General features: G+C 45.4%; 3 protein-coding genes across 3 annotated transcripts in view; 2 read left to right on the forward strand and 1 right to left on the reverse strand.

Annotated features, from left to right (window-relative positions):
- The first annotated feature begins 34,883 nt into the window (after positions 1-34,883).
- Positions 34,884-40,071, forward strand: LOC144892444 (acylphosphatase-2-like). The gene is made up of 4 exons (XM_078779308.1): positions 34,884-35,302; positions 36,972-36,988; positions 39,283-39,392; positions 39,525-40,071. The coding sequence occupies exons 1-4, from the start codon at positions 35,251-35,253 to the stop codon at positions 39,637-39,639; spliced, it is 294 nt and encodes a 97-aa protein (XP_078635434.1). The 5' UTR covers positions 34,884-35,250; the 3' UTR covers positions 39,640-40,071.
- Positions 40,072-40,073: 2 nt separating this feature from the next.
- Positions 40,074-53,602, reverse strand: EIF3K (eukaryotic translation initiation factor 3 subunit K). Its single transcript, XM_068115162.2, has 8 exons — positions 53,281-53,602; positions 49,789-49,887; positions 48,870-48,990; positions 48,503-48,580; positions 48,232-48,298; positions 47,973-48,050; positions 41,982-42,107; positions 40,074-40,176 (listed from the first exon to the last, which is right to left on the reverse strand). Exons 1-8 carry the CDS (start codon positions 53,340-53,342, stop codon positions 40,139-40,141), a joined length of 669 nt encoding a protein of 222 aa, XP_067971263.1. The 5' UTR covers positions 53,343-53,602; the 3' UTR covers positions 40,074-40,138.
- Positions 53,603-69,791: 16,189 nt separating this feature from the next.
- The window catches only part of LOC137428285 (spectrin beta chain, non-erythrocytic 1-like), a 261,054-nt gene continuing 258,756 nt past the window's right edge, over positions 69,792-72,089 (forward strand). The window contains exon 1 of the mRNA XM_078779311.1: positions 69,792-69,900. The gene's annotated coding sequence lies outside the window, so the exon portion shown is untranslated. The remainder of the gene's footprint in view (positions 69,901-72,089) is intronic.

Raw genomic sequence — 72,089 nt, forward strand, 5'->3', positions numbered from 1 at the left:
ACCCCCTCTAACTGATTCTCCTGGGCAGCCATTCTGTTTTCCACCCCCGTTAACCCATTCTTTACCTCTTTTATCCCGTTGTCTAACCCCTCAAAATTATTGTCTAACTTCCCAAATTTCTTGTCTAACTCCTCAAAATTATTGTCTAACTTCTCACCGGTACCCCTCGCTTCGTCCCTCATTACCCCCATTTGCCCTAATAATTCTGCTTTCCATTTCTTCGCTATTAGCCCTCCTTCTGTTTTCCATTTGTTCGCTATTCTTGTCCATAAGGGCCTTCATTTGTATAAAAAAAAGGTTCAAATCCACCAACGGCGCTGCTACGGTCACGGCAAAATTTGGTGCCGCTACACCCACGTGCGTGAGGACGCCACTTTGCGTGTCTGATACTTCCGCAACCACATTGCTATTTTTCTCCTCCTCCCTATCCTCCACATACATTTCCCCGAGGTCCTGGGTCGATTCCACCCTGTCTATCTCTCGCACCGACATCCGATCGCCTTGATTGTCCATGGCGCGATCTCAAAATTCGGGTTTTGCTTTATAAAACAAAATAAATTTCGGCAGCTTGTAATTTTGAGCGCGTTAAGCGCGCTTCGGGTCCGATTTCGGGTCCGATCTCCCTCCTCGACACCAAATGTTACTGACTAACACAATTGGTGTCCAAAATTTGGGCTAAATAAATTTAGTCCCAGGTTCGAATCCGACACTCCTGACACCAAATGTTACAGACGCGGCTTTTAGATGTTATATTGACCGAGCGGTGGTGTATTTAACCGCGTCCGAACAGTTACTCCCCGATTAAAACCCGATTCCACCCGACGTTGACCAGATCGCCCCACAGAGATTCAATCGGGAAATCTCTAAAGCGACCGAAAGAGAATGAAAAAGAAGAAGAAGAAGAATACGGAGGAAGAACAGATTTTATTATACACACACAAGCAATGGATGGAAGAAGCAGTAACACAGCGAATCCTTAACTTACACTATTCATTTTTACTTAGCCCCAAGACAAACGAGCAGGACAGGACGTTCACACTTACACAGGGGATAATTGCAGGCAGGTAGGCTTGAGAGGGAGGCAAGGTCGGGAGGCCGCCGTTCGCAATTCCTCGCGGTTTTGGCGGGAAACCCTCCGTCGTGTCTCCACTGTGGTAGACGTTACGCGCTGGTTCGGCACACCTGTTCCTCTCCTTGGGGTGGGGCCGTCTCCCTCCTTTCAGCGCGTCTCTCCAAAGCTGGTCTCCTTGCCGAGTACCTCTCCTCTTTGGCTTGGAGCGTTTCGCATCTCACCGCCTCTTTTTGGTGCAGCCTCTTTGCTCCTCTCCCAGGGTCATCTCCAGCTCATCTCTTAAAGCAGTCCCTTGCAGTCGCTTTTATCACCTCGAGCGAAATCAAGCCGCCGACTCCGAGGGCACGCCTACCGGGTCACTCACCGCGGTGTTGATTGGCTGTTAGGGCTGGTTCACTCCTTCCCTCTTATGACGAGGTGGAGACACGCCTTTCTTCCCCAACCTTACCTCGTGGCCAATGGTGGTTTGAAGAAAACCGGCCAAAATGCGGAAGGCAATTGGAAGGGAGGTTTTGGGGAAATTGGAAGGGCCTACGCTTATTTTGTTTGATACAATGCAAAGTCAATCTAGTGGGAAAACACATACTTAGCCTACATGGAATGAGGAAATACACTATTTAAAAGATATATCGTGACCTGCGTGTACATTTCATGCAATTAACTAGGACGCTGACTGCGACCATTATTTACATTACAGGGTGGTACCGTACGTTTGTAACGTTCACATTGTAACGTTTCCACATTCGTTACAATATATATATATATATATATATATATATATATATATATATATATATATATATATATATATATATATATATACTGTATATATACTGTATATATATATATATATATATATATATATATATATATATATATATATATATATATATATATATATATATATATATATATATTGTTGTGGATTTGAGAATTGTTGTGTTTTTTTTGTATTGTTGTAAGTGTAATGAATTGTTGTCAATATCACCCTCCGTGTGTAAAGGTCAAAGGTCGTCCTCCTAGTTACTCCATATACATACACGTAGCCAATCATATACCCTCTTAAATAGTTATCTCCTTATTCTATGTAGTTGAAGGCTCTGTTCCCACTAGTTGACACTGCATTGCATCAAATGGAAATAAGGTAGAATCCCCTTTCAATTGCCCCAGAACCTCCATTGCCAACCGCATTGCCAACTGCATTACCAACTACATTTGACTCCATTACGCACGTGGTCAGCCCGGCGAAGAAGGGGCGTTGCCCGCCCATCGTCATCCGAAGGTGGAGCCAGGAAAGCCCTTGCCGACCAACCAAGGATGAGTGGGTATGGCTCAAGAGGGCGGGGTTATAAAACCCATTGCATCAGCCCCCACCGAGAGAGATGCGTAAGGGGCCAGACGAGAGAGAGAGTTCTGAGGGAGGTGCGCTGGGCGAGAGGCAGATTATTTGGAGTGTAAAGAGAACTTCGGAGACGCAGGAGGCGGAGGACGAATAAAGCAAGCTGCCGGTGTGAAGCCGAATACGTGGAGCTGCTGGCTCCTCGTTGCCAGCACGGAGCAGAGCTGTTTCCCGGGATTTTCGCCTCGACCCCAAAAGCGTGGACCGGAGCGCACGCTGGGAGCCGGACCTCGACGCCTACCATCTGCCTGGCCCTTTCTCTGCCTTCCCAACCATCGATCCCTGGCATCCATCTCCCCCTATTCGTGTGAGTGAGTGAGTTCGTTCTGTCTGTCTTGTCCCTGGGTATGTTAAGCCTGTTTAGATAAGCTAGTGTTGCACTGTGTCTTCTGGTTCTTCCTCCTTCTGTCAATTCTTTTATTATCCTTCCTTCTCCTTGGTTTCTTTAATTGTGTAAATAGTTAGTAAATAAATCATATTTGTATTTCCTACCTTTGTTCTTCTTCTTCTTCATGCTCGTCTGGTTGCTTTAGTGATTTCCCTCATTGAATACCTGTGGCACGATTTGGCCAACGTTAAGGATCGGGTCAGTCCTTGTTAATAGTTCGTGCTGCGGTTGCTAAACCGCTCGGCAATTACCATCTGTCCGCGGTCGTGTACGGGGTTGCGCTCCTGCCTCTCCGGAGGGAGCTGTGCAGCGTCAGGACTCACGTCGGTCAGTCACGAACAAGGGGACTAATCCCCCCTTTTTAAGCGGAAGAAGGCCGACGTAGAGATATATATATATATATATATACAGGGTCCGTCAGGGAGGTGTGACGATTTTCAGAAAACTCGTACACAGTTATTTTTCGTCGAATTTCAATTTATATATTTTTTAAAGACTACATATAAAATGCCATGTAATACACTGTAACAAAGACATTTTAAAAATGTAATTCATGTTTGAAAAATGACATCATCTAAATGGCGGCCGTTCTTGTCCAAGCATTCTTGCAGACTTGCGGAAAAGTTCCAGCATTTCTCAGCACAGCAGCATCCCTCAGCAGTTCCAGCATTCTTTCTGCGAACGTAAACCGCCGTACGAAATCATTCTGCTGCAGTTCTTGAACCACCATGATTTTGTACGCGTGATAATGAAGGTCCAAGTGCAAAATTCGATGAACTGATCTGTCTGACATCCGTAGAGCGCGAGCGTGCCATACCGCTGACCGACGAGGGCTGGCCTCCACAGCTTGTCGAACCCTTTCGATGTTTTCCGGGGTCCTAACAGTTCGATCACCTCCCCGAGCTGCTCACAGATCCTCACAGATCCAGTTGTCCTGAAGTTTTTTACCCACTTCAATATTGTGTTTCGAGACAGAATGGTGCCTCGTCGACCAACATTGAAGTGAGTATGAAATCTGCGCTGTGTAAGCACCACCGAACTACCCGTTTGAATAAACGTCTCGACAACAAAGACGCGATGTTCAATCGTCCACAGCTCCATGGCTACTCAAATGGCGCCTAACAACGAGTAACCAACAGCCATCACGCATGCGCTAGACCCCCCCCCCCCCCCCCCTTGCATTGTTATACCCAATTCAAACATGAATTACATTTTTTAAAATGTCTTTGTTACAGTGTATTAAATGGCATTATACATGTAGTCTTTAAAAAATAAAAAAATTGAAATTCGACTAAAAATAACTGTGTACGAGTTTTCTGAAAATCGTCACACCTCCCAGCCGGACCCTGTATATATATATATATATATATATATATATATATATATATATATATATATATATATATATATATATATATATATATATATATATATATATATATATATATATATATATATACATATATATATATTTATATATATACATATATATATATATATTTATATATATATATATATATATATATATATATATATATATATATTGTTGTGGATATGAGGATTGTGTTTTTAGTGGTTAGGTAGTGACATGACGTGGATATGAGGATTGTGTTTTTTTTAATTGCTTTATTCTGGACCCTCCTGCCTCCAGTTGTGTATAAAGGTCAAAGGGCGTTCCCGTAGTTAATTCCATAAAACATACACGAAGGACACCATATATCCCTGTTCAGTAGTTATATCCTTATTATGTGTATTAGTGTAAGGCTGTGTCTTCCATTAATTTAAATACTCCATTGCACCAAGTGAAATAAGAGTAGATCCCCTTTCATTCACATTCCCCTTCCAACAATTGCCAACTGTTCCCTCCGCGACTCCATTCGCCACGAGGTCGGCTCGGAGAAGAAGGGGGAGGAGCTGCCGACTCCTGGGCGTGCCCGCCCATCGTCATCAAGGGCGGAGCCAGAGGGCCATGCCGACCAATCAGGGCCGAGGCGAGCTCACCGATGGGCGTGTCCTGAACACCAGCGGCTTGATCTCGGCCCGGGTAAACCTCCTTCCCTGCACCGAGTGCTGGACGCATCCAGCCGCTGGCACCAAACAACCCGCATTCATTGCTCGCTTTACGAAGCCGGGCTGTGGAAGTGAATTGGCGCACCGAGAGGCACTAGTGAGTGGACTGTGATGATGGTGATAGTGATAGTAATTTGATACGAAATTTAGAATAGTGGGTAGAATTGGTAGTAATTGGAAAATTTTTGATTTGTGGAAATTGGACGAGCAAAAATTTATAGTAAGAGATGCCCCATGTGATGGGATGGCCAATCCACCATCCCTCACAGCAGGGGGCAAAGGAGCACTAGTCTTATGGGGTTTATGGCAGTGAAAGCTCGCCGAGGGAGGGTTTGGATAATGTGTAGGGACCTAGAAGATGACCTTAGGTGACGTTAAGATTAGGTATAGTAAGGGAAACATATGAAAATCTGTTAACTAAATTGTTACCAAAAAATTTCTTCACCAATATGTTTGTAAAGGTGTGTAATAACATGTGTTAAAATGTTGAAGGTCAACTCCCGTGGGAAACCCAGAAAAAAAGCTGTTGAATTTGGGTACCGAAAAATTATTTTCGAGAATTTTTATTTTTTTTAATCGGCCCTTAAGTAACTTATGAGGGGTCAAATAAGGGTTTTTCATGATTCTGAGTTGATTTTTAACATTTATATTTCACCACAGACACTCCTTTGTGGAAAAATAATTTCTAAATATACAGTGGAACCTTGACTTACGAGTGCCCCAACTTACGAGTTTTTCGAGATATTCGAGATACGAGCCGTCGCTCCGGCAGTTTATTGCTTTGAGATGCGAGCCGAGATCCGAGTTACGAGCTTTCGCCACCCGGTCACGTGGTTATCTTGCCGTTCAAGTACGTATCTCTGTCGTATAGCGCTGCATTTTTTTTTTCGCATTTTGGTTATTTCGAGTTCACGCCGCCAGGTGGGTTGTTCTGGTCACGTGGTTATCTTGCCGTGCACGTACAGTACGTATCTCTGTCGTATAGCGGCAATAGCGCTGCATTTTTTTTTTCGCATTTTGGTTATTTCGAGTTCACGCCGCCAGGTGGGTTCTGGTCACGTGGTTATCTTGCCGTGCACGTACAGTACGTATCTCTGTCGTACAGCGCTGCATTTTTTTTTCGCATTTTGGTTATTTCGAGTTTACGCCGCCAGGTAGGTTCTGGTCATGTGGTTATCTTGCCGTTCAAGTACAGTACGTATCTCTGTCGTACAGCGCTGCATTTTTTTTTTCGCATTTTGGTTATTTCGAGTTTACGCCGCCAGGTAGGTTCTGGTCACGTGGTTATCTTGCCGTTCAAGTACAGTACGTATCTCTGTCGTATAGCGCTGCATTTTAGTTTTCGCATTTTGGTTATTTCGAGTTTACGCCGCCAGGTAGGTTCTGGTCACGTGGTTATCTTGCCGTTCAAGTACAGTACGTATCTCTGTCGTATAGCGCTGCATTTTAGTTTTCGCATTTTGGTTATTTCGGAAAATTTCATGTTCATGTCGAACATTTCATGTTCATGTTCATGTTTTCATGTTCATGCCATGCCAGGCCACAACTTGTTCAGAGTGCCGGCGATAGCTCGCCTTCTCTTTGTGGAAAACACGGTGAGATCCTTAACATCCAACAACTAATGGGACGCAAACGGGGCGCCCAGTTTAGCGGTACACACATTGATGAATCACCCTGCCTGTGATTCACCCATGACAGGTTATAGCTGGGTCGGGATTCAAACCCAGGCTGGACAGTTTAGACTTTAGAGTCAAGTGTGCGTACCTCCAGTCCAGGCCATCCTGCCAACTTGTATGCTGCATACAGGTGAAATATAAAGCGCGAGATATTTTTATATATACTGTATATTTAAAAAAAAATTGGTGTGGTTTTTGGCGGGCTGGAACGGATTAATAGCATTTCAATGCATTTCAATGGGGAAATTTGATTTGAGATACGAGCAATTTGAGTTACGAGCTCGGTCACGGAACGAATTAAACTCGTAAGTCAAGGTTCCACTGTATCTCATTTTCTACTTTGCAGGACATGGAGTCTAGCAATATGGATGAAGACGTTACTCCACCTGTGCTCAATTGCTTCATCTGTGCACGCTCGGATACACCAGCTGAAAGGCTCATACAGGCAACTCCAAAGGGATACTCAACTTTATTGAAACAAGCAGAAACTGTCGAAAATGTTACTGTTGTGGAACGTATGAAGGAGGCTCAAAAGGAAGGAAAACTGAGGTACCACCAGAAGTGTAAAAATGATCTGTACAACAACTTTGTTGCAACCACCAAGAAGTCAGCTCAAGCATCAAAGGCAGAGAAAGAGTCATCAAAGTTGAAGAGAAGACGCACTACTTGTGAGTTCAGTTCATCAACTGGCTGCAGTTCTAGAAGATCACAGTCAGTTGACCTCCTGTCTCAGGGTGTATGCATTCTTTGCAACCAACCAGCCCAGCTCTACAAAAATAATCCAGCACAAGCTAGAAAGAAATACAGAGTGCCAGATAATTTGACTGCAGATACACTAAAGGCAAGCTTGCTGAAGACAGCACGGAGTCGCGGGGATGACTGGGGCACTGAAGTCACTGGACGCCTGGAAGGGATCAACGACTTGGTAGCAGAAGAAACACTGTACCATTTGCGATGCAAACTTATGTTTGCGAGAGGTAACAGTTTGTCCAAGACTGATGAGGAAGGAAAAAGGAAGAGAGGACAGAGGAGTATTGATGAGGAGCGAGAGGCAGTTTTTATTGAATTCTGCGAATGGTTAGACTCAGAATTAGAGCATGGGGTAATGAACATGGACCAAGTCCATGAAAAGCTGCAGGAGTTTGATCAGTCACCAGAGAATAGCCTTTCTTATTCAAAGCATTGGCTAAAGATAAAACTTCTAGAGAAATACGAAGACACCTTGTATTTCACAACACAGGAAAGAAGGGCAGATGTACTCTGTCTCAAAGATGGCACCGACAATATTCTGCGAAAGCATCATGCTAATCTTGACCATGGAGATGAGAAGACTCAGATCATAAAGACGGCACTCAAGTACATATCCAATCATATTGCCTTGATTGATTTAGGTCCAAAGTCATACCCCACCACACACAGTATGACTGACATCGATAGTCAGCTGACACTTGTTCCTGCAAGCCTTCAGATGTTCTTGAGACCGATTGTCAAGACAGACGAAAGAGTTGCCGTTTGGGGGCAGAATTTTATTAAGGCCTGTCGACCTTGGTCTGGAGTATTGCCACACCAAATGGGGCTTGCCATACAACTTGATCATAGATTTGGGTCAAAATGGATGCTCAACAAGTTCCACCGGCTGGGATACACTGAGTCTTACACGGAGACACAAAACTACAAATACTGCTTCCTTAATAGTAGGAGTGGAGATGATGTTCCAGATACTTCTGGCACTCTTGACACCATTGTGGAGGAAACCAATGAACAGATCAATGATGAGGTTGCGGTTGATGCTGCGCTTGAGGATCAATCAGTGATGACAGCCAAAGTGCCAGCCAGTGAAAGTGAATTGTCAAGTAATGATCAGGTGGTCTTTATGGAGGTTGGGGAAACAAACAATGCAGTCACTCAGTTTGTTGGAGACAATATAGATTTAAACATTGTCTCTATTCACGGAAACACTCCCTTTCACTCAATGGGTTGGATCGAAGTCACCTCTCCGGCACCACCTTTGCCAGATCCACAGACAACAGCAGCTTTCCCCCGGGTGAAGCAATATGAAGCTCATACCCATGCAATAGGTGTGCATGGGTATGAGTCAGTTCCAACACTGGACCCCACGGCTCCTGAGGAGCTATTGCAGTTCACGAGCTGTAATTGTCATGGAGATTGCAGCAACCGGCGATGCAGCTGCAAGAAGAATGGGGTCACGTGCATCTCGGCCTGTGGAGTCTGTAATGGCATTACATGCAGAAACTGCAGTCATGATGTTGTTGAGTCTGAAGAAGACATAGACAATGACTGTTGAAACTTCTGACATTGTGAATGAGAAATAACTCTTGAGTATTATATATGCATGTGAAATAAAAGCTACTTTGTGTGTAAATGTAAAAGTGAAAATATAAATGTTAACAATCAACTCAGAATCATGAAAAACCCTTATTTGACCCCTCATAAGTTACTTAAGGGCCGATTAAGAAATAAAAATTCTCGAAAATAATTTTTCGGTACCCGAATTCAACAGCTTTTTTTCTGGGTTTCCCACGGGAGTTGAACTTCAACATTTTAACACATGTTATTACACACCTTTACAAACATATTGGTGAAGAAATTTTTTGGTAACAATTTAGTTAACAGATTTGTGAAATGTCTCATAAAATGCCCTTACTAGTAGTGACAATGACACCTGTAGTGGGGACGCAGAGAGGGTAGTGTGGATGATAATGGTGAGGGAGCGCAATAGTTTAAAGGGGCGACTGGGAAGCGCAAGTTTCAGAGGGGAGTAGTTAGATGAGATGATGCCGTGTGTTTGAGGATTGGAAGTGTATTGTGAAAAGTGTGTAAGGAACAAGTGTGATTGCACAGGTTTGCAACTGGACAGGTGTATAGAGCAGTGTTTGAGTGAGTAATGGTGATGTGTGTTGTGTTGACCAACTGGTCCAGGAAGAGGAGGAGGGTGCAGGTGGCACCAGGTGTGAGTGCACAGGTGTGCAACAACAGGTATGAGGAACAGGTGTGTGGAATAAATGGTCTGGAATGTATGGAGTATTGGAATGGATGGTCGTGGAGTGAGTATGGTGGAAACAATGGAGTGGAGTGGATGGTGCGAAGGAGTGAATGGGGGAAGGATGGACCCCCATCACGAATACCGGGGCGGGTAGTGTAAGTGTTAGGTAGAGGGTATAGGTAAATTGTGGTTGGATATTGGCATCTGTGGTGCGTGGTGGAAGATTGGTATTTGGATGGGTGCATTAGTGTTGTGGAAATGGCTGGGCGTGTAGCCTGTTAGTGTGTGTAGTTGGTTTGGGCACTCCACCACTGTGAGGATGTCGGCCAGGTGAGGCCGCAGGTGGGCTCTGGGAGCCGGTAGTTGTGGATGGGGCCCGAGGATCCGGAGGACGGACCCGGGTAGCCCAGTGCCAGAGGGCACCGAGTGGGGTGACAGAGCCAGGAGGGGCCTTCCCCAGTTAGTTAGGTTAGGGTGAGGAGCTAGGTAAGCTCGGGTGGCAACTACAGTGGTGGAGGTGTGCAGGTGGGTAGACCTGCTGGGAGAGCTACATGCCTCAGCCCAGAAATTGTGCAAGGGCACCGGGAGATGAATCGGGGGAGTGAGACCCCAAAATGGAGAAGCACCACAGTTTGGTCAATGGGAATTGGTTTTTAGAACCCATAGTGTAAGTTGGCCAATGGATTGGCAGGGAAAGACCCCGGGTAGTGTAAAGCGTGTTAATGTCATTTAGAAAGTAGTTAGGGTTAGGGTTAGGGAGAGCTCATCTGTCATTTAGAAAGAAAATCTCCTTGCACCATCTGCATCCACTCACCTGAGGTGACAGGTACTCCACACCATGCCAGGTGGTTTTTATTATTTTTATTGATGCAAATGTTGGAATGTGAGACGCATCATGACGTGGGTGTGACATTGTGCCTTGATGTTCCATCTCTTCCTCCTTATGAGGGTTGATGATGAATTGGGTGATGGCAAATTTTGGATAGAGGGATTGTGGAGACGAATTTGGTGTAGGGGAAATATGGGGAAGACGTGACAGTAGTGACGAAGTTGTAATGTGTAGATTGTTGTACATATGGGGTAAGGGCAAGGGTAGAGTAGGTGACAGGGGGGGTGACGTACGGTAGGGACGAGCTTTTCTCCGCTCCCTCTCCATACGCACCTCGCCTTGCATTGCCTGTATTGATGTGTACCCTTGTGACCTTACCCCTCGCTCATCTGTCTTTCCCCCCCTTTTGTCTCCCACCTGAGGACTGTGCGCCACTGGGTGTTGAGGGGAGCGTGCGGAGGTCGTCTTGTGTGCCAGGACCCTCTCAACCAGCATGCATTGCATTGATGTACCACTTTATGGACCGCTGTTCTGCGGCCAAGTACCACTTGATGGACCCCTGGTTCTGGGGCAGGGCACCTCTGTTGGAGACCGGCCATAGTGGCCAGGGAATCTTGCTTGCGGACCTCGGTAAGGTGGCACCTATGCCAAACAGGTGGACCACCCTTAGTTGGCCCCTGTGGCCCTAAATAAAAATGGACACGGTTTGTGCTTTTTATATGTCCAAGTAGGCCGCATGAAGCAAGAAGACATCGGGAAGAACATCGGCCCAGCAGAGAAGAAGAAGAAGACCACCACCAGTTGTTTTTTTGTGTGTTTATTGCAAACAGTAATGACTGTGCACTGGTTGGTGCATTTGGGTGCTTTTGGGTGCTTTGGTGTTATTGGTACTGGTGCATCGATGCAATGCGTGCTGTCTCCTCCCTCCCAACAGGAATTTCCTTCTCTTTGTTTCCCTAAAAAGAAAAGGAAAAAAAAACACAGGTCCTGGGTTGCGTTGTAAATAAGAAAGAACATCACTGTAAATAATGCTCCTCACCGTAAATGTATAGCTTGAAAACAATTCCGTAATTCGGTTATCCTGTGGGCGCAAATCTGTTAGGCAGGGTGCAATGCAGCAGGGGGACATATTTATTTGTGTTTTAAAATTGTCACACTCAGGGTCAGGTTAATTATAGAGGGAATTACACCTACGTGTCACACTAAGTTAAAGTTTTGTAGGCCCGAGACGGGCCTGAAGGAAGGAGGGTGCAGTGTAACGGATATGAGAAGTGTAACGAATTTGAGAAGTGTAACAATTTTGAGAAAGTGTAACGAATGTGAAAAGTATGGTTTTGTTGTGTGTAACTGGCCCTCGTAATGTAAAGAATGGTCGCAGCTCGTCCTCTTAGTTAATTCCATAAACCTACACACAGGACACGATATATCCTTTTAAATAGTTAGTCCCTTATTCTCTGTGTAGGCTAAGGATGTGTTTCCCACTAGTTTGACTCTTCATTGCACCGAATTAAATAAGAGTAGGCCCTCCGACGCCCCATGGCAGCTTCCAAGTGCCAGGTTCGCCATTTTGCTGCAATTGCCTCTTTAGGCACTTTGCTGCATTTCCATCTGCCGTCCACTTTGCTGCATTTGACTCCATTACGCACGAGGTAACGCCGAAGAAGAAAGGCGGGTCTCCACCTCGTCATAGAGGGGAGGAGTAAGTCGGCCCCGCTCATCCAACCCAGAACGAGGGGTCTCTCTCTCAAACGGAGAGAGAACGTTTGGGGAAGGTTCGAAAAGGGTGAAGGGCGGGGCCTATATAACCCGCCGCGGGACGCTCCCAGAGGAGATGAGCTTTTACGGAGATGGGTCCAGGAGATGCGCTGGAGACGAGCAGGTGTGACCGAGCCGCCGTGAAACGTGCCGCGCTGCAGGAAAAGCGGACCGGGGCAACGCAAGGAGCGCACGAGGCAGCAGTACAGAGAGAGGAACTTCGCGCGCGCAGTTTGGGACCAAAGCTCGGCTTCTTGACGGCGGTGCCTTCTGGCCCGACCGTGCCCAGTACCCGCTGAACCTTCCTTGCCTCGAAAAGCCACCCATCTCCAAGCCATTCCTTCCTGCCTGCATTTCCCCGTGTAAGTGTGATCGTCCGTCTGTCTTTAACGTTGTCCTGGGGTTTATTAATTAAGCTTGTATAGGTAAGCTAAAGATTTCACTGTGTGTCTGCTCCTTCCATTTTCTGTATATAACCAACTGCTCTCTTTGCTTTGGCTTGTGTAAATAATTAATAAAACCTGTTATTCCTCCGTACGTCTTCTTCTTCTACCTCTTTACATTCGGTCGCTTTAGAGGTTTCCATATTGAATAACTGTGGTGCGATACGGCCAACGTCTGGGTGAATCGGGTGAATCGGGGAAACTGTTCGGCCGCGGTGCCTTCGCTCGGCAAACAACATCCTTAACCACGAACCGTAACAATATATATATATATATATATATATATATATATATATATATATATATATATATATATATATATATATATATATATGTATATATATGTATATATATATATATATATATGTATATATATATATATATATATATATATATATAAATATATATATATATATATATATATATATATATATATATATATATATGTATATATGTATATATATATGTATATATGTATATATATATATATATATGTATATATGTATATATATATATATATATGTATATATGTATATGTATATATATATATATATATATATATATATATATATATATATATATATATATATATATATATATATATATCGTAGGATAGGTAGAATTCTATCGGAAATAACATGGACCACGTAAACTTGTAGGATTATTGCGATATAATTAGTAGGGAAAATGTAGCTGAAGGTTGTTTAAATGTGCATCATACGAGGGATGATGCCGTGTTAATTAGTAATAGGGTTTAAGGATAATTTTCCCCAGCGCCTGCCTTCCCTCTGCTTCCAACCCTTAAATTATATCGACCGCCAGCAAAAGCCAAGCAGTAGTCGGCCGAACTAAGCCCGCCCCCAAGGACCTAATAAGGCAAAACACCGACCCAGAAGAGCCAGAGAATCAGTGGACGGAGAAGAAGACTGGCAGGCCACGCCCTGAGGGAGGCGATTGGTTCTCGCTTGGAGGAAGAGGATTGTGCTTCTGCTGCTCGCAATCGGACAGGAAGGCTGGCCATTTTGGTGCTTAGTGATGTGTGCGTGCTTTTGAAAGGCTAGTGGAGCTATTGTTGCGTCGGCAGCATTTTGAAAGAGGTTTTGGCTGTGGTGCTCTTCATGGGAGCTGGAGGCCGCGTTGTGCTCGCCCAGGCAGTGGAACCTTAAAGAAGGCCATCTTCACTGCTCTCCCCCATGGCTTTGGGCACCTTCGAAGTGCAGGCTTTTCGCCTGCAGTCACCATCTTGTGCACTACGGCGCGGGAAGCCCTGAATTTCACCATCAACACTACTCTCTAAAAAGGGTCCAGTTTGGGCCAAAGATAAGTGCCGGCTGAAGGGATTTTATTTTCATTTTATTTTCCCCTGTGTGTGTGGTTGAGTCAGTGCGTGGAGGTATCTCAAAGTGGGGAATTTTAGATTTACCTCGATGTTTATTTCGGTATTTTTCGTCCGTGCTTATTTTGTTATTAAATCATTTATGTTGCATTTTATTTGTTGAGTATTATTTGTCCCCTACCGGTGTAGACCGGAGGGCACTATAGGTTTGCACGCCGTCCCTCCGTCTGTCCGTCTGTCAGTCCGTCAGTCCGTCAGTCCGTCAGTCCGTCAGTCCGTCAGTCCGTCAGTCCGTCAGTCCGTCAGTCCGTCCGTCCGTCAGTCCGTCACGCAAAGAACAGTTTTCCGGACTTTTTTTCTAAACGCTTAATGCTAATGATTTCAAACTTGGCACATGGTTTCCTCATGATAAGTTACAGATCAAGTTCAAACTTCACGACGTTTCGATCATTCTTGACAAAGTTATGGCACTTTGAACTTTGGTAATTCTGATAATTCTGATGATCCTTAACTCAGTGCCATTTTAAGTTTTAATTTCCTTTAAAAAAGATTTTCTCTGCAATAATAGGACCGATTGAGATCAAATTTTCATGGTAGGGGGGACTCGGTCTGAAGAATATTGTAATCGTAATTATAACGTCACAGGTCACTTGGTTCGGCCGCCATATTGTTTTTCGTGAAAACACAAAAACCCCTTTTTCTCTGCAACGGCTGAACAGATCGAGGCCAAACTTTGCAGGTAGAATCGCATACCCATGACGAACAAAAAAGTCAGCGAGCATGACGTCATGCGTCACATGGTTTCAGAGTTATGACGTTTTTAAGCATGAACCTTTAAAACTGAGCCGCTCCCTCATTTTTGATCCAATCGAGGGGAAACCTCACAGATCTGTTCAGCATGTCAGTCTACTAAAATGTCCTTTTGGAATTTGCGATAGAGCACGTGGTTTGGCAGATATCGTTAATTAAACGAAAATGTTTAAAAAATGGATATCTCTTGTTTATTCTAGAGTTCTCCTCAAGTCCTCAAGACGAGGCCCTCAGCCTCGTCTGCGAATGTCAAAAGCGCGACACAGCATGCGCTTTCAGGAGGGGCGGAGCCAAGCCGAGCAACATATATATATATATATATATATATACACATCGATGATCATTGATCGTGAACCGGAAAATATAATAAATTACTGATATTTAGCGACTCGAAAGGTTCTTTATCAACAACTTTTTTTGTTGTGCTTCTGCTGACCTGTCTGCAAGGTGTATAAATCGAAGTCCCTAGTGCGAATCACAGGTGAGCCCGTTCTGAGGTAATTAGCGATTGGGAACGATTCAGAACCTGTGAGTAAATAACCCTTGGTAATTTCCCCAACAGTTTTCCGGATGACAGACTGCCGGTAGGGGACATATATTGCAGCGCAATACTCAGAATGCTTGTTTGTTTGTGGTTTCAGAATAAACCCTTCTGTTTGTAGTTAAACATCAGGCATATCTTCCATCCAGCGTTCGCAAAAATAACTGCCATCATTGGGAGGACGCCTCGGAAGTTAAGGCTGGTTCGGCTACCCATCCCCGGGTGATCTTAATCGCCAGGGACGCGACAATATATACATATACATATATCACAAAATTGTGTCTATGCAAAAACCAGATCGTTTCTCCCTAATGGAGTGTTTGATAAACTAACCAAACTAACATTACTGTGGCTGCACCAAAACCAACTACAGTCTCTCCCGAATGGAGTGTTTGATAAAATTACACAACTCAAAGACCTCGCCTTGCACACCAACCAGCTGAAGTCTGTTCCTGATTCCCGTTTTAAAGCCTTAAACAACAAACTTTGGTTTAATCCTGACAAACCCCACCAAGGAATTTTAATTTGTGCAAAAACGTAATGTTGTCCATTCAATAATATATATTTTTTATTAAGTTCCTAAATGAATCTATAAATAATAAATCTAAAAAAATTAATCTATAAAATAAGTAATTTAAGATTGATTAAGAAAGGTAATTTGAGGTTGATGATTAATTCTTTAAAATGTTCTTCTTCACGATGAGAATTAAATAATGTTGAATGTTTGATATTCTGAACACAATGAGGTTCTTCTGATCTCATCCTTCACCTTAAGACGGTGCAAGTTGAGTGGGAAAACAATTTGGAATTTTAGGATTTATTTTTCTTCATTTATTGCGACGTTGTTAGTTGTACTTCTTCTTGGCAGCATTCAGTTCTCATACCAAAGATTATTTGCCCCTGTTGGACTTCGTCCGAAACGGTGGCTTATGGATTTGGTCTCGTCCGTCCACAACTCTATCTCGGAGATGTATGGACCGATTTTGTTAATAGCCGGCGAAGCCGGTGTTGTCAATAAACGAGTACGTATTATGTTGAAGACCTGATTATGCCTTGGCTCGAGAATCCGAAGCGCAGTGGAGGCAGCCATCTTGCGGATGCGGAAGTATGCATAACAAATTTAAAACGTTCATTAGGAGTTTCTTTCACTCATCATCGTTTGATTCACAATCTTATGCACCTCCAATGCATTAATAAAATAATTTAAGACCAACATCGGCCCGCACGGGCCTGGTTATCTTCAACAAAACGCGTCACCAAACACCAGACCCAATGAGAGTCGAGCATTTGAAAAAATATTTCTAAAATGAAATCACTCAATGGTGGCCACCATCGACCGGATGCGGAAGTTTGCATAAAACAATTGCGAAAAAGTTCAATAGGAGTTTGTTTCACCCGTTGTTCTTTGATTCACAATCTAATGGAACCTCTAATTAGTAATTAAAATATGTTAAGACCAACTTCGTTATCTTCAACGAAAATCGTCATCAAACACCAGAACCAATGAGATTCGAGCATTTGAAAAAATATTATTACGCGTTTCGGAGGGTGAAAACGGCGTCAAATATTCTAACATTGACGAAGAATTATTTTTTAGAAATCTCGCGGCCGTATGGGATAGTTTTTCACGGCCAGAAATATGGTATAAGCGGTTTACATATTTAGTTTGGAAATACGGATAGTTTTTCACGGCCGGAAATATCCGAAGTTGAGACGGAATTCACCGAATTAATCACTGCAAGCTAACGTTTTCTGGTGGAGGAAGCTGCCGTGCCCGGAGAGAACCAGTCCTGCCAGCGACTGAAGTTAGAAGACTACACACATACTGTGAAAACGTATGTTAAGCCCAGTTAAAATTTCTTAAAATAGGCCTTAAGCTAGCACATCGTATCGTTACTTCCTTAAGCTTCTTGTGACATTTATTGTATGCAGGTATTGGGGAGGACTGTCTGCTCTTCTCTTTTACCAAGTCTTACCAGGTACGGTACCTACTACACCTACCTACTACCAACTACCTAACCTACTGATGCCATGGTGATGGGTAAAATAGTGGCAAGAGGTATGCAGGTATTGGGGAGGACTGTCTGCTCTTCTCTTTTACCAAGTCTTACCAGGTACGGTACCTACTACACCTACCTACTACCAACTACCTAACCTACTGATACCATAGTGATGGGTAAAATAGTGGCAAGAGGCTTTGGCTTCGCCGGCTCATTGCGGCTTTGCAGTCGGTACTAGTACTTGGCACAATCACAATACATCATGGTATACATAAGCACATCATTTTGTTTTCCGGTGCGATCAAAGATGGCCGACTGGTGGCCATTTTAGTTGTAAAAAAACCGATATTGAACAAAACCCGATGTATCGCGTCCTCAAACATTTACAGATGCTGTTCAAACATGGCAAACAGATCATGAATGATGGCTTATATATGCACATCATTTTTTCCCCCAAGGTCAGATTCAAGATGGCCGACTGGTGGCCATTTTGTTACGTACGCGTGTCCCCAACCATTTATTGAACATTAACGGTCTGATTTTGTTCAAACTTGGCACAAGTACAGTACATCATGGCATACACGTGCACCTCACTTTATTTTGCGATCTGATCAAGGATGGCTGACTGGTAGACTGGCGGCCATTTTAGTTGTAAAAAACCCCGATATTGAACAAAACCCGATGTATCGCATCCTCAAACATTTACAGATGCTGTTCAAACTTGGCACACAGATCATGAATGATGGCTTACATATGCACATCATTTTTCTCTCCAAGATCAGATTCAATATGGCCGACTGGTGGCCATTCTATTACGTAAACGTGTCCCCAAACATTTATTGAACATTCATGGCCTGATTTTGTTCAAACTTGGCACAAGTACACTACATCATGGCATACACGTGCAACTCACTTTATTTTGCGATCTGATCAAGGATGGCTGACTGGTAGACTGGCGGCCATTTTAGTTGTAACAAGAAGAAAATGACATAAAATGTCATAGCTCCCATCACGGTTTTAGTAATTTTGCTGTATGGAGTTAAAGGCTGTCAGTCGGCCATCTTTGTTCGAAAGACAATACAAAATCTTCTGCATATGTATACTCATGTGTTGTCTTTGTGCCCAGTTTGAACAAATTTGGTTCATGCATGTCCGAGAAATGGATGGGGACACGTTGAAGTAACAAAATGGCTGCCAATCGGACATCTTGCATCTGATCTCGAAAAAATGACGTCCATATGGAAGCAATCATTCATTATCTGCGTGCCAAGTTTGAACAAGATCGGTAAATGCATGTCTGAGAAATGGTTGAGGACATGGTCAATATCGGGTTTTGTTACAACTAAAATGGTCACCAGTCTATCAGTCAGCCATCTTTGATCAAACGCAAAATAAAGTGAAGTGCAGTATATGCTGTCATGTGCTGTGCTTGTGCCAGGTTTTAACAAAATTGGACCATGCATCCACGATATGAAAGAGCTGTTGGTCTGTCTGTCTCTGGGTGTGTGTCGCCATGTTTCTCCGAGATGGCTGAACGGATCTTCGCCAAACTTTCAGAGGTTCATCAGTGAGTGACTAGGAGTGTTTTAGGGAACAAAACATTTTTGAAAAAACAAAAAGTTCGTTTTTTTGGATTAAAAAAAAATCGCTCTATTGTGCCGAAGCCTTTTTTAAATTAATGACAGTTATATACAAGTACACATTCGCATCAATAAATACAAAACAATCACCAGACATTTGAACACAAATAAATCAAACAATTCCAGGGAAGTATATGAAGTTGGTAGTAAGGCTTCCTCTTCTTCCTGATCGGCATCACACTTAACTCAGAAACGTGATGAACGGCACATTATGCAGCATATGTTCAACGAAAAGGTGAAATGATGATTTGACATTTGTGATGGATTCTGATTTGGATGGAAATGCTTTTACATTATATTTTATCTCATTTCAAATATGTTAGTTTCTTTTTCTCTTGAACAACGTGGGGTACTCCAGCTATATATATATATATATTTATTTTATTTTTTTTTTTTTTATTTTTTTTGGTATACAAGATCGAGGCTCGTGAAAGAGCGAACATTAATCACACAGAAAGACAAACCGACACATAAAACATATAATAAAGGTAGCGGGGGACAAGATGGGGAGAGAGGGGGAAGGACACAAACACAACATTTGAGAGCAGGGACATCGAGAGATCTGTGGGAGGGAGAGGGCTTTGGGGAGGGGTGAGGCACGGGAAGGGGGAGGGTGGGAGAGGTATAAAACATATGGACACTGCCAGGACTTCCAGGAACGAAGTTGGAATTTCAAACAAAGTGGATCTGGGGTGAATTACAAGGGGTAGAAAAGATCAAAATTTTGGATGGGGGAAGATAAGAGATGGTGGTGAACAGCTGTTTTAAAGCCATGGAGGGAGGAGTGGGATTGAAGGGAGTGTGGGAGTTTGTTCCAGAGGCAGGAGAAAAGAGGAATGAAAGAGTGAAGGTGAGCAGAGAGCCTAGATTTCGGCAATTTAACCATAAGATGGTTGCTGGCAGATCTTGTGCGACCTGTTGGAATATTTGGGGTACAAAGCACAGAGAGGGCTGGGGGAGCACGGCCGCAGAGGAGTCGGTAGAAGACAGAAAGACCACCTACCTGTCTGCGGTGAGTGAGTGAAAGGCCCTCAGAGATAGCTTCTTCGCGGGAGATTCCAATGATTCTGAAAGCTTTGGTTTCAACAGTGTGAAGCCGAGCTAGGAGTGAGGCAGGAGTACCGGCCCATAAGGAAGAACAGTATTCCATTGAGCTGCAGATGAAAGCCTTGTATGTGGTGAGGAGCTCAGGTGTGCCAAGGAAGGACTTGGCACGACGGAGGATGCCCAGTCGGCGACTGGCTTTGGAGGCCAGCTTGGAAATGTGGTTTTCCCAAGAAAGACAATGGCAGATAGTGAGACCCAAAAGCTTGAGCGACAGAACTTCTTGGAGAGGATTGTTGAGAAAGTAGATGGGAGGGTTGTCCAGTCGGTCTTTTCGGAGAGACATAGTAAGAGTGTGAGATTTGTCATGATTGAAAGACATGTTTCACTTGTTTGACCAGTCTGTGATTTTGTTCATGTCTTCAGAGAGTGAGGAGGCTGCAGACTGCCGATCTGAGGGAAAAGGAATGGATCGGCAGAGAGTGGAGTCATCAGCAAAGAGATAGAGAGGATTTTCCAGAGAGTCGGAGAGATCATTGATAAAGACCAGAAAAAGCACAGGGCACAGAACACTGCCTTGGGGAACTCCAGCCTGAACAGGAAGGGGAGATGAGAGAAATCCATTCAGGGCCACACGTTGACTACGACCAGAGAGGAAGTCCCCAAGCCATGCGTGAAGATTTCCATGGATACCATAGGAGGAGAGTTTGGTGAGCAGGGCTGGGTGCCAGACCGTATCGAAGGCACGTGATATGTCAAGGGAGACAGCTCTGATTTCCTGTTTGGCATTGAGGACCTCCATCCATTGTTGAGACAGCAGAAGCAACATGTTCAGAGTATAATGACCTGGTCTGAATCCAAATTGATGAACGGAGATCAAGCCATTGGAGAAGAGGAAGGATTTGATATCCGAAGCAATGATGGATTCCATGACTTTGCTGATAATTGGGAGAAGGCTGGTTGGTCTGTCGTTGCAAGGATCTGTTTTTGCACCTTTTTTGTGTAAACCGGTAATGTTTGCTGATTTCCAGGATGCTGGCAGATGACCTTGAGCAAAATATAGGGTGACAAGAACAGAGAGAGAGTGAGCTGGAGTGGCAGAGCAGGATTTTCTGACCTGTGGGCTGATGCCGTCTGGTCCAGTTGCAGAATCAGAGTCGAGGTTTGACAAAAACTTCTCCACCTTGTCAGGAGAGAAGGACACAGAGTCCAGGAGCAGTTGGGTTCGACTGGGTAAGGTGGGAACAGAGAGAGAGATGGGTTTGGGACACAAGATTTTGAGGCAAACACAGAGTTGAGGCATTCTGCTTTGTCACGTGCAGTGTCAACTGTGTAGCGATTTGAGGTAAGGGAAGGGATGGAGGGGGCACAAACACCAGAAACGGATTTGACCAGACGCCACCAGGATTTGGAGGAAGGAGACAGGTTTGAGAGTTCATTCTTGAGTGTGGGGAGATAGTGCTTCCGGGCACTCCTGAGGGTAGACACACACTTGGTCCGAGCTTGGTGGAAGGAACTGAGATTGCCTTCAGTCGGATTAGCCTTCCAAGAGGCAAAGGCAAGTTGTTTCAGGGCAACTGCCTCACCACAAGATTCAGTGTACCATGGACGGGAGGAAGGGTAAGACAACTGAAGACGAGATGGGATAAATCTGTGCATGAGAGAGAGCAGTTTGCTTTGGAAGAATTCCCAGGAAGAATTGATGTCAGAGGCATTGGAGATGGGAGACCAGTCCAGATGATTGATGGCTGCTTGAAGACCGTGCCAGTCAGCCTGAGTGAAATGCCAGACTCGTCGGCGCTGAGGAGGCTCTCTGAGAATGGCCAGAGAGATGTCCACTTTAACAATATAAATTCTTATATACTTTACTCGGCTATAAATAAATTCTTATATACTTTACTAACAGCTATAAATTCTTATATACTTTACTCGGGGTACAAATACAAATACAACTTTGTCTGAGGAGTAACATAGTCTATGTGGCCGCAGCCTCATGCGGGGGACCAGGAGAGGGGCGTAAATTCTCTAAGTAAATGTGTACTGTGTGGCGCCACCTGGTGGTGGTGGCAAAGGGTATTACAATTTCCTTTTTTACCTGGGCAACACTGAGTTTAAAGCACTCTTTGCACGGGTAAATTTTTTCTCCTTCTCATCCCACCACCCCCAAAACGGAGGGGCCTGTCAAAGCCACTTCCACTCCCACCCCACCCCCCAAAATATGTGTATGTAGTATATCTTTCCCCTCCCTCTCCTCTCACCTCTCACATCCCTACCCCTTTCACTCCCCCCACTCCCTTCCTCACCCCTCCGTCTCCTGCCTCACCCCCCCCCCCCCCACCCGGAAACGCCGGGTACTCCTGCTCGTATTCAATAAATGGTTGGGGACACGTGTACGTAACAAAATGGCCACCAATCGGCCATATTGGATCTGATCTTGGAAAAAAAAAATGCCGCACATATGTAAGCCATAATTCTTTATCGGTATGTCCAGTTCAGTTGACCGACAAACCAGCGCACCTTTCCGCTCGGTTTTTTGTTTTGCATTGGGCAAACGTGCCCAATTGGGCAAATCGAATCCCGGTCTAATCGCTGAATTAACACCAGGGGGGTTGACTCAGCCTGTCATCCTTCCGAGGTCGGCTAATTGAGTACCAGTTCACTGGTAATTCCCTGTTTGTCGTTAAAGGCGGCAAAAAGGGTTGGCGTCAGGAAGGGCATCCGGCCGTAAAACATTGCTTCAAAAAGGGGACCGAAAAACAACAACAACCACGGTTCCCGAAAAAGGCCAACCCCCGCTTTGCGGGGAAAAATGGCCTCTAAAGGTGGTTTTTTTTTTTTTTTAAATTGGGCAAACGTGCCGTGCGTAAAACATTGCTTCAAAAAGGGGACCAAAAAACAACAACAACCACGGTCCCCGAAAAGGCCAACCCCCGCTTTGCGGGGGAAAATGGCCTCTAAACGGTGGTTTATTGGGCAAACAACGTCCATGGATGATACGATTGATTGCTGTGCCGAGCAAGGGACGGTATAAGCGATTGGAGATCCAAGGTTAGAGGAAGCCAATCAACAAAGGGTGGTTTTGTGTGGTGAGAATGGGAGGATACGTATTTGAACATCGGAAAATGCATGTCCGAGAAACGCTTGATTATGTACGTGTTCAACATGGGGTTTATACAACTAAAATGGCTGCCAGTCGGCATCCACTGAAAAGCCGGATCTGGATTCGGACATAAACCAAAATCTAATCGGCTTGTTCTTGTCACCAAACCAACTCGTCCACAAAGTTTAGTCAAAACTCGTCCATAACTTTTTTAAATACCATGTTATGTATCGCTTTTCACCAGATCTCTCAATGGTGAAGAAATACTTAGAAATTAAATAATTCTCGTATCCGAATCCATATTCAGATTTTCACCAAAATCGAATCGATTAGTCCTTGTCACACACCCAATCTCTCCACCAAATTTCGTCTCAATCTGTTGACAACTTTTTGAGATATCCTGCTATTTATCATTTTTGGCCCTTTCTCCCATGTATTGGGAGGGAGACTCCCATGTATTGGGAGATTGGGAGACCATGTCTCCCAACTTTCTCCCATGTATTGGGAGTGAGACTCTCATGTATTAGCAGATTGGGAGACCATGTCTCCCAACTTTGCGCCATGCATTGGGAGGCAGACTCCCATGTATTGGGAGATTGGGAGACCATGTCTCCCAACTTTGCGCCATGCATTGGTGAAGAATCACTTTAAAAGTTATAATAGCCGGATCCAGATCTTCACTAAAATGTAATCATTTCGTCCTTGTCACAAACGCTACATCTCTGCCAAATTTTGTCTGAATCCGTCCACAAATTTTTGAGATATCTTGTTCACAATCAAACAGACAGGTGTGAAAACATAACCTCCATCCACCTTTGGTGGCGGAGGTAACAAAATGATGTGCATACGTATACCGCCACGTATTGTCTTTGTGCCAAATATGAACAAAATGAATCGGTCCATACCTCTCCGAGATAATGTTGCGGACGCACAGACGGACGACACCGAATCCATAAGCCCCCTTTTTCAGACTAAGTCAAACGGGGGCTAAAAACCCCGATATTCAATACGTTCTCAACTATTTCTCGGATAAGCATTTACCGATGTTGTTTAAACCTGGCACACAGATAATAATGAATGACGGCTTACATATGCACGTCATTTATTTTCGAGATCAGATCCAAAATGCCACACTGGCGGCCATCTTGTTACTTAAACGTGTCCCCAACCATTTATTGAACAGGCATGGTCCGATTTTGTTCAAACTTGGCACAAAGACAATACATATGCAGAAGACTTTGCTTTGTCATGCAACCAAAGATGGCCGACTGACATCCTTTAACTCCATACAGCAAAATTACTAAAACCAATGGGGCTATGACATTTTATGTCTTTTTCTTCTTATTTGAGAAGTACCCTCTCTTGAAACCCCCTTGGTCCTGAATGGTAGTTCAGTAACTAGTAGGAAGTTCCAGGATTTCTCTCCAGTTCGGATGAAAGAGCAATGTACACATGTCAAGGTGAAGATGATCTTGTTATTTGAAGTGAAATTGAGGTTGGTGTGGTTCCAGAATAATGTGGAACTTGTCCTTGTTGGTGATGTACTTTGTGATTCTGAGGAGTTGTGAATCAAGGACACCTGAATCCATCTCTAATATATCTCTGGTGGAAAGGTATGAGGGGAGTTCAAAACATGACACATGCCTATTTTTACATGTTTTTCAATAAATGTGCCTTTTGCATTTTTAAAAATGTTTTCTAATCCTCCGATTGTCTACCTATTGTATTGGGGAAGGATTAATTATTGCCGTTGCAATGGTTTGTTTCAATAACTAGCGACCCAATTTTTCATTGTACCATAGAGTTTCTTGGACCTTTGAGTACTAAACCACCATTTAGAAAGGAAAATTCTTCCTGCACACACTCCCAATTTCCAAACTGTATCAATTTCCGAATTGTGTCTCTGAGCCGACAGAGACGAAATGAAAATGGCTAAAATTTAATTTTGCATCAATAACGCGAATAGAAAGTACTTGAGGTTGACATATTTTTGATGTTGACCTAATTTTAAGGTCATGAACTAATTCTAGACATTTTAATATTTTTCACCATAAATCGACCAAGGCTTATCTGATCAAAACGAAATTGCCCTCACTAGGTAGTTGATGGCAAGATGCATTTAAGTTTAATTAGTACACCCGCTCACTATGGGGGTGGCCGGAATGGTCATTCCTCTCTGGGATATATATATTACAGTAGATCTACGGTCGGGCCCCAAGAACATTGTGGAGGGGGGCGGTTGTTCATTTACCAAGTTTCTTGTAGAGAGGTCGCCAAATGGCTTAAGCATTTTTGCAAGCACTCCATTCAAAACTGTTGATAAGGAACAGCTGGATGGCAAGCGCTAGCTGGTTGCTTGGCAACAATACACCCAGGGTTTCTCCCTTTTAGTTTCGTGTTAAACCGCATTAGCGACTGTCTCAAAAGGGAATCAAACATGTTTGTGGTTTAAAATATTTTTACTTCTGGTAGTGGGTGCTCCGTGAAGCAGCACGATAAGATGTTTACACACGTTAACATGGCGTTTGTTCAAAGAGGAAACACCCCTTAGGGAGACAGATTATTAGTATTAATATTGTTTTGTTATACCATTTATATTTTGCCATTATATTGAGCATTATTTGAAGAGGTCTTGGAAAAACGCAACGATAAAGCTGTCTTAACACTGATATACACCTCAACACGCAACCCCATTGGCGGGGAGAAACCCCTTGGGGAGGGGTAAATTAATTTGCACCAACCTTCACTGTGTGACCCTTAGTCCTTTTGTGAAATTTGGTTAAGATTGGATAAATAATGACCGAATGTATCGCGGTCAAAATCGTCACAGACAGACACCAAACTGCGTATTGTAGTATGATTTACAGCAACCCATACGGGTTAAAGGTCAAGGTCAAATGGGAAATGGACTGTAAAAAAAAGTGTTTTTTGTCACTGCTAAGTTTTGCCAATGAGGAATCTCAAAGATCGCTTGGTCTTCAAAAATAAATGTCTCTGCCTCATAATTGTGGAGCTGCACTTTTGTTGTGCACCTGATATTTGTTTTGTGTCCTTGACCTAATGTTTTTGTGGATTTTGACCGAACTAACAAAAAACACCTTCTTGATGATAACTTGAATAATTTTCCTCCGATTTTCATGATGTTGAGTTTCTTGGATAGATTGTAGTTGGAGACATTTTCTTTATTCACACTTTATCCCCAAATGTTGAAGGTCAAGGTCATATAGTGGTCCGAAAAACTAGATGGTATTCATAGAATACTTACCCTGCGCAGTCAAGTTGTTGCGAGCCAACTCTTCGGTTTTTGAACATTTGTTTTCTTTGATCCAATATGGCTGCCAGACCACGTGAGCGATGACATCAAAAATTTATATTCTCTCATATAATTGTTGCATAGATCACGCTCAATACATTTCAAACTGATCAGACTAAGCATTGTCCCTGTCGAATGATAACGTCATAATTATGGCACCAATGGCATCATCGTTAACACCTATTCCCCATATGGCGTTTTTACAATGAGCCATGTTTCAATTTTTTCCATGGAGTGGTTTCAAAGATATAGAGGTGCGAAGTTTTTTTGTTTTTCCAAGATGGCGGCCGAACCACGTGACCTATGACATCATAATCATCAAATCAAATATCCATTCCGACTCATATACAGACAAGGGAATGATAAAAGAAAACAAAATAATGTTGGTCGTGCAGCCACTTAGCTCTGGTCGCAACACAGGGCTTGGTTGTCGTCGCCTCGAACCACCACGCGGGAAACGCACAAATGGCGTGGTCGCTTTTTTGTCGCACCCCGACTGTGAGGTAACCCGTCAGGCAGGCCTCCTTCGCTAACAAGGCTCTGATGATCTCTCTGGCGCACAAAGACGAGCGCCCGTCGTCCTCCCATGCAAAACAACCAAGCGACCACCATGATTAAGACCAGGACAAGAGCACAAGGCATCCACAGCCGTTCTCTTCGAAAACCAGCACAGAAGAGAGAATTTGACCACCTCCAACAAACGCCAGCACCAAGAGAGACCAAGATGGCGAGACGGCTTTTTGCTCTCCTAGCTCTCGGATGTTCCACCGCTGACATCCCACTCTGTCCAATCACCGACGTCTCATTACATCAGTCCATTACCCAGACCAATTATCGTCTTCGGGGTGGGGCGTCACGGCTTTGCTTGGCGCCCAATGACGAAGGTCGGGGCGTGGCCTCCCCGTCACGAGTCGTCGGGGGGCAGAGTCAAATCTCTGTTCGGATGACATCAGGGTTTACTTGTCGATTGGCAAATGCTGTTTCTGTCGGCACTGGCGGCGCTGTGAGCGAATTAGTCCATTGCCAGTCCAGCTGAGTTTTATAAGAACATTAGGGAAAAATCACAGGGAGGCAATACATACTGGGGATTATTAACCATAAGCCCTATAATGAATTCGTACAAAACCACCCTCCTTATGGCAACATGAAAACACTCTTAACCTGAACATTTACCCTGCTTATGTACATCGAGATGGCTTGTTCTTCCTCGCATCACACAGTCCATACTAAAACCTACACATTCTGAACTTTCGTAAGGTATTTCATGCCTACCCCCACAAACGTAACAATATGTTTAAATTGATGGTTCCTTAACTTGTACATTAACCAAAGAGCACCAATGGAGTAAAGGACCCATTATGGGTATTAAATTATGGGTATTAAATTATGGGTATTAAATGGGTATTAAATTATGGGTATTAAATGGAAATCTAGTATGATGAAATAATAGTGTTTACTCTTCAATTTCATCATAAACAAACTGAAGTAAACGCTGTTAACTTGTAACCAGCTGCAGTCTCTTCCTCGTGGAGTGTTTGATAAACTCACCAGTCTCACAAAGCTGTATCTGGGGGGAAACAAGCTCCAATCTCTCCCCAATGGAGTGTTTGATAAACTAACCAAACTCACAAATCTGGGTCTGGACGGAAACCAGCTGAAGTCTGTTCCTCTCCCATTTCATGCCAAAGTGTGAATAACGATACTTACTTATTTTTTGTGAAATAATCTGAATCAATTGGAAAGGGGTATTTCATTATTGTTGCAATTGTAATAAAAATTACTTTGTTAATTGTTGATTCCCTTTTTAAAATAATCAATAAAATCAACAGAAGTGCATGAATAATAGAATTGAGAATTTGTGAACGAAGATTTACACCATGTCCCCAAAGTGTAAATCTCGCACCGATCATCGAGGCTGGTTCATGGTACGGAAAGTAAAAGTGAACTTTAATTTTGGATCTAAAATAAAATGAAATTCCAAGGACTGTGATGCCACGACATTTAAAAATCAAGTAATTTAAACTCAACACCTATCTTCGTAAGATAATGCGGAGTGCCTAATTTCCGAAAGTAAAATTTACTTCCGTGAGGGTGTTGGGGGGGAGAGTCGGCAGGCAATATAGCAAATCACAAATGTCCTTGGAAGAACTCCATGGAAGCGGTAGGAAAGGTGGTGTTATTAACCTTTGTGAGCTTATATAGACGACAGTAGATCTATGATCAGGTGTGTTCGTTGACGTGATTAGCATGGACTGATGTGCAGATTCCTCCAAATTTATTTCACTTTAGTGTTTCACAGCATTATCAACTATTTTAAAAGGTAATCAAACATGTTTGTGGTTTATAATATTTTTACTATTTGTTTGGTCGGCCGTTGCTCTCACGAAAACGGTATGATAAGCTAGTTGTACATGTTATCACGGCAGGAAAAACACTTTGGGGAGGTGGGATATTATTCGTATTAATATTGTTTTGTAATAACATTAATAATATTGTTACGGATCGCGGATTAGATGTTATTTACCGAGCGGTGGTATTGCCGCGACCTAACAATTCCCCCGATTCTTCCCCAACTCACCCGATTCCACCCGACGTTGACCAAGTCGCGCTATGCTAAATCAATGGTTTGGAAAGGACACAACGACTGGGATAAATGAAACGACACAAGGGGTACAGTTCTCAAGACCTCCGGAGGAGGATATAATTGGTGGGGGAGAAAAAGGGGTAGATTACAAGGTAATGAGGTAAAGACACAGAAGAGATAGGCACTTAGACACAATCTTATCTATCCCAGACAGACCACAGACAAACGGAACAAGACTGACTTACACAGGGATTGATGGCAGGGAAGGACAGGCAGTCGATAGCACAAGGTGCACCTTGGCTCAGGGGCAGAATCAAACACGGTCCGGTCCAGAGATGCGGGGAGGTATTGCAGCGCTCGGAGGTGGCGTCCTTCTCTCTCCCAGCTCAGGGCGCATCTGACGTCACCTCCCTCTTCCTGCGCATGCTCAGCGGGGAGTGACACGCCCTCGGCTCGTTGGCTCCGCCCCAGATGTGATCGGTCCGCCGCTTCTATTGGGTGCGGGGGTTACCGGGCTCCGCCCCTGACGAGGAGCTGACAGCGAGCCCCTACTTGGTAACCCCGTCGAGCACATGTCCGATGGCGGCTCGTTGGAAAGGCTTGGTGCCCTCCCAACACCCCCCACCAACCAAGCCGGAGTGAGGACGCGCACTCCCCGCGCCGCCGCCGTTGTTGTTGCTGTTGTTGTTGTTGTTGCTGAACCGTGACGAAGAGCTGCGGGGAGGTATTGGGAGGTCCTAAACTTCCTAACGGTGCCATACAATCACATTCTGGTGCAACGAAGAGTCAGAATTAATGGAAACGAGTCCTTAACTGACATAGACTAAGAATAACTAGCAAGATGTCCTATAGTTGTCTACGTGAGATGCGGTGGACCTGGATGCGACATTTAATGGGGGAAATAGGGGAAGGTCGGGTCTACAGAGTGTTGTTTACAGAAAATGGGACTAGGGAATGGGGGAATGGGGGATTGGGGATAGTTGGGAAGTATGGAGGAAATAGGGGAATATTTACAAGCGGATATGGATGGATGCCAATCTCATATCCGCAACAATATGCTATTATCATTGATTTTGTTATTGAAAGAGCCTTTGGAAAAACGCCACGATAAAGCTAACTTAACATGGATATACACCTCAACACACAATCCCATTGACAGCAATGGCATGGAAACCCCGCTCGGGGGAGAAAACCTCTTTGGGCACGGGGGGGAAATGAATGCTCTACAACCTTCATTGTGTAACCCTTAGTCATCCTGTCAAGTTTGGTTGAGATTGGATAAGCAACAACGGAATGTATCGTGGTCAAAAATTCATCAGACAGACAAACAGGCGCCAAATTGCGTATTTTAGTGTGATGATTATGGAAAATGGAAAATACAAATTAAAAATCTTTCCTTAATTTAATGACTTACATTCTCTTCTTTCCACCTCCACTTCTATCTATCTTTAATAATAAAAGGCAATGTGTGTCTCCTCCATAACTCCAAAACCATGAAACCTAGCTCCCCCAACTTTACATGCATACTCAGGGAACTCCAAAGGAGTGCATGAATGAAAATTGGGTGTTTGGATAAATATAAACACCCCTTTTAAAGAGAAATAATGGTTCACCTTCATGAAAGGCTTTATCCTCGGTCAGCTCAATATCACATCGCTGGGGTCCTAGCCACCATTTCGTTTTGGCCTATTCAAACGTGCCTTGCCTTGGAAACACAATCTACTCTCACGGACTAATTAAAGTATATATAATCAGAATCTGTGTTCGGGTTTGAGGATCGGATCTCGAGAACTAAATGAGTGCTGAAATCTGGAGTGAAATCTGTAAATTTTAAGAAATTAGCGATTTTTATAACTAAGCATATTTATTTATTTATTTATTTTAATATATATATATATATAATATATATATATATAATATATATATATATATATATATATATTTATATATATATATATATATATATATATATATATATATATATATATATGGATGAGACGATACATCGGATGTTTTTTTCAAGTTGCAAAATGCTTCAACTTTATTCACGTGTCATCATTTCATTATTGTGATTGTAAACAAACAGAATATGGAGAAACAGTGAGAACAAAGGGCTTATTCTTCTTCTTCAAATCATGACGGAGAAACTAACAATGAGATTGGCAAAACATCAACACAAACAATCATTTTATTATTCCCTGCATTTTTGGCAAATATGGCCCCATATTTTTAATTCAGAATTTTCATTTGTTTTGTGATGGCCTGAAATCATCTTCATACTCAACGAGAAACTTTTTCTTCACTCGGAAAACATTATGGAGCAACTCTGTTCATTATTGAGCCCTCATCCTGCTCTCCTCTCATTCCTCCTCCTGCTCCCCTCTTACCCCTCCTCTTGCTCCCTTCTCCTCCTGGTGCCAGGTCACCACTCCGCCCCACTCACCCCTCCCCCTGGTCCTGCTCATCACTCACCCCTCCTTCTGAGCTATGCTCACCCCTCCTTCTGCTCCCCACTCACCCCTCTGATCCCCACTCACCTCTCCTTCCCACCCGCTCTCCTCCTGCTCGCTGCTCAATATCCTCCTGCTCCCCACTCCTCCCTCCTCCTGCTCCCTCTCCTCATGCTCCCCTTCCACTCTTCTCCCGCTCCCCACATCCTCTCGCCAACGTCCCCCTCCCTCCTTTATCTCCCCACCTCCACTCCACTTCCTCTCACTCCTCCTCCTCACCCACCCCTTTCTTAATTATCTGTCAGCAAAGTGACTCTGCGTTGCCTGGAAATGCCGAATACCTTTGCTGGTCTATAATAATAAATATAATTGTGTGTGTGTGTGTGTTTGTGTGATTTCTCAGGAATGAAAAACATGTTCCAAGTGTTTGACCAGTTAGCGATTTTGTCAGGGTCTGAGTAGAGGGAAGAGGCTGCTGCCTGTCTGTCTGTCAAAAGGATGAGGGATGTCAAGGCAGAAAGTGGAGTCATTAGCAAAGAGATAAAGAAGATTTTCCATAGAGCCAGTGAGAACATTGATGAAGATTACTTCAGAATATAAAATGGGGACTGGAACACTGCCTTGAAGTACTCCAGCCTTGACAGAGAGAGAAGAAAGGGTTCCGTTGAGAGCTCTCATTGGCTACAAGCGTGTGGGAAGTCAGTAATCGAATAGTGGAGTTGGCCTTGGATTCCATAGGTAGACGGTTTGGAGAGCAAGGCAGATTGCCAGACTGTTTTGAAAGCTTGAGATATGTCCAGAGAGATGGCTCAGATCTCATGACGCATTTTGAGGGCCTCCATACATTGTTGGGTGAGTAGAAGTAGCATGTCCAAGGTGGAGTTATAATGTGTGAATCCGAATTGATGATCTGAAATGAGGCTGTTGGAGAAAAGGAATGATTTCCTGTCAACTGCTCTCAGCATACAAATGGAAACAAAAACAACTGCACTGTGGTCAACCTGTGACAAAATCCGGTTGAGGGATGATTTGGAAACGCCCATTTAAAGCACTCTTAAAGATGAACGGTGCAATTGGGAAACACATTTATTGCACTATTAAGAGACTAACTCAACACCTCTTACCCATCCATGACAGCCTTCACCACAGTTATATCATAACGAGCTGATTGATCACACGGTCAAGGATTGTTTAACCCTAATATGCGGCCATTCAAAAAATACGTAACGCTGTTTTTTTTCGAGAGCCGAGTACCGTGTGTGCTGACGGGCTTGATTAAACCTAACTAATAATTTTATTCAACCGATTAGATTTTTCAGGGTACGTACCTCTTTGTATTCAAATGGAAGACCAAATACAAGATTGCATTGGAGTTAACAGAAGGAACCCGAATAGGCAAAGATAGAGTAATCAGGAGGAACCTGTGTAGAATTTGGGTTTCAGCCGCAACTGCACAACACTCAAAACGATCGAGTAACACTCGACCAAAGCAAGGCCCATGGAAATCTGATGCTACAAACCCGGGCAGTGTATAATCAGCAGAGGCCTACAGGCCTGATGTCTTTGGCCCAGCATAAAACCAAGATGGCGGCCATATTATTTCGTATGGGTGCCATGGTGGGTGGAGTCAAGTGACAAATGTGGGCGGGGTCCGGCGATTGGGTGCACATTTCAAAAATTGACCCCCAACAATAACAACAGCAATAACAACGCAGACCCCTTGGCAACCTGCGAAAATGAAGGTAAATAAAAAAAAACACCCAATAATCTCTCAGCAACTCAATAATATGATAATCTTGTATCCCACATTATCCCCAAATTTACACAGCATGGTACATTAAGGAGGTAGAATAGTAACCTAAGGTGTGGTTTAGTAAAGTTACCTTTCAAGCACCTGGATTGACAACAACAGTGGAAAGTGGAAACTAGAACGGCACTCAGTAGAGAACATACCTCCGCCTGGTTGGCCATATCACTCAATGGTGAAGAATCAAAATTTCGTCAAAAATTAAATAATTCTCATATCCGAATCCATATTCAGATCTTCACCAAAATCGAATCTGTTTGTCCTTGTCACACTCACAACCCGTCCACCAAGTTTCGTACAAACCACCCATAACTTTTTGAGATATTATCCTGCTATGTATCGTTTTTGGCTCTATCTCCCAATGGTGAAGAATCACTTAAAACATTCTAGTAGCCGAGTTCGGATCTTCACCAAAATCGAATCATTTCGTCCTTGTTACGAACGCTACATCTACATCTGTGCCAAATTTCGTCCGAACCCGTCCACAACTTTTTGAGATATTTTGTTCACCCAGACAGACAAACAGACAGGGGTGAAAACATAACCTCCATCCACCTTTGGTGGCGGAGGTAATGAAGGGATCGCTGGGGAAATGCAAAGAATTTCCAATGGATAGGTTTCACATCAACACAGCGTCACTCGACACTCGCTGAACAAACTAACTCCCTAACACTGAAAAAATAAATAAATAACTCGGAAATCAATTAGTGGAATCAAATCCATAAATAGAACAAGTGAATCCTCTTGGATTGCGCTGAGGTTCGGGCTTGGAATTTCTAGGAGGAAGTATAATTTGTATGCAATGAAAGTACATGTAATATGGGATCGAGTAAGATCGAGTAAGCTTCACCAGTGCGCGTGCGCGAATTTACGTCACGTCGGCAGCGAGAAGGCGTTCCCCAACACGAACCAATCAGGAACTGCCATGCCCACTTATATGATCTCCGAATTCCTGTGACAGGAATTAGCGTTACACTGGCTGGAAGTCAATCGCTAAAGGCGCTTCCTCAGCGCCAATAAAAACGAAATACATAATATGTAATGTGAATTATAAAAGTCTGTTTTTAATTCCCATGTCTATTTTCACGAGATAATTCGTGTGCATTGATGCTGGTGCGGACTACACCGTCATAGTCGTATAAACACCGGTTAAAATTACAAACTACCTTTTCCTCTCCCGAAGGGAAAAGACTACCTTATAGACTATAGAGGCTTAGACTCGGACACTGTTCCCTCAACTACTATCTACATAGGATAAGATGTCACCCGACGGGGTTGTGTGACCGTTGTAAGGTTCCCGAGGATTTGGATCATGTTTTCTCTGCCCTCGGTTTGAGGAGCTCAGACTGCGTCGACTGCTCTCTGTCCGTGTCCGTGACATGGCGATCACGTGGTCAGGCCTGCCGGATACATTTTGCCGTCCGAGTCAGAAGCACCCTCGATTCTGCAGATCAGTTTTAAAATTCATTAAAGGAACAGGGCCTCCAGCTGCAATACAAGCCTCCAGCATCCATAATCAAGGTGTATAGGTCCTTTGGTGGCGTATATAGAGCCTGGTGGCTCTGAAAACGCCATTAAACCACTAATAAAGAAGAAGAAGCTACATTTTCCAAACGTCCCTCAGGAATATCGGCTCGTATACGTTTCGTGAGCTTTGATGTAGCTTTGTTGATTTTACCTCACAAAAAGCTATTTTACTAACCCTTGCAATCTGGAAGCCTCTTCGTGTTTTTGTCAAATGGAGTACGTTTCGTTGATGAAGCGCAGCGATCTATATACAGAGTACGGCTTTATAATTATATCGCGTCAGTGATGCTATCTTTAGGCAGCTCCTTCAAGTTTATTCGGTTTACTGAGCTCCGTGTCCCGGCCGTCCATGGCGACATGTTCTGATTAAACCTGCGACCGGTGGATCATTCGTGCGCTAGTCTCGACCCGCAGACCCCTCACCTCCTCTTGCTCAGTTTCGTCACTTTCCTACCCAATCCGATGGCCTTGTCGCTCGTGTCCGTGGATTTCGAAATTTTCGGACGTGTTCAAGGTACGTACAGGTACACGGCCTTCATTCCTTCATGGATATATATATACTATATATATGTCTGTTTACTTTCGTGTTTCCAAAACGTTTAGATCCTGAACAAAATGCTCTTATGTATTAAACTGCAGTGCTTGTGCCATGTGACATCACTCCGGGGCAAAACAAAATGAGCCGAGCTGCTTTTTTTCAAATTTGGAACCATAGATGCGCAGGACATATTCCAGTTTAAATTGAAGACCATAGAATTATAACCAGGCTAAGTCACATATTTTTTTCCCCCGTTCTTCACGTTTTTCAAAATATTTTTCACGTTTTTCTCGAAATGACGAAAATGTGACTTAGCCTGGTTATAATTCTATGGTCTTCAATTGATTACTCGTGTTGCAGTAGCTTGAAAAAAAAAATCGTGTTTAATTCTAATGAAAAAGTTCATGGTTAATTTTTATTAAAAATTCATTTTATTTAATGAATTGTTTTTTATTTTAATGAAAAAATCGTATTTTTATTTTAAAAAATTGTGAAAAATTCATCTCTTTTATATGAAAAATTCGTTTTCTTTTTATGAAAAAATTCGTGTTTTATTTTTATTAAAAAATTCCTCTTATTTTTATTTAAAAAGTGTTAGGCCTATTTTATTTTTTTAAAGTCGTTATGAAAAAATTCGTTTTGTTTTTATTTAAAAAGTGTTAGGCCTATTTTTATTTAAAAAAAAGTTTTGTTTTTATGAAAAAAATCGTTTTATTTTTATTTAAAAAGTTTTAGGCCTATTTTTATTTTTAAAAAAGTCGTTTTTTTATGAAAAAATTCGTTTTATTTTTATTGAAAAATTCGTTTATTTTTATGATTTTTAAAAATGAAAAATTCGTTTAAAAAATCCTTTTCTTTTCATGAAAAATTCGTTTTTTTGTTTTGTTTTTTTTTTGTGAAAAAATTCATCTTTATTTTTATGAAAAATTCGTGGAGTGAGATCTTCCTGGGGGCATTAATTCCTGGGGAGAAAGGCAAAGAAGTCATTTTTCAAGATAATGCCCCGACCCATACTTTAAAAGCCACCATAAAGTGGTTGGAGAAAAAGTCCCTGAAATGTATGTTCTGGCCTGGTTCGAGTCCCGATTTGAACCCCATAGAGAATCCTGGGGCCTATATTCAGCACAAAGTTATTGGAAGGAAATTTGCAAATTCTGATCAACTTTGGGAACCTGTCAAACATGAATGGGACAATATTGAAATTTCTTGGTACAAGAAGCTTTGTGAAAGTTTGACCAAAAGACTGGATTATTTAAAGAAAGATAAGGGACAAACTATTCCATACTTTTTTGTAGTTATTTTTGCATGTCCTGGTGTTTTTTAATGTATGGTAAAATAGTTATGACAACAAATCTTTAAAAACTGACTTGGCTCATTTTTTTTGCCCCGGAGTGTACATCAGTCAGCTTGGGTGTGCATTATAATACATTTGATGAACCGATAACAATATGAGGATTTGCTTTTTAAAAGCCACACTTGTAAAACGCCAGTTTGTCGCATTTCCGTGACAGCGTCGACAGCATAATAATATATTGCTGCACGAACTGCAATCCATTTCTTAATGGCATGCAATGTTTGTACTGCATGTGTATGTGTATGTCCAAGTGCATTGACAGAAATCTCCTCTTTGTACCTTTTGGAGCAGGTGTGTGCTTCAGAATGGTAAGATTTCTTCTTCATCTTCAAATTCCCATTTGATATTGAAATGTAATGCTCGTACGTTCTTCCTGCACGTCGCCTCCGCAAAGCCCTCAGCCTTGCATTGGATTTTTTTTAATGCCTCCGCCGACAAAGTCAGATAAGTTTTTGTTACCACGATAACTTAGTAATGGCTGAAGGGATCCGAGATGCAAAGATGCAAATAATGATGCAAAGATTAATTGATTAGATTTTGGTGTCAAGGGTCAGGTAAAAAATTGATACTTGAGAATAGCTCAAGGGATTGAAATCAAATTTGGTGCAAGCATGTAATAATGTGCACGGAGGCATATCTGGCGACGTCGAAGAGTGCCATTCTAGTTAAAGATGTCCACAATCTATTATATATATATATATATATACATTCATATATATTCATATATACACCATCAAAAAAAATTGGGGCCTTAAGTCCACCACTTTTTAAAGCATGACAGGACACCAATCACATGATGTCACAGAATGTCAAACAAATCCACATGTGCTGCTACAAGACAGGTTATTGGAGTAACTCCTTCTAGTAGCTAATAGTGATGTAACATATAATAATTTTGTTTTCTAAATCGAAGCTTTTGGCTAACTTTCTGACTGGTGCATTTTCAACAATTTCTCAATCCCAATAGATTGATAACTCCATGTGACCCACGAGGATTTGCACCCAAAACTAAACACGATAAGCACATAGGGAAAAGCCAGTGGTGCTGCCAACAGAAAAGGGGTATTGCCATCCATGGTGTTCCAAATGCAATGCCATGATTTTGATACTTATTGACAACACAAACATAAAACTCAACTTGTACCACAATAGAGGAAAGTCTGACATTTTATTTCCTGTTCTAGTCATCTAATGTGTGCGCTGGCTCCAAGCAGTGATACCCCGCACTTTTTATTTATATTGTTCCATCAATGGGGAAACCCCTGGTGTTGGCTTAATGGTTAAGGTGGCTGGCTTGAGATCTGAGGTTCTTGAGTTCGAGATGTTAGGTTCCACAAAATGAGTACCAGCTTACTGGTAACAGGGGCACTGCATCAGCGGCACAGCCACACTTCCACAAATGATGCAACCAGCAGACATAGGCTGCATTTGAAACAACAACGGCACAATCAATGGGAATGACTACTTGAAAACGCTACAAACATTTTTTTGTTTTCTGAAGAGGCACCATAGTTTTTGACAGGATTGGGATGCGCGCACACGTCATAGATAATGTCTTTGATCACCACCATTACCGACTTAGTAGCTGGATCATCTCGAAATATTTCCCTGTACGCTTTGACAAAGGTCTTCCGTGGTCACCAGCAAGCTCGGGTCTCAGTCTGTGGGACCTCTTCTTTGGAAGTTCTCTTCTTTAGTATGTAGTGCATGACTGCAGGTAGCATCGTTTTCTAGGGTTGCAGCTGTGCCACAGACGCAGTGCCCCATGTACTTTGTTCAGCATGTCAGCGATAGCTCACCTGCTCTTCATGAAGGACGCCATTCGGTCTTTAACATCGACCAACTAATGCTGTCAGACGGAACACCCAGTTTAACGTCCATCCGAGGGACAGGGCACACACATATTTATGCCTTGCTCTGCCTGTGAAATGCCAGGATAACAGATTATAGCTCTATCGGGATTAGAGCCAGGGTTAGGTAGCTTGGAGGCGAGCGTGCACACCTCAAGACAATCCTACCAGCTTGCAAGTGCCTTAAGCAAGTGTGCATGGTGCTGGGCCCTGATGCTGTCGCTGACCAAAAAGCAATCCACCATATCTGAGACTGGTGGTCTTTGCTTATCCAAATTGTGGTCATATTGAGCATTTTCGAATATGAAACAAAACTTTAGACCTTACTCTGCACAATGGTACCAGTTTTATTAACTGTATAAAATCATGGCATTTTATCTGGAATGCCCTGTATTATAATTGTATTATATTATTATAAGAAGAAATGCGGGCAAGGGGGTTAATAAGGAGAGATGCAGAACATAGGGCAAAATGGAGAAGATTGTCATGGGGACCGCAAGGCTAACCCCCGCTCTAGCAGGGAAAATGGCCTTAAAATGCATGTTGTTGTTGTTGTGTTGTTGCCCTGTATTATTCCATTTATGGCAGTTGCAAAGATGGGCGACTCCTGTAATGACTAAACCTATAATTATTACAAGCTTATGTCATGGGTCATGGGTTTGTCATGGGTTTGTTGATAACTTTTGTCGTCCACTCTATGCATCTCATAGGTGTACAACCTTTTATGGCTTCTTTCAAATGCTTATTCCCAGTATACAGAGGATGAAAGCAGGAAGCTGCGCCTGGTCGGCTGGGTGAAAAACGCTCCGACGGGCAGCGTCGTTGGCGTTGTGCAGGGGCCTGCTGACAAGGTCGAAGCTATGTTAGTGATTTAAACATGATTCGTTAACGTTGCATTCAATTGAAATTTTCTGAAGCAAGATTTGGTTTGCAGCGAGTGTCCTGACTCACTGCAAACCTGACCTGACTCGACACAATGCCCCCACCTCCGCAGGAAACACTGGCTCAGTAAGGTTGGAAGTCCAAGCTCGAGGATCCACAACGCAGAATTCCACAATGAGCGAAAAATCGCTCAGACAGAATTCAAAAGCTTTGGTACTCGTTACTGATTCTTTCCTGCAAATTCATTTCGAAGGATGCTTCGACCGGATATCCATCACAACGAAACCTTTACGTTTGCAACGCTTGAAGACTACGTGGCGCCACCTTCACTTTTACTGCATTTAAAGCTTTGACGTTTGTTTCACGAGAATGGAATTTACATTTGCACTCGCCTAGATTATTACAAGAGCATCATTGTTGAAACATAAACTTGTAATAATTTTGGTTTCTAAAACAAGTCCCAATTTTATGTCATTGGTACATTTTCCACAATCTCTCATTGTAGAGTCCAAGTTTCCCTCTCTGCTAGGTTTGCCAATCGTCCGAGTAAACTGTCGCGTATTTGCTTGAACCTGTTCCCTATTACTGCACCAATTCTTAAAATGGACATCAATTCCGTTGCAGGCTAGGGTTAAAAATAAAGCGTTCCGAGAAAACTGCGTAATTTCATGTGGTATTTAATGGTACAAAGTTTTGGGTTGGCCAGAGTTGTGTTCATTCCACATATCAACAAAGATGGGAAGGTGTCATGATGCTCGCCACACCTGAGAACAAAATGAAACCACACTTTAAAAACAGGTATATGAGAAGCAATTCTACCCATAATGCACACATAAATAACATTCTTGAGGTTCATGGAACTTGCATATCAGACACAGACGCAAGTCTGCTTTCACACAAATTATAAGGATATGAGGGACAAGGATATATCGACGATCTTTCTGGAAAATCCCCCATCTATTTACTGATGACTCCACCCCTGTCCTTTCCATGCTCCAACCCCCACCTCTCCAAGTTTTATTTAAATAACATGCGGTTATACATTAGAAATCTGCACACATGTTCCCAATAAGTCAAGTTAGCAAATATCTTACATTCTCCTCAATTATCTTATTTATTTATTTTACGAATAAGCACTGAAAAACAGAAATCGGTGACAACAAACTAACATACCATAAAAATGGTAGAAAAGAGTGGTTGGGGTCTAATTGAGCTGCAGTGTCATCCACAGGGTGAGGATGACTATGCAGAGTTTATTATGACTTGCCCTTTTAGTTTCTAATGCAGTTTTCGAATTTATTGTTTGATTCCATAATAGGAATGACCTCCGACTCCTGGATCAAAAACTGCTTGGTCGGTTTCCCTCAAATTTTGCATATGTGCTCATGGTACCCATGTGCAGGTTTTGGGTGCAGGATACACTCGGCGCCCTTTCTCTTCTCTGCCCTTCCCCGAGGGTGGGGAGACGACGCCTAAGTTGGTGTATATTACTAGATGTGTGGTTTTGTTAAATTTTTATTTATTGCTCTACAGTCCTATTTACTCTGGATTCTGACTGACATTCAATCCCTGGTTAGTTACCTCCGCCACTTAAGGTGGACGGAGGTTATGTTTTCATCCCGGTCTGTTTGTCCGTTTTTTATTCATTTCGATTTTGGTGAAGATCCGGATCCAGATACGAGAGGTTTTTTTTTTTAATTCCCAAGTGATTATTCACCATTGAGAAATAGGGCCAAAACTATATATAGCAGGATATCTCAAAACGTTGAACAGATTATGACAAAACTTGATGGATGAGGTAGGTAGGTGACAAGAACAAGCCGATTCCATTCTGGCAAAGATCCGGTTGCAAATCCGTCCTATCAGTGGGATACAAAATGTCAACTGTTTTACTTGGTGGAGGTATGTGCTCCACCGAGTGGCGTTCTCGTCTCAGCTGTTTATGCTCCTTGGTCACGGCTACTGTTGATCTGAGTAGAAATCATCTGACCTATGAAAGTCGCCTGTCCCTCTCAAACCCAGTCTTTTGAGCTCTTTGTACCTAGTTGTTTACTCTTTCCATGTGCTTCCTGCCTCTGCTTGGCACATCAGTATTGCGATTAACGTGTCTGTTTTTACTGGCAGAATAACTCAACAGCAACATCTATCTCTTTCATGAACCTCAACTCTGCAAACAAACCTCCCACCCTCAAAAAAACAAAAAACATGAGCATCTAGAATTGCAAGGTTTGGCACAGAACTTCATATTGTACAAATGAACTCTATTATCCAATACTCATGCACCAGCCTGTGGCTGTAGCTTGAGTAAATGTAGTCCTGGTACGAAATTTTGTTTCAGCTAAAAGCTCAAATACCTTGTGAGCTTCAAATTAAACTCGTCCAAGACATTCACAATATGAAGCTCTGTGCTAAATTTGGCAATTCGAGCTGCCCTGGGTTTCCAGTTATTCTGCCGACACGCATGCTGATGCTGACGCACATGCACACGCACAGTCGCACACCTGTGGTGACACTGTGGCATGAGTAATGACAATACACAATATCCAGGAAATGAAGATGCTCTACTCACTTTCAAAGTCGATTTTCTCCACGATATTTTTCGGTTTGACATTCTCCTCCTGGTTACATATGAAGATCTTTCCAGGCTCGGGCTCAGACCAACACATCTTGTTCATCCATAAGACAAGCTGGTTGTCTATCAAAACACAAATGAGTGATCAGGAACACACGGATATGTTAACATGTTTAATTGAAAAAAATCAGCAGGGGCTTTTTGTGAATAACAAATGTCATTTAAAAAATAGGACTATCTCATGAACATTGCGAGAGACAACCATATGCCCCTGGTCCAGGCATGCGTGATGCCAATTCTCGGTTGTCATAGATTCATTCCATCATCTCTCCCAATTAAATTGTTTGAAGTCTTCTCCCTCCACGCAAAGATCACCCGATATACAGCGATTTTTAATTTTCATGTCCAATCAGATTGCCATTCAAATGCGACGTGTACTCCAACATTTCACAATGCCCAATCAGCAATACAGGCAGTCCCCGGGTTACGAACGCCCGACTTACGAACCGACCTCCGTAAAGCCTATGATTTAAAAAAAAAAAATTTACATTTTTTTTTTTTGTATACAGAATCGAGGCTCGTGAAAGAGCTAACATTTATCACACAGAGAAAAAATCAAACAGACACACAAAGTATATAATAAGGGGAGCGGTAGACAAGAGAAATATGAGAAAAGCTCTGTTCTAGCCACCCTTGATGTTTACTTTAAGAAAATTGACCAGCACCAGGTCCATCCTCTCCAACACCAGGCCCATCATCTCGGAGAGATATATCAAGGTATGATCGTTTCAAGGTTTGCAAGACATCAATTGGAACGAGAGTAAGTGTTAACCTTTAATCATTATCTTTTCTTTTTTCTGTCTAAACAGTTTAAGAAATGTTTCTTTCATGTTTTTTATACCTATAGATGTTTTAAGTAAAATATATACGATATACTAAGACAAACATTTGACTAATTGACGCTAGATGTGAACCATACGCAACTGTTCTGACTTGCATACAAATTCGACTTACAGACAGACTTAAAAACGGAACTCGTTCGTAACCTGGGGACTGCCTGTACTTGCATCGCTGCTGGGTGAGCCAAATGGATGGTTGTAAATACCCAAGCGAACAACAATAAAGTTTGTTCTTTCGTAACATATACAGTCCTTCCGTAACACGATAGAGCGAGTGAGATAAATAACTGCTAATCCTGGTAAATACGTTTATGTAGTGATTGCGGTTTTGACATGTGCCTTCTACGAGCACAGTCACAAGTTTAATATTGGTAAGAGTAAGGAGTGCTTGACTCTGTATAAATGGAGAAATATGCAAACGCACCTGGAAATCTCTCATAAGAATTGTGCGTGAATTTTTTCCTGAACTAAAAGGTACCATTTTATCGTCAGCAAGTTGATTAATTTTGGTTTCGGTTGAAAAAATAAATCTTAACCTTTGGATTTTTTTTCCTTTTCTGAGGGTAAAATCGATGTGTGTCTCACACTTGTTTCTATCCTATCTATAGTATATACTGTATACAATAGGCTAATGCTGTCTGTCTCACCTTGAAACACAAGCACTTCACAGAGAGAAAACAATATTCAATAAAAGTTGCTTCAATTTAATCCAAACATATGGGAAAACTATTAATTTTTTTCAATCAGACAAAAAAGTGAACCCAGGCGGTGTAAGACCACTGCCTAAATCGCTCCCGAAATGATTCCGTTTAAAAATATACAACCTCCTTAAGCTCTTTTAATTAAGATGAATTAATTAACTAATTAAATAATTAATTAATTAATTATTAAGCTCTTTCAACCAGCACAAGAATAAGTCTACTTTTTTTTACTATCATGGTAGTTTTACCATGGACCTTTACCATGGCCGCAGACTCCACCACATGTATTCAATAAACATGGAAATTACATAAAACCATCTATGCATGTAAAAACCCTATTGTATTTATTTCTCTATCACAGAGGATTGTAATTAGTAGATGTACATAATTAAGACAGGATGCAACCAGCGTCCAAGCAGTAAGTAATTAATAGACAAACAATCACACGGCTTCCCAGACGGATGGACGGCTTCACGGACCGTGTTTTTCTGTTATATACAATATATATATATATATATATATATATATATATATATATATATATATATATATATATATATATATAAATGGCCTCTAAACGGTGGGGGGGGTTTTTTTTTTTTTTAAACAGAGGATGTGACCTTTTTGTATACATAGTCAAGGCTCGTCGAAGAGTTAGTACACTGAAAGTATCAGGTGGTTAAAGGCAAAAACTAGAACGACACTCGGTAGAGCGCATACCTCGGCCAAGCTGAATAGTTTACGTTTTGTATCCCACTGATAGGCCGGATCTAGAGTCAGACCTGAACCAAAATCTAATCGGCTTGTTCTCGACACCAAACCAACTTGTCCACCAAGTTTTGTTACAGGTCTCACTTAAAAATGAAAATTTTCTCGTGTCCCGATTCAAATTTTCACCACAATTTAATCAATTCTTCCTTGCCACACACCCAACCTATCCACTAAGTTTCGTCTGAATTCGCCTACAACTTTTCTTGCATGAGATATCAAGCTAGATATCGTTTTTTCCCCAATCTATCAATGGTGAAGAATCGCTTAAAAAAATTCTCAGATACAGATCTGGATCCGGATCTTCACCAAAATCCAATTATTTAGTCCTTGTCACATACCCAACCTCTCTACCAAATTTCGTCTGAATCCGTCCACAACTTTTTGAGATATCCTGTTCACAAACAAATGCAGACACAGACGGGTTAAAAATAACCTCCATTCACTTTCGGTGGCGGAGGTGAACATTGCGAACACGACAGGATACAAAAAATGCATGCATGGGGTGGACAAGATGGACACAGAAGGAAATTATGAGGAGGGAAAACTTGCAAATTGGAAGGAGGAATTTGGCTGGGGTTAACAATGGTAGAAAAGATCATTGTTTTGGAATGGCGGCGACCCCAGATGGTGGTGAACAGCTGTCTTGAGGATTAGGATGAAAGAATGAAATTAAAGAGAATGTGGAAGTTGATTCCACAGTATGGATAAAAAGAGGAACAAATGAGTGAAGGTCAGCAGTGATCCTGGATTTAGGTAGTTTCCCCAAAATGGGTTGATGGTGGACCGTGTGAGCCCTGCAGAATCCTGGGGAGACAAAGCTTGGAAAAATCAGTGGGTGCAAGACCAGAAAGGAGATTTTAGAAAACAGAGAGACCACCAACCTGTCTGCGATGGCAAAGTGATAGACCCATAGACTGAGCTTCACCAGGGGAGATTCCAATGATCTTGAAAGTCTTGGTTTCCAGGGTGTCAAGCTGGGCAAGATGTGAGGCAGGTGAGCCAGCCCAGATGGGAGAGCAGTACTCCATCAAGCTGAGGATGAAGGCCTTATAGGTGGATAGGAGTTCAGGTTTGCCAAGGAAGGACTTTGTACGAGGGAGGATCGTGAAATATATGGAATCAGATTTCGAATATCAGCTTTTAATAAGCCTGTTTATGGTTTGAGAGTCGTCTATTACCATACATTTCCAATGCCCGGGGGGTGTTGACTACCAGGACTATACGATACATTATTCAATCTTGCCAGGAGCCAATCACATTGTAACTGGCCTCACAAATGAACAGCGTAACTGCTGCTTAGCAAATGAAGGGCCAGCCATCTGTTTTATAGTCGTGGCCAAAAATATTGGCACCTTTGCACTTTTTTCAAATAACTCACAATTTTCTCTAAAATAAGTTGAAATTGATAAGTATTTGATCTCCACAATTCTTTATTTCACCGTTAATATTACAGAACCTGTTTTTGATTCAGAACTTGAATATATCCTTTAAAATCAGAAAATAAAAAGAAATGGCATTGACAAAATTATTGACACCCCAGACTTAATATTTGGTAGCACACTTAATATTTGTCTTTGGACAAAATAACTGCAGTCAAGCGCTTCCTATAGCCATGAATGAGCTTCTCACACCTCTCTACTGGCAGTTTGGCCCACTCTTCTTGTGCAAACTGCTCCAGTTCTCCCAGATTTGAAGGGTGCCTTCTCCCAACTGCTGTTTTCAGATCTTCCCACAGGTGTTCGTTCAATGGGATTTAGATCTGGACTCATTGCTGGCCACTTCAGAACAGTCCAGCGTTTTGTCTTCAACCATCCCCGAGTGCTTTTTGAAGTGTGTTTGCGGTCATTGTCCTGTTGCAAGACCCATGACCTTCGACGAAGACCCAGCTTTCTGACGCTGGGTTGAACATTGTGCTCCAAAATGCCTTGGTAATCTCCTGATTTCATGATGCCATGCGCACATTCAAGGCACCCAGTGTTAAGAGGCAGCATAGCAACCACAAAAATAACTGAACCTCCTCCATGTTTGACAGTAGGGATGGTGTTCTTTTATTTGGAGGCTTCATTTTGGTTTCTGTAAACAGAGATTATGTGCTTTAGCAAAAAGCTCTAATTTGGTCTCATATGTCCATAGGACATTCTCCCAGAAGGATTTTGGCTTGTTCAGGTGTGTTTTGGAAAACTCCAGTCGGGCTTTCTTATGTCTCTCTCTCAGCTGTGGGGTCCTCCTGGGTCTCCTACCATAGAACCCCCTTTCATTGAGTTGGTGACGGATGGTGCGAGTTGAAACTCTTGTATCTTGTGTCTGAATGCCAGCTTGAATCTGCTTGGCAGTTGATGGAGGAGGTGCTTTCTCCATCATTCTAACAATCCTTCGCTGAAATCTTCGATCAAGTTTTCTCTTGCGGATACGTCCAGGGAGGTTGGCTCCAGTGCCACGAGCCTTAAACTTCCTGATCACATTGTGTATGATGGACACAGGAACATCAAGGTCTCTGGAGATGGACTTGTAGTCGAGATTGTCCATGCTTGGCTACAATCTTGTGTCTGACCTCCTCAGACAATTCTCTGGTTTTCTTTCTTTTCTCCATGCTCATTGCAGTACACACAGTGACACAAAACAGCAGAATGACTCCGTTTCTCCATTCAAACTGGTTGAATGAGTGACTTTTATATTGCAGGTACCTGCAACTCACCACAGGCGAGTTCAATTCCAAAGTAAAGGAGAATCACCTGCTTGAAATCTAATTATTTCTAACAACTTCTAAAAGGTGCCAATAATATTGTCTGTGCCATTTTAGGAGTTCTGTGTGGAATAAGCTAACATTTAGTAATTTTTTTCAGATTTTTTTTGTTTTGTTCCACTGCAAAGCAAAGAAATACAAATGTGGATACCAAAATATTTTTAATTTCAACAATTTTCTGGAAGAAATCGTGCATTATTTGAAAAATGTGCAAGTGTGCCAATAATTTTGGCCACGACAGTATATATATATATATATATATATATATATATATATATATATATATATATATATATATATATATATATATATATAATTCTTCTATATATCGATAACCCTATTTGTGAATGTTTGTTTGTTCAGTTGTGCCTCATGAACAGCCTAAGAAAGTGACTTGGAGAGGGAAGAGGAGGTTAATGGGGGGTAACTTTTCACGACAAAAACATGGGTGCATCAGATTTAGATGAGGGGAGTGTCCAAGGGGCATGGCTTCATAGGCAGAGACCTGTTGTGTATATATAATACAACAGGTCTCTGCCCATCTAGTTTACTATCTCTCACTCACTCACTTATCACTTCATGCAAAGTTAACCAAACTTTGGCGGGGTAATTACCAACATCTTCCAAATCTACTTATGGCATCTAAATTCACTGCCAACTCTCATTTTGTTTGGTCCATTCCATACACTCTTGTCAATGCATTTGCCATAGCGGATCATAGTATTCTGATGCTTTGGCGCTTAAGTGCAACCATCATAAGGTTGTTGTTGTTGGTTGTTCAGTCTGTGCATGGTTTGAAACCACAAAATGCATTTTCAGAAAGGGTTGCCTTAGAGTTAAAACACGAGGGATTTGGGTAGTAAACGAGGCTCACCTGTTATGCCACCCATAATTTCGCAGAGTAAATGGCTTTCAATGTGTTGGTACGTAATTCCAACGACATGGCATACAACTGTAGAGGAACAACATTTTTAGTGAAATATGATGATCACACATCACACACCCATTTAGATCTCATGTAAGAATGAATTAATGAGTAAATAAATATTTTTAAAACCTCAGCACAATGACAGAGCCTTTGCGAAAAGCAAACCACAATCATGTTCTGCATTTTTGTTCTCATTTGTGCATACATTTCCGGATGGAATCTTCAAATCCTGCTATTCCAACCACCAGTTCCGGTGTTTTGGCAAGCTCGCGCTGAAACAAGTAAACGAGAATAAAATAAATAAAAAGGGCCTGCGACGAAGCAACATGCCACAGTTGCAAAACCATAATTGTGCTTGAACAATTGTGGTCCAAACACATGACAAATTCCTCTCGATATTTCTCAACCTACCCAACACAACAACAACAACATGCATTTTAAGGCCATTTTCCCTGCGAGAGCGGGGGTTAACCTACCCAGAAAGTCTCAAAACGGCAGGTTTCCAGAAGATCACCAAGGTATAATATCTTACCGAGTTGTTTGTCTGCCATTTGCTGAAGCCATAAAAATTAGGGAAAAGGAAACGTGAAATGCAAGCATCTTGATCTCAGGTTGACACTCACGACATCTCCCACGCCAATAATTTAGGTAAGATCAAAAATATTGTTGTTGGTCTTTCATTTTGGTGCGACGACCCCACCAACCTCCCCTCCCAAAGAAGGGAATCTCTTTTGTTGAATCCGATACAACTAACGTGAGGCACAAAAGCTAGACGTGTTGAAATGGTTAAGGGAAGGGGAGAAGGCCTTTCACATACCACACCGTTTGCAAGGCAAAGGATACGCGCGACTTGTCAATGAGACACTTGCAGAGCGTGAAGTCCGTGTGGGGTAGGTTTGTGAGAGCCTTCAGGAGAATCTGAGCCGTGACTGATGTCTGGAAGTGTTGGGGGTTGAACTGATAACTGAAACCAAGAAGAAGGTACACACACATGCACACACCATGATTGAGATTTTTACCCATTCAGCTCTGTACATACAATAATGGGAAAACAACAACAACAAAAAGCCCTATACACTGAACGAATGATAGAATGTATTTCCACCAAAATATGACCACAGAATGAGAGTCAGATTGTTCACCTTGCGACATATGGTAGACATACTTCCGCATGGTCCATCCTGCCAAATAAGCGGAGAATTCTGATGCGGGTGCATTTTGATTCCTAAATAAGCCACGTTTTACCATAGCTTTATGTTTTAATTGGATGTTTTATCGGGCATTGAGTTGGCAGGTTAACAGGTACACGCAATCACCTCCGAGTTGTCTATCAGCACTGGTTGTTGATGGACCTTTCATGAAAAGCAAGTGAGTTATCACCGACACCACGAGCGAGTTACAAATTCCTGCCGAAACAGCGGGTATCAAATGTGGTCTGGTCTTCACGGATATCCCTTAACACCAGGTTACACCGCTTGCTGTCTAAGTGTGGCTGTTGTCTGAGCTTCCACGCCACAAGTTCACGTTCCCAGGTTATCTGCACGGCACGTGACTGGGTATTGTCAGCTACGAAAGGCAACCATGATGACATCGTTCATAGCTCTGATCCATGTTGGAAGTACAGCTGATAAATTAAATAATTAACCTGGAATGCCCCTTAAAAAGATATCCTTCTTAAAGAAAGAAAAAATCAGTAGAAACATGCCCACAAATTGTAGTTTAAAAACTTGAATTTTGAGCCAATAACATACAATAAACTTACAGCTTGAGCACCGCCAAGTTGGCCTCCAGGTCATAGGCATTCTCATGAGCTTGGATTTCCACGTAGCGTTCCAGTGTCATAAGATTTTCAGGGTTATACCTGAATGAGACACCAACGCGATACTCAACCACAAAACCACTACGAGCGGTAGATAGGTGGCAGCATAACATAAACAATCTGACACGTGTATCAACCAAGACCAATACTTACGTTCATCGTGGAGTGCCATAATACAAATACATCAAGCTTACGTTCCTAATCATAATAATAAAAATGAAATACACAGCTCTATCAAAATGCCCAAAACCAAAAAAGCAAAAACGTTTGTTCATCTGTTTGTAAGCACAATTTCTCAAAACGTTGTGGACGGATTTGGACGAAACTTGGTGGGGACGTTGGGTGTGTGACAAGGACGAAATGATTAGATGTTGGTGAAGATCCGGATCTGGCCTATCAGTGGGATACACAACGTAAACTGTTCAGCCTGACGGAGGTATGCACTCTAGTGAGCACGGTTCTAGTTCAGCCTGGCGGAGGTATGTACTCTAGTAGCACCGTTCTAGTTCAGCCTGGCGGAGGTATGTACTCTCGTGAGCGCCATTCTAGTTCTTTCTGCACCACACATGGTACACAGCCCCTACATGAATGAATGAATGAATGATCGTTTTAAGGCCATTTTCCCCGCTAGAGCAGGGGTTAGCCTTGCGGGCCCCATGACAATCATGGTTCCCTGTTTGAGGCAATGTTTTTATGGCCGGATGCCCTTCCTGACGCCAACTCTTGGTCGCGTCTTACGATGCGCAGGGATAAGGTGCACCTATTCTAAACCGGGGTACACACCAGGATCATTCATTCCAGCAAGCTGGTACTCAATTTGCCGACCTCGGAAGGATGACAGGCTGAGTCAACCCCCCTGGCGTTAATTCAGCGATCGACCGGGATTCGAACCCAGGATCCTAGGATCCCAAGCCGGCAACCTAACCGCTAAGCCAACACCAGGCTTGCCGGGTAATGCCCGGCTGGGTAATGCCGGGTAATGCTTGCCCCTACATACTGTATATTATTTGTTACTAGCAAAGGTACCCGGCGTTGCCGGGTAATGCAGAGTTACTTTGTGACGTGAATATGAAGAGAGGGGAGGTGAGTGAAGCCTTATCACATGTCACCATACTCTATCCTCCGGGAGGGAGGTGTGGTCTGAGGAGGGGAGTGGGTGCGAGGGAAAAAGAGAATGAGGGGAGGGACAGGAGAGAGTATGGATGGGGAGGTGAAGCATTGGGAGGGGGAGAGACAGGTTGGGGTGGGGGAGAGCATGGGGGGTGGGGGGAGAGGGAGAGAGGGTAAAGAGAGAGAGAGAGAGAAAGTGGAGGGGAGAGCAAGAGAGTGGAGGGTGAGAGGAGTAGGGGAAGAACATACCCCCAACGTGTGCTCTTCAAGCACCATTGTCCTAGATGGTAGGTGCCCAACATTTCATGGGTTTTGCCCATTTTGTTTCTGAAAACCTGCAGATCCATTCTAGTATGGTCAAACCCCGTTTTGGATGGAATGTACGATCGATTTTATAAACACAATTTTTCACTTCCATTCCACTCGCAAGGATTGACACACAGACTGATCGACCTGTGGCAACCTGTAGCCAATATGAAAGGTATCGCTCTAGTTAATTGGCTGAGTGCTGCCATGTGCTTTCCCACACTGAGGGCCACATCACCACCCTACACGATTCTGCACGGTCAATTCACTTCAGATCATGGATTAATTAATAAATAAATAACCCACTTTCGATTCCTACCAACCCGTTTTCCATCACCTTGAACTTGCCACATATGCAATATTAATCTATCGTGTGTGTGAACACCACGGGACCGGCACCGCAGGTCTCTATAAATCCAGCCCGTCGCTTTCCTGAATATGGAGAAAGAGGGATCTTCTTCGTCTTATTTTTTTTAAGTGTTATGGCGTTTTCAAAGCAGAGAGGCTCGATTTATACGCCATGCACCCAGACACAAGTGGTGAACGAAGGAGCCTTTAAGTAATCTACAGATGAGTTTCTTTGTAATGCTTTCAGAGTTTGAAGAAGAATTATTAGACGCAGACTTTCTCCGTAAGGTTTTCAGAGGTTGAATAAAAAGTTCGTAAACAAGCTTTGGCAGACCCCAGTGGAAGGGGGGCTGAGATTTGGCAGACTCCAGTGGAAGGGGGGCTGAGATTTGGCAGACTCCAGTGGAAGGGGGGCTGAGATTTGACAGACCCCAGTGGAAGGGGGGGCTGAGATTTGGCAGACCTGGGTGGAGGGGGGGCTGAGATTTGGCAGACCTGAGTGGAGGGGGGGGGCTAAGATTTGGCAGACCTGAGTGGAGGGGGGGGGAGGGGCTAAGATTTGGCAGACCTGAGTGGAGGGGGGGAGGGGCTGAGATTTGACAGACCCCAGTGGAAGGGGGGCTGAGATTTGACAGACCCCAGTGGAAGAGGGGGGCTGAGATTTGGCAGACCTGAGTGGAGGGGGGGGGGGAGGGGCTGAGATTTGGCAGACCTGAGTGGAGGGGGGGGGAGGGGCTGAGATTTGGCAGACCTGAGTGGAGGGGGGGGGGAGGGGCTGAGATTTGGCAGACCTGAGTGGAGGGGGGGGGGAGGGGCTGAGATTTGGCAGACCTGAGTGGAGGGGGGGGAGGGGCTAAGATTTGGCAGACTTGAGTGGAGGGGGGGGAGGGGCTGAGATTTGACAGACCCCAGTGGAAGGGGGGCTGAGATTTGACAGACCCCAGTGGAAGAGGGGGGCTGAGATTTGGCAGACCTGAGTGGAGGGGGGGGGGAGGGGCTGAGATTTGGCAGACCTGAGTGGAGGGGGGGGGAGGGGCTGAGATTTGGCAGACCTGAGTGGGGGGAGGGGGGTCTGAGAAGGATGGGGCGGCGATGAACGCATGCATGTGCACACACACACGTGCATTGGTTGTGGTTTGCACATACACATGCACGATTATGCTATGGTTTATACACATTTGCTTTGGCAAGTTTTGTTGCGTTTTGCGTGACATCATATGCTGTGTATTGTCTGCACACATCATTTTATGCTTCATATACATACAAGTGCACATGGACATCTTGTGCGTGACATATTGCACATATTTTGTGTACACACACTTTTATTACTCCAATGATAATGGTGAAAGGCATCACGTGACGTCGTTCGACTGTCACGTGGTCAACACGAGCCCATTCAAAATACCGAGCTGTGTAACGTCTTTTTGGAGCACGAAGTTCTGCACACCTGCTTCACCGCTTCTTTATGGTATTCGCAGCCCAGTAATTGTACCACAGTACATAGAGGCAATGTACAATCCGTTTTATACTCCCAGTTTAAATTTGCTATGAAGTGAACTCTGCAGGCCTCATCGTTGCCGTTAGTTCGGCTTTTACGACACAAGACAAACTCCAAAGACGGCCAAACGGCGCACCGCGATGTTCTGTACGTATATCCACCTTAAACCTCACCTGTCTATTCCCCGCAAGAGTTCGGCAACAGTCGCTCGCATCTCCTGAAATGAACCCATCATGGCCGCGATGCAAGGCCGGACTTACGTGACGTGACGAGGGGGAAAGGTGAGGAGCGGACAAGGCGAGGACGAGCTGAGCAATGGAACTTTCACTTAAAACAATTCAAAAAGGGAAACAGCCAAATCGCAACTTCCTTTTTCAATCCAAATAGCGTAATAATTTATTCTTCTCTACATCCGTTTATAGCTCTGGTAGATCTACTGGAATCTAGCTATACAACTCAATCTTCTACCGGTTTGGATTCAACGGCGTCTGCTTTATCGCAAAATACGCCACGCCCCCAAAATATCACGTGATGCAAATAACACCAGAGCCAAGTCTCAAGTCAAGTTTGACGTCATAATGCCATATATTATATATATATATATATATATATATATATAATCAATATCATAGACCTTGGTTACGTGTAGGTCTTTAATACTTTAATGTTTAAACGAGCCATGAGCTGCTTGTTTACGACCTTGATGCATTTTCTGGGCATTGGTACTCTATAAAATAAATGACATGGAAAAAAATTCTGCGTGGCACTCCGCTCACCAAACTCTCCTCCTTTGGTATCCATGGAAATCTCCACGCATGGCTGGCGGACTTCCTCTCTAGTCGTAGTCAACGTGTGGCCCTGAATGGGTTTCTCTCATCTCCTCTTCCTGTTCAGGCTGGAGTTCCCCAAGGTAGTGTTCTGGGCCCTGTGCTTTTTCTGGTCTTCATCAATGATCTCTCTGACTCTCTTGAAAATCCTCTCTATCTCTTTGCTGATGACTCTACTCTCTGTCGCTCCATTCCTCATCCCTCAGATCGGCAGTCTGCTGCCTCCTCACTCTCTGAAGACCTGGACAAAATCACAGACTAGGCAAACAAGTGGAACATGTCTTTCAATCCTGACAAATCTCACACTCTTACGATGTCTCTCGGAAAAGACCGACTGGACAACCCTCCCATCTACTTTCTGAATAATCCTCTCCAAGAAGTTCTGTCACTCAAGCTTTTGGGTCTCACTATCTGCCATGATCTTTCCTGGGAAAACCACATTTCCAAGCTGGCCTCCAAAGCCAGTCGCCCACTGGGCATCCTCCGTCGTGCGAAGTCCTTCCTTGGCACACCTGAGCTCCTCACCACATACAAGGCTTTCATCCGCAGCTCAATGGAGTACTGCTCTCCCCTCTGGGCCGGTGCTCCTGCCTCACACCTAGCTCGTCTTCACGCTGTTGAAACCAAAGCGTTCAGAATCATTGGAATCTCCCGCGATGAAGCTAACTCCAAGGGCCTCTCACTCACTCACCGCAGGCAGGTTGGTGGTCTTTCCGTCTTCTACCGACTCCTCTCCGGCCTTGCTCCCCCAGCTCTCTCTGGGCTCTGTCCCCCAAATGTTCCTACAGGTCGCACAAGATCTGCCTGCAACCCTCTTATGGTTAAACTGCCAAAATCAAGACTCTCTGCTCACCTTCACTCCTTCATTCCTCTTTTCTCCCACCTCTGGAACAAACTCCCTCACTCTCTTCAATCCCACTCCTCCCTCCAGGTCTTTAAAACAGCTGTTCACCACCATCTCTTATCTTCCCCAATCCAAAACCTTGATCTTTTCTACCCCCGCTAATTTCACCCCAAATCCACTTTTTGAGGTGCCGACTTCTTTCCTGGAAGTCCTTGGTGTCCTTGCGTTTTATACCTATCCTGCCTCCCCCCAGGCCCTCTCCCTCCCACACATCTCCCGATGTCCCTGCTCTCAATTGTTGTGTTTGTGTGCTTCCTCCCCTACTCTCCCCATCTTGTCGACCGCTCCCCTTTTTATATACTTTGTTTGCTTGTTTGTTTGATTTGTTTGTTTGATAAATGTTAGCTCTTTCACGAGCCTCGACTCTGTATACAAAAAAAAAAAGAAAAAAAAAGTGGTTGAATTCATTGACTGCATATGTAAATCATGGTTTAATTTCAAGTCAATTAGATGAAAATTGAGGGTTTTAGAAAGTTAACCCAAGTTGGTCTATGTTGACCTTTTGGCCTATGTTGACCTCAAAACTATTTGGTGGTTGAATTCTACGGATTTGCAAATCTTCTTGAAATTTCAAATAAATTGGATGAAAATTGAGCATTTTAGAAATTTGACAAAGTTGTTGACCTTTGGCCTATGTTGACCTTTTGACCTCAAAATCAATAGGCTTCTTCCTTATGGCGAACTCCACCATTTGGTGAAGTTTCGTAAAGATCGGTTTAAAATTGTGACCTGTATGCGATTGACATACAGACAAACAGACAGGGGTGAAAACATAACCTCCATCCACTTTTGGTTGTGAAGGTAAAGATCAGCACCACAGAGGTTGTATCCATCTTGGTTGGACGTGTTGAATAACACCCTTATGTAACAACTTGCATTTAATGTCCTGCATTGCAAAAACAATGCCTGCATTGCAATTGAAGGTTAATGCCAGAAAGACAGAGGTAATGGTGTGTGCTAAGACTGGTGTGTAGAGGGTCAAGGTTGTAGACATAGGACTCAATAACCTCGAGAGTGAGTGGCTCCAAAAATCGTTTTCAGGTGTCCAGCCAAGTCACGCTAGATCACCCACACTCGCCTCTTACCTGTCTAGCCTGGGTTCGAATTCCGACACAGCTATAAACTGCCATCCCGGTGTTTCACAGGTAGACCGATTCATCAGTGCGTGTCGTCCGTCGGATGGACAACGCGGGAATCCCGTCCACCAGCATTCGTTGGTAGACATTAAAGATCTCACGGTGTCCTTCGTGAAGAGTCGGTGAGCTATCGCTACCGCCCTGAACAAATGACTAATTCCTGCCCTAACCAGAAGGGGGCACTGTATCAGCGGCACAGCCACTCCCTCAGCCAATATTGCTACCCCACAGCCTTGTTCTGCATACGAACGAATGGACAAACGAATCGATCATTAGATGTGGAGGGCCGAATTTACGAAAGGCGTTTAGTGAGCGTCTTGCTAACATACGCCTAACCCAGATAGCCCAAATGGCAGAGCACTGGTACACCAGAGGACCTGGGTCCGATTCCTGGGCTGGGCGTGTAATTTTGCCACATGTGTCAATACGCCTCTAACCATTAAATGATGACAAAAACATCTTTGTACTCACAGCAAATCACCCGTCTAAACAGCAATTTACGGAGGGAGATAAACATCCGTTTAGTTGTGCGCGTCTAAGCAGGTGATTAGCCTGTAAAGCCCCGCCCATATCTCCAACATCCAATTGAAATGATGCACTTGCACAGAATCAAAGTACCACGAACAATTGTTGGAGGGGATTCAGCGGATTGTTTTTCATTGTAGGTTGATCCTGGTTATCTTACATTAGATTCATCAGCCAACGAAATGATTCCTTCGAGATTATCCATCCCTCCTTCCACTCTTCTATCCCTCCTTCGAGATTATCCATCGCTCCTTCCACTCTTCTATCCCTCCTTCGAGATTATCCATCGCTCCTTCCACTCTTCTATCCCTCCTTCGAGATTATCCATCGCTCCTTCCACTCTTCTATCCCTCCTTCGTGATTATCCATCCCTCCTTCCACTCTTCTATCCCTCCTTCGTGATTATCCATCCCTCCTTCCTTCAACTTATCCATCCTTCGACTCATCCATCCTTCCTGCCACTCATCCATCCTTCTTACCACTCGTCCATCCTTCCTTCGAGATTATCCATCCCTCCTTCCACTCATCTATCACTCCTTCCCAAGACTCATCCATCCTTTCTTCCACTCATTTATCCTTCCTTCCACTCGTCCATCCTTCCTTCCACTCGTCCATCCTTCCTTCCACTCATCTATCCCTCCTTCCATCGACTCATCCTTCCTTCCACTCGTCCATCCTTCCTTCGAGATTATCCATCCCTCCTTCCACTCATCTATCCCTCCTTCCTTCGACTCATCCTTCCTTCCACTTGTCCATCCTTCCTTCGAGATTATCCACCCGTCCTTCCACTCATCTATCCCTCCTTCCTTCGACTCATCCTTCCTTCTACTCATCCATCCCTCCTTCCACTCAACCATCCTTCCTTCCACTCATTCATCCACCCTTCCCTCATCCATCATTCCCTCAAACCATTGATCATGTGAAAGACAATCTCTGTATCCGAGCGATGGTTCCCACATATTTACCACTCTGGGTAATCTGGATTGAAGTGATCGATGATGATTATTGAAACATCTGTCATGTTTTATGTTTGGGTTGTATAGACAGTATTAAAGCGCGGCGTTACGCGCGCTGCTTGTGAGCAAGGAGGAAGCGGACAAGCGGTAACATATAAACGTCTTTATTGTAAGACTACACTGTAACACTGAACCCCTCCGGGCTGGTCGCCCGGTGTATATCATGAGGCCACGCCTACCCCTCGGGCGTGGCCACCGCCCACTTGGTGCGTGGAATGATGTCACCACGCCAGTGGGCTTTTGTGTCCGCCACACGCGCCCCCCCAGAATTCCCGCGCACCTGGAGGGCCAGTTTTTGGGGCAGTCGAATGACCCGGCCGAAGCGCCCCCTGGCGATCGGCGGCGTCCGGGGTGCAGGGATACCAGGTGGGATGCCCCTGGCTGCCCCTGGGATGGGTGCAGGACCGGGGGGCGCCGTGGCGGCGGGGCTGGGCGGTGCCGGGGGTCTGCCCGCAGGAGGGCGGCCCCGACGTGGGGGTCGGGCCACTGGCGGTGGATGGTCCACATCGAGGTGGGCCGGCTTGAGGCGGTCTACCGAAACGCGGTCAGGAGTACCGCCGATGTCCAGGGTGAAGTGCTTCGCCCCGGTCTCCAGCACGCGGAAAGGCCCGTCGTACGGGGGCCGCAGTGGTGTCCGATGGGCATCGTGGCAGACGAAGACGTACTCCGCCGTGCGAAGCTCCGGGGCGACGTGCGTCGGTGGGTGCCCGTGGCATGCCGTTGGCACCGGGGCGAACCTCTGGGCGGTCTCTTGCAGAGCGGAGCGCTGCTGTGCCGCGGACCATGGTGCCGTGGAGTCGGGGAGGAACTCGCCCGGCACCCGCAGCGGTTGCCCGAAGACCAAGTCCGCCGCGGATGCGCGCAGGTCCTCCTTGGGCGCCGTCCGGAGGCCCAGCAGGACCCAGGGGAGCCTGTCGACCCAGCCGCCGTCGCGGAGGGTGGCCCGGAGCGCGGCCTTCAATGAGCGGTGAAATCGCTCACACAGGCCGTTAGCCTGGGGGTGGTAGGCCGTGGTTCGGTGCAGCCGGACCCCGAGCCCCTGCGCAACCGCCCCCCAGAGCTCCGAGGTGAACTGGGGGCCGCGGTCGGATGAGATGTCTGAGGGGGCGCCGAACCGGGCGACCCAGGTGGCGATGAAAGCCTGCGCGACATCGGCCGCCGTTGTCGACGCCAAGGGCACGGCCTCCGGCCACCGGGTGGTGCGGTCCACCATGGTGAGGACGTGGGTGAAACCCCGCGAGGGGGGCAGAGGTCCCACCAGGTCCACGTGGACGTGGTCAAACCGGCGTTCCGGCACCGTGAACGGGGCCAACGGGGCCTGGGTGTGCCGGTGCACCTTGGCGCGCTGGCACGCGAGGCATGTCCTGGCCCAGCCGCGGACGGCCTTCCGGAGGCCATGCCAGACGAACTTGTCGGCGATCAGCCTTTGGGAGGCCCTCGCGCCCGGGTGGGACAGGCCGTGGATGGCGTCAAACACCTGGCGCTGCCAGCCCGCGGGCACAATGGGGCGAGGACGCCCGAGGGAGACGTCGCACAAGAGGGCCGCGCCCGCGCCGTCGAACGGCACCTCGGTGACGCGGAGGCCCGTGACGGCGGTCCGCAAGGCCTGGACGTCGGGGTCAGCGGCCTGGTCCGCTGCCATCCGGGCATAGTCGATGCCGAGGGGGACTGCGTGGGCGACGGCCCGGGAAAGGCAATCCGCAACCGGGTTGTCCTTCCCCGCGACGTGCTGGATGTCCGTCGTGTACTCGGACACGGCCGAGAGGTGACGCTGCTGCCGGGCCGACCACGGCTCGGTGACCTTGCCCATCGCGAAGATCAGCGGCTTGTGGTCGACGAAGGCAGTGAACGCCCGGCACTCGAGCAGATGGCGGAAGTGCCTGACCGCCAAGTGAAGTCCGAGCAACTCGCGGTCGAAGGTACTGTAACGGCGTTCGGGCGGGCGAAGCTGCCGGCTAAAGAACGCCAGCGGTTGCCAAGCTCCACGCACCCATTGCTCGTGCACCGCGCCCACCGCGTAGTCCGAGGCATCGGTGGTGAGGGCGATCGGTGCATCGGGCGCCGGGTGCGCGAGCATGGTGGCGTTAGCCAAGGCGAGCTTCGCGCCCGTGAACGCCGTGTCCATCTGCTCGGTCCAGGTAACGTCGCCTTTGCCCGGCTTACCTCGGAGAGCTTCGTGCAGGGGGCGCAGGAGCTGGGCGATACGGGGCAGGAACCGATGGTAAAAGTTCACCATGCCCAGGAACTCCTGCAGCCCTCTGATCGTGCGGGGGCGCGGAAACCCCTTCACCGCCTCCACCTTGGCCGGCAGGGGGACGGCTCCGTGCCTGGTGACACGGTGCCCCAGAAAATCGATTGTGGCGGCGCCGAACCAGCACTTTGCGGGGTTCACAATCAGGCCATGCTGGCCCAGGCGTTCGAAGAGCGTGCGGAGGTGGCGTAGGTGCTCTTCGCGGGACGCGCTGGCGACGAGGATATCGTCCAGGTAGACGTCGACAAAATCCAAGTCGCGCAGGACGCTGTCCATCAGTCGCTGGAACGCCTGAGCCGCATTCTTCAGACCGAAGGGCATGCGCAGGAACTCGAAGAGTCCGAATGGCGTGATGACCGCCGTCTTCGGGACGTCCTCCGGCCTGACGGGGACCTGATGGTAGCCGCGTATGAGGTCCACCTTCGAGAAGAAGGACCTGCCCGCCAAACGGGCGGAAAAGTCCTGAATGTGGGGGACGGGGTAGCGGTCGGGAGTCGTGGCGTCATTGAGACGGCGATAGTCCCCGCACGGTCGCCATCCCCCGCCGGGCTTCGGCACGATGTGCAGCGGCGACGCCCAAGCGCTCTCTGAGCGCCGAACGATGCCGAGTCGCTCCAGGGTAGCGAACACCGCTTTTGCCACCGCCAGCTTCGTCGGCTCGAGGCGGCGTGCCCGGGCGTAGACCGGTGGCCCGACGGTGGGGATGTGATGGGCCACCCCGTGCTTGACGGCCCCCGCCGAGAAGGTGGGCCGCGTGAGGGCCGGGAAGCCGGCGAGGAGGCGGGTGAATGCGTCCGCTGCCGGAAGCGTACAGACCAACGTGGCCGGAACCGAATCGTTCGGCAAGCCGCTTGGCAAGCCACTCGTTGAGCTGGGCAACGCACATGCGAGCGAGCTGAACGTCTCGGCCTGGACAAGCCGTCTGCGCTTGACGTCGACCAGGAGCCCATTAGCGCACAGGAAGTCCGCGCCAAGCAGTGCCATGGGCACGTCGGCGGTGATGAACGTCCATCGGAAAACCTGCCCTCCAAACAGCAGAGAGAGGCAGCGTTTTCCGTACGTACGGATGGGCGTCCCGTTCGCGGCAAGCAGCGCGGGGCCCCCACCCGCGGCGTGCTTATCTGACGTGCCGGCGGGAATGACACTCACCTGTGCTCCCGTGTCGCACAGGTAACGGCGCCCGGAGAAGGTGTCCGTTATGAACAGCAGGCTGCTCGAACGGCCGGCGCTCATCGCCACAATTGAGCGCCGGCCCGGGCGTTTCCCGTCCCGTTGAAGGAGCACGGCGGATGACACCGCCGAGCTTCGTGGCCGAACTTGGCGTGGAACCAGCACCAGGTGGTGGAGCTGGAGGAGCGCGGCTGGCTCCGCCAGGCCGGTGGAGTCGACGGGTTTCCCCGCGGTGGCGGTTTTCGCCGCGGCGGTGGGCGGGGCGTGGCGGCGTTCACGAGGTGCGTATCAGCATGCTGCTGAACCACAGCGTGCTGTAGAAGATGATGCTGTGGAACATCAGCGTGCTGTAGAAGATGATGCTGTGGAACATCAGCGTGCTGTAGAAGATGATGCTGTGGAACATCAGCGTGCTGTAGAAGATGATGCTGTGGAACATCAGCGTCGAAGGCCGTGACGGCCACGCCAACGCTCGCCCGCGTGTCCGAAGCGGCGAAGTACTTGTCCGCCTCGGCCGCCAATGCTCGGGGTTCCGTTAGCCCGGTCCCGGCCAACGCGAGGCGAACCTGCGCTGGAAGTTGGCGACGGAAAAGCGCCCGGAATAGCGAACCGGGGGCTTCGTCGCCCAACAGTGACAGCATATGGTCCATTCGGACCGACGGGCGCGTCTCACCGAGCTCGGGGAGATCCAGGAGGCGATCGGCCCGTGCGTCGTCCGTGAGGCCGAACGTGGCTAGGAGTAGCCGCTTGAGTGCCTCGTACTTGTGGCCGTCCGGTGGGTGGCGAAGGACGGACACAACTCGAGTGGCCGTGCCGGGCCCGAGGGAGGCGACGACATGGCAGTAGCGCAGGTCGTCGTTGGTGAGGCGCCGAAGCTGAAATTGGGCTTCGGCTTGAACGAACCAGACTTCGGCCTGGGCCTCCCAAAATTCGGGAAGTTTAATCGCCATTGCCTTGTCGTTGGCCATTGCAATGGCGTCGTGTTCGGAAGGATCGCTACGGCAGATCCAACGTCGAGGGTCACCAGTAAAGCGCGGCGTTACGCGCGCTGCTTGTGAGCAAGGAGGAAGCGGACAAGCGGTAACATATAAACGTCTTTATTGTAAGACTACACTGTAACACACCAACACTGAACCCCTCCGGGCTGGTCGCCCGGTGTATATCATGAGGCCACGCCTACCCCTCGGGCGTGGCCACCGCCCACTTGGTGCGTGGAATGATGTCACCACGCCAGTGGGCTTTTGTGTCCGCCACAGTATAAAATTAATTAGTGGCTATCTATTTATTATGTACGCAAATCTGGTGACGTTTTGCCACTCCTTCCATACCATTTTAGTTATTCTAAAGTTAACTTGAACTGCCAGGAAGTATATGAGAGTGCAAATGCAGTTCTAACTATGCAATTTTTGCCTAATTCTTGCTTCAAGGCCAAGGCCTTCTCACATTCTCACAACCACCATTACTATCGAGTATGAAGGTCTTCTTGGAGCATTGTCGAACTCTGTAAGGTCCATCAGATGGTTTCTGCAAGGGTTTCCGGACAGTATCACACTGCACCAATACGTGGGCGCATGTAGAAGATTCCTGGGGAATAAAAACCTGGAGTGCCAAAGGCGTGTTGGTGTCGCCCGGAGGCCCTGCATGGTCGAACGAAGTTGGTTGGCATAGTTGGTGTCATCGGGCAAGGTGTCATTGGACGCTGAGAAGAATTGTCATGGGAGACGAAGCGTTGCACCGTACACCATCTCTGCAGTGGAGCAATCAAGGTCGTCTCTTAGAGCAGCTCATGTACCAAGCAGGACTATATAGGTACGACGTCCTCCCAGAGCATGAAGTTGTCGTACTCTTTCAGGGATATCTCCCTGAAGTCGTCGACATTGGAGAAGATTGTAGCGCCATGGAGTGTAGCCGTAAAATCCTGAATGTGTGGAATTGGGTCACGGGGTCTGGAATAGTCACGTTGTTTAAGAACCGGTAATCCACACAAGGACACCAATCGACAGGTGTATTTTTGTGCACTATATGTAGCAGTGAAGCCCAACTGTTGGGCGATGGTCTGTTGATCCCACGTTGTAACATATAGTCAAATTCCTGGTGGGCAATACATAATTTATTGGGTGCTGTCTGGCGGGCACGTGCAAAAACAGGGGGTTCCGTGGTCCCGATGTGATGCATCATCCGGTGTTTGATTGGCTGGATTGTCCCCGATGGGCACTTTTTGGACGGGAGGTCAACAAGGTACATTCTGAAAAGAGCATGTGGGTGTGGATGGAAGACGCATGGTATTCAATGACAAAAGGTTGTTTTTTTGTTTGTTTGTTTTATTTTGGTTTTTTTTGTATACAACATTGAGGTCCGTGTAAGAGCTAACATCAATCACCCCCCCACCCCCCCAAAAAAAAACCGACACACAAAGTATACAATAAAGGGAGCGGGAGACAAGATGGGGATAGAGAGGGAGGGAAGCACACAAGTACCACAGCAGAGAACAGGGACAACGGAAGATCTGTGGAAGGGAGAGGCCTTGGGAGGAGGAGGCATGGGAAGGGGGGTGAGGGAGGGGTGGGGTGTGGAAAAGTTTTTAAACACATGGACACTGCTAGAACTTCCAGGAAAGAAAGAAGTCGGTATTTCAAAAAAAAAAGTGGATTTGGGGTGAATTAACGGGGGTAGAACAGATCAAGGTTTTGGATGGGGGAAGACAAGAGATGGTGGTGAACAGCTGTTTTAAAGACCTGGAGGGAGGAGTGGGATTGAAGAGAGTGAGGGAGTTTGTTGCAGAGGCGGGAGAAAAGAGGAAGGAAAGAGTGAAGGTGAGCAGAGAGTCTTGATTTTGGCAATTTCACCAGAAGAGGGTTACTGGCAGATCTTGAGCGACCTGTAGGAATATTTGGGGGACAGAGCACAGATAGAGTTGGGGGTGCTAGGCCGGATAGGAGTTGGTAGAAGACAGAAAGACCACCTACCTGCCTGCGGTGAGTCAGTGAAAGGCCCTCGGAGTTAGCTTCATCGCGGGAGATTCCAATGATTCTGAAAGCTTTGGTTTCAACAGCGTGAAGACGAGCTAGGTGTGAGGCAGGAGCACCAGCCCAGAGGGGAGAGCAGTATTCCATTGAGCTGCGGATGAAAGCCTTGTATGTGGTGAGGAGCTCAGGTGTGCCAAGGAAGGACTTCGCACGACGGAGGATGCCCAGGCGGCGACTGGCTTTGGAGGCCAGCTTGGAAATGTGGTTTTCCCTGGAAAGATCATGGCAGATCGTGAGACCCAAAAGCTTGAGTGACAGAACTTCTTGGAGAGGATTGTTCAGAAAGTAGATGGGAGGGTTTTCCAGATGGTCTTTTCGGAGAGACATAGTAAGAGTGTGAGATTTGTCAGGATTGAAGGACATGTTCCACTTGTTTGACCAGTCTGTGATTTTGTCCAGGTCTGCAGAGAGTGAGGAGGCTACAGACTGCCGATCTGAGATATGAGGAATGGAGCGGCAGAGTTTGGAGTCATCAGCAAAGAGATAGAGAGGATTTTCTAGAGAGTCAGAGAGATCATTGATTAAGACCAGAAAAAGCACAGGGCCCAGAACACTGACTTGAGGAACTCCAGCCTGAACAGGAAGGGGTGATGAGAGAAACCCTTTCAGGGCCACATGTTGACTACGACCAGAGAGGAAGTCTGAACGTCATGCGTGGAGATTTCCATGGATACCATAGGAGGAGAGTTTAGTGAGCAGAGCGGGGTGCCAGACCGTATCGAAGGTACGTGATATGTCGAGGGAGACAACTCTAATTGCCTGTTTGGCATTGAGGACCTCCATCCATTGTGAGACAGCAGAAGCAGCATGTCCAGAGTAGAGTGACCTGGTCTGAAACCAAATTGATGATCAGAGATCAAGCCTTTGGAGAAGAAGAAGGATTTGATATCTGAAGCAATGATGGATTCCATGACTTTGCTGATAATTGGGAGAAGGCTGATTGGTCTGTAGTTGCAAGGATAGGTTTTTGCACCTTTTTGTGTAAAGCGGTAATGTTGGCTGATTTCCAAGCTGATGGCAGATGACCTTGAGCAAAAGAGAGGGTGAAGAGAACAGAGAGAGAGTGAGATGGAGCGGCAGAGCAGGATTTCAGGAGCCGCGGGCTGATGCCGTCTGGTCCAGTTGCAGAATCATGGTCGAGGATTGACAGAAACTTCTCCACCTTGTCTAGAGAGAAGGACACAGAGTCCAGGAGCAGCTGGGTACGACTGGGTATGGTGGGTACAGAGAAGGACAGGTTTGGGACACAAGATTTTTAGGCAAACACAGAGTTGAGACATTCAGCTTTTTCACGTGCGGGTTCAGCTGTGTAACCATTTGAGGTAAGGGAGGGGATGGAAGGGGAACAAACACCAGAAATAGATTTGACCAGACGCCACCAAGATTTGGAGGAGTGAGACAGGTTTGAGAGTTTCGTCTTGAGAGTAGAGAGATATTGTTTCCTGGCACTCCTGAGGGTAGACACACACTTGTTCTGAGCTTTGTGAAAGGAACTGAGATTTCCTTCAGTTGGATTTGCCTTCCATGAGGTGAAGGCAAGTTGCTTCATGGCAACTGCCTCACCACAAGCTTCAGTGTACCATGGACAAGAGGAAGGGTGTGACAACTGAGGATGAGATGGGATAAATCTGTGCATGAGAGAGAGCAGTTTACTTTGGAGAATTCACAGGAAGAGTTGATATCAGAGGCAGTCGAGATGGGAGACCAGTCCTGATGATTGCTGGCTGCTTGAAGACCGTGCCAGTCAGCCTGATTGAAATGCCAGACTTGTCAGCACTGATGAGGCTCTCTGAGAATGGCCAGAGAGATATCCACTTTAACAAGGAAATGATCATAAGAACCGATTGGAGCAGAAAGAGAGCAGCAGACATTTGCAGGAAAGTTAGTCATAACAAGTCTAGCAGAGAAGACACTCCATTGACTGAGATCCGGGTCGGCAAATTGACAGATTGTGTCAGTCCCAATGAGTAGCAGAAGTCCTTTGCTGAGGTGCCATGGCTGGTGTGAGAGGAACCCACACCCAGCCAGCTGGCATGATGACAGTTGAAGCCGCCACATATGAGTAAGAGAGAGTTGGGATGAGTGGATAGAAGTTGGTCCATATTGTCAGACAGGGTGATGTAAATGGAGTTATCACTGACGATGGATACTTTACCGAGAACACGAAGCTGTGCTGAGGCATCCAATAGATGACGATGTTTGGCGTCGACAAGGGTATTGCGATGAAGCAAAAATCTGCACCCAGCTTAGAGTATTTGGTGTAAGCAATAGTAAACACCCACGGAAATGAGCGACGTTAACCAAAATCAGGCTGGATGAGACGTTCTCCAAAAGTAGAAACATGTAATAAATAATCCTGTCGATTTTTCTGTTCAGCAGCAGACGGTGGCACAATGTTCACCTCTGCCCCTATATCCACAAGAAAATGAAGTCCGCTCATACAATCCACGAGGAAGAGAAGGCGACTGACGTATTGCCCAGGTTAACCCGTCGCCATTAGTTGTGGGCCTCGTCGTTTCCCGGTGACCGATATGAGCACGGTGCTCTGCACTGATGAGCATCTACCTATGAACACCTATCTTGGGTGTTCACATAAGATGAAAGCAAATGGTAGCTCGAGGTACAGCACTTCTCTCTGTCCATACAAGGGGTACACAAAGACGGGCACTGATGAACACCTACCTATGAACACCTGTCTGGAGTGTTCATGGAAGGTGAAAGCGAATGGTACCTCAAGGTACAGCACTTCTCTCTGTCCCTACAAGGGGTACACAAAGACGGGCAATGATGAGCACCTACCTATGAACACCTATCTGGAGTGTTCACGGAAGGTGAAAGCGAATGGTACCTCAAGGTACAGCACTTCACTCTGTCCCTACAAGGGGTACACAAAGATGGGCATTGATGAGCACCTACCTATGAACACCTATCTGGAGTGTTCACGGAAGGTGAAAGCAAATGGTACCTCAAGGTACAGCACTTCTCTCTGTCCCTACAAGGGGTACACAAAGATCGGCACTACTGGCGTTGCACAGCATGGAGCTCCAGGACGAGCTTCTTAAGGTTCACCATTTTAGATCATAGCTGTGCGACGTCTTGAGGTAGTGGAGGAGTCACTTTAGCCATGGTAAGTGCAATGGTGTCGATGAGATGATCATCCATTTGTCATCACGTCTGGGACACCAATTTATTGTGGAAGAAAAGACGTCAGAGGCATTCCGATTCCCAGTCAATTCTCTTTATTTAAAACACAACCGCATGACACACTCGTCATACTTCCAGCTAACACGGAACTGGAAATCCCTAAATTTACCAGAACTCGGGGACATTTGTATATTATAAAATAAAAGGCAAAATGATTCCGCTACAATCTCATGTCTGATATTGAGTGCCTCCATCCAATGTTGGGTGAGTAGAAGCACCATGTCCAAGGTAGGGTGATCTGGTCTGAATCCGAAGTGATGATCTGAGATGAGGCTGTTGGAGTGAAGGAATGATTTTAAATCCATGACCATGGATTCCATGACCTTGCTGATGATTGGTCATAAGCTGATAGGTTCTGTAGTTAAGGGGAACGGATTTTGCTCCTTTTATTTAATGCTGTGATGTTGGTGGATTCCAAGCAGATGGAAGATGACCTAGGGTAAATGAGATAGGATGAACAGAGCATAAAGAGGATGTACAAGGGCAGCAGAGCGGGTTTTTAGGACACGTGAGTTGATGCCGTCCGGTCCAGTTTAAGAATCAGAGTCGAGGAGGGCTGCCAACATTTCTCTGCACCTTCTCAGGTGCAAAAGGCACATGGTCCAGGAGCAGTTGGGTGCCACTGGGAAGGATATTTACTGAAAGAGAGTGAGGGGGACACAATATTTGGAAGCAAACACAGAATTGAGGCATTTGGCCTTCTCATGAGCAGAGTTGGCTGTGGTGCCATTTGAGATGAGGGAAGGGATGGAAGAGGAGCAAACTCCAGACAGACTCAACAAGGTGCCACCAGGTTTTAGAGGAGGGAGACAAGTTTGAAAGTTCATTATTGAGATTGGACAGATGTTGTTTGCTGACTCTCCTGAGAGTGGACACACACTTGTTGCGGACTTCGTGCAATGGGCTGAGGATTTCCGTCGGAATAAACAATAACAACGTATAATATTTAATTAAAAGCTAAATCCAAAATTACCCCCTTCTCCTCAATGCTATCCAGATCCCTCACCACCTGTTGCGTCTGCTGTTTGCTCCGGCACCTCGTGATTTGCTATGCGACGAAGCTGATGACGTGGCATTGTGGGGTCGCTTGGAGACTCAGCGCATGCGCATTCGGGAGTTTGGGGGCTCAGCGCATGCGCATTAGAGAGCTTGGCATGATGTGAATAAACCCACTTGCTTCACATACTTTTGTACTTTACGAAGTACTTCACGTACTTTACGAATAAACCCGCTTGCTTGTGCTGATTACCGAGTCTCCAGACACAACTGATAACTCCGCCCCCACCCACTCGCTAGCTCCTCCCCCATCCACTCGCTAGCTCCTCCCCCATCCACTCGCTAACTCCTCCCCCATCCACTCGCTAACTCCTCCCCCACCCACTCGCTAGCTCCTCCCCCATGCACTCACTAACTCCTCCCCCATCCAATCGCTAGCTCCTCTCCCATCCACTCGCTAACTCCTCCCCCATCCACTCGCTAGCTCCTCCCCCATCCACTCGCTAGCTCCTCCCACATCCACTCGCTAACTCCTCCCCCATCCACTCGCTAGCTCCTCTCCCATCCACTCGCTAGCTCCTCCCCCATCCACTCGCTAACTCCTCCCCCACCCACTCGCTAGCTCCTCCCCCACCCACTCGCTAACTCCTCCCCCATCCACTCACTAGCTCCTCCCACACCCACTCGCTAACTCCTCCCCCATCCACTCGCTAGCTCCTCCCCATCCACTCGCGAGCTCCTCTCCCATCCACTCGCTAGCTCCTCCCCCACCCACTCGCTAGCTCCTCCCACATCCACTCGCTAACTCCTCCCCCATCCACTCGCTAACTCCTCCCCCACCCACTCGCTAGCTCCTCCCCCATGCACTCACTAACTCCTCCCCCATCCACTCGCTAGCTCCTCTCCCATCCACTCGCTAGCTCCTCCCCCATCCACTTGCTAACTCCTCCCCCACCCACTCGCTAGCTCCTCCCCCATCCACTCGCTAACTCCTCCCCCACCCACTCGCTAGCTCCTCCCACACCCACTCGCTAACCCCTCCCCCATCCACTCGCTAGCTCCTCCCCATCCACTCGCTAACTCCTCCCCCATCCACTCGCTAGCTCCTCCCCCACCCACTCGCTAGCTCCTCCCCATTCACTGTGTGCAAGCTAGCCACGCCCCTTTTGGTAAAAGCGTGGAACTCTAACCTTATTTCCCACATAAATGCAATTAATGCACTTTTAATCATGTTATATATCCACATGAGTCCACTTCCACTCAGATTAATCAATTTTGAGTTTCGTTGGTTTTAGGTAGTTTTAAATGAAACCGACAGGCGTTCGAAATCAACGGCCCGGATTTAAAGGTCACATGTCGCCCCCTCTCCTCATTTCATATCGGTTCAGCAGCAGATGGTGTCTTTGATGGCGTTTGTACATTTTATTACTCAGCGCGTTTATGAATAATTTAGACGTCACAAAAATATTCAGTACCCGGGACATGAAAAGTTGAAAAGGTTTAAAAAAAAAAAAAGGTATAATTATAAGCACTTAATTCGGGTTCGAAATCATTTCAGAGGCGAATATGGAAAGTTCTTCTGGAGACGAGTGAATGAGGACTGAGGAGTGGCAGCTGAAAGGAGTGGGCTTTGGAAGAGGAAGAAGCGTTGCAAAGAAGAAGAAGAACCACAAATCGGTCTCTCGAGACGCGCTGGAGTTCGCGCGGTTGGATGTGTGGGAAGGTGTGGTGAGGTGAGGTGAGTGAGTCGAACCCCGAAAGAGTTTCCTTCACATTTATGACTTTGTCCACTTTGTACCATTTTGTGTCCGCTTTGTACACCAGCCTGAGGGAACTGAGTGCTCGGGGCTCATTTTCAGGACATTCAATTGATTCGCCCACGATGCGCTTATCACCACTTGACATATTATAACCATTATTTGTTTAAAAAACATTTTTTTTAACGTAATTCTTTGCAATTTGTGGAAATATAAAAAGGTATCGAGTAAGATATCTTTGTTTAGTGTAAAATGCATGGTGAGCCCATTCCCCTTTGGCTTGAACATTTACCTCAGTTTTGCCAATGTAGCGAATGAATGTTCATTCCTGAGGCGACGCGGGGTCGTCGTTTGATGTTTCCTTTATTAGTGATGACTCAATCGCTGTCTCGGTGGGTAAGTTTTAATCATGATAATGAGGCGCACACGTCTGTAGGCCTACTCTGTGTCTTCATTAGACATCGAACTTACCTGGCAGAGATCACACGGACGGTATGTGTTACATGTTAAATAGACCGTTTCGGGACTGAATGGGTCATCTGGTTTTACCTGTTTACCCTTGTGTGTTTAACGAGATCCGTGGATTTCTCACCGCAGGAACTCCATACGTGAACACTGAGTAAACCTGATGTTCGAGGCCTCGGTTCAAAATTGATCCAAAAATAGCGCCATTTTCGATCCCCCTAAACCCCCTCCATCGTCAAAATGTCCTACATCAAATACAAAAATGTCCCATTCAGTAAATACATCATGCTACCTTTGTTACTGTCAATTTCACCTTCCATTCAACCACTAGCTGTCCCTGGCAATCGATTCGTCATTTGAATTCAGGGTTTCTGCTCTTTCTGTTGTGTCTTCCTTACAGACCATCTTGATGAGTATTGCAGGTGCTTATCAGTTATCTGCATAGCAAATAAATATACATGTATAATAATTGTATATACATTCAGTGTACAAAACGTGAGGAACACCTGCTCTTTCCACAAAATAGACTGATCAGGTGAATCCAGGATCCCTTATTGATTGCACCTGTTAACTCCACTCAAAATCAGTGCAGATGAAGGGGAGGAGACAGGTTAAAGAAGGATTTTAAAGCCTTGAGACGATTAAGACATGGATTGTGTACGTGTGCCATCCAGAGGGTGAAATGAAGAAGAAGAACCACCTTTGGAGGCCATTTTTCCCTGCAGAGCAGGCACCGTGGCCCCCTTTTTGAAGCAATGTTTTATGGTCGGATGCCCTTCCTGCTGCCAACCCTTTTAGTTGCCTCTTGCGACACACAGGGAATTACCAGTGAACTGGTACTCAATTTGCCGACCTCGGAAGGATGACAGGCGGAGTCAACCCCCCTGGTGTTAATTCAGCGATCGACCGGGATTCGAACCCAGGATCCTAGGATCCCAAGCCGGCACCCTAACTGCTAAGCCAACACCAGGCTATGGGCAAGACAAAATATTTAAGTACCTTTGAACGAGGTATGGTAGATTGGTAGTAGGTGCCAGGCGCACCAGTTTCAGGTTGAATAACTGCAACGCTGCTGGGTTTTTTACGCTCAACAGTTTCCCATGAGTATCAAGAATGGTACACCACCCAAAGGACATCCAGCCAACGAGTGGTCGAAAACGGGTCATTGATGAAAGAGGCCAAAGGAGGCTGACACGGATTGTGCAGAGCAGCAGATGGGCTACAGTTAGTCACTGACAGTCCAGTACAACATTGGTGCCGAAAGACCCATAAAATAATGCACAACTCGTTGTACCTTGATATAAATCAAATGCTCTCGCTTCCCCGCAGCCCTCATTCTCCCGGCCGTACGGAAAAATGGTACGGTCCTACGTTTCACCTCCCACAAGGCTGCTGAGGTAGGGAAGAGGCACCTAACAGTTTTCCAATCCCTATACTTCCGAATGTAGGAACGCACTAAACTGTCATTCCGCAAAAGACGACAGTTAAGTTTCTAGAGTTCAGAGCGCTGGGCGCACACCCCCCCCCCCCCCCATGAAGGGGGAGGCGGACCGTCGTCTGAAAATGCGACGAATCTAATTCCATGCCCAGAGGCAGGACCGTCGTCTGAAAATGCCACTGCGTGAAGTACCAAGTCCTGGTCACCAAAATTTGGTGTCAAAAGGAAGTAATTGATGCTAGCCCGACTGGTACCAGCCGCATCGGT

The sequence above is a fragment of the Myxine glutinosa genome, chromosome 5 (assembly GCF_964187855.1).
Source record: "Myxine glutinosa chromosome 5, kmMyxGlut1.1, whole genome shotgun sequence".
NCBI classification, from domain to species: domain Eukaryota; kingdom Metazoa; phylum Chordata; class Myxini; order Myxiniformes; family Myxinidae; genus Myxine; species Myxine glutinosa.

Excerpts from the sequence above, each read along its gene's own strand:
- LOC144892444 (XM_078779308.1), top strand. The coding sequence starts at position 35,251 with ATGGCCTTGTCGCTCGTGTCCGTGGATTTCGAAATTTTCGGACGTGTT. Across the intron at positions 39,393-39,524 it reads GCTGACAAGGTCGAAGCTAT|GAAACACTGGCTCAGTAAGG; the intron begins GTTAGTGATTTA and ends CCACCTCCGCAG.
- EIF3K (XM_068115162.2), bottom strand. The coding sequence starts at position 53,342 with ATGATGGGTTCATTTCAGGAGATGCGAGCGACTGTTGCCGAACTCTTG. Across the intron at positions 48,299-48,502 it reads GCCGTTTTGAGACTTTCTGG|CGCGAGCTTGCCAAAACACC; the intron begins GTAGGTTAACCC and ends TACTTGTTTCAG. Across the intron at positions 48,051-48,231 it reads TGAAGATTCCATCCGGAAAT|TTGTATGCCATGTCGTTGGA; the intron begins GTATGCACAAAT and ends GTTCCTCTACAG.